Source organism: Crocodylus siamensis, chromosome 1 (assembly GCF_052110815.1).
Source record: "Crocodylus siamensis isolate JL-2025a chromosome 1, ASM5211081v1, whole genome shotgun sequence".
NCBI classification, from domain to species: Eukaryota; Metazoa; Chordata; order Crocodylia; family Crocodylidae; genus Crocodylus; species Crocodylus siamensis.
In genome coordinates this window covers 29,891,839-29,963,927 of record NC_143395.1, presented here as the reverse complement: position 1 = coordinate 29,963,927, position 72,089 = coordinate 29,891,839, and the positions used below count along the sequence as shown (strand labels likewise).

At 42.9% G+C, this 72,089-nt stretch overlaps 1 long non-coding RNA gene across 1 annotated transcript; it reads right to left on the bottom strand.

Moving 5' to 3' along the window:
- Positions 1-37,842: 37,842 nt before the first annotated feature.
- LOC149872687 (uncharacterized) lies at positions 37,843-62,155 on the bottom strand. The gene is made up of 3 exons (XR_016440051.1): positions 62,137-62,155; positions 55,238-55,398; positions 37,843-37,921 (listed from the first exon to the last, which is right to left on the bottom strand). It is a non-coding gene; the product is annotated as an uncharacterized LOC149872687 (long non-coding RNA).
- Between the last annotated feature and the right edge of the window lie 9,934 nt (positions 62,156-72,089).

Here is a 72,089-nt window from a genome sequence, read left to right as displayed (position 1 = left end):
TCAACCTTGAGATGGAGCTCATTGAAAAAAGCCAGACTATTCAAGATGCATATGGAGACAGGACCTGTTGGAAGGGGGAAGCTGCATGATTTTAGACATATACAAGGAGCTATTGTAGGTAAAGCTGGGGTACCTGCCTTACCTCCCTGCCTGTGTATAGGTTTAGTACAGATGGCTTGAGGAACAGGCACAGACTCACGAAAATGTGTGCTGGGTCCATGCATTTAATGCCCATGTTTGCCATGCCTAACTCCCTGTCCCCTCATCCTTGCTCCTGACCAGAAGACCTCCCTGTCACCAATCAGGTGGAAGAATGAGGCTTATTGTTATAACTTTTATCCACAAGCACGTTCAGTTCATTCTCACAGACAACAGTAGTATTTAGTAACTTCTCAGGACGACATGACATTGCTGCACCTCAGACTGTACCCCCTTCCCATTTCCCCGCACACCTTACTCCACTCCATTCACTCAAGTGCCAAATTCCTGTTTGGCCATAATCATATGTCATGACTACACAGGCAACATAAAGTCAGCTAGCAGTTAACCCAAGAACAGCAGACTTGGGTTCTCCCAGAGAGAACCTCTGCCCCTAAAACCTTCCCACGAATCCTGTGAGCAAGTCTTTCTGTTCTTCACAGACCAAATCAGTTGTCTCTGAGCCTGCCAGTCTGCAACCAAGAACATCAGTACAAGTGGCCATGAAGGTGTCCATGTTTGATTTTGACAGTGTCTTGCCACATGAGTGGATGAGGATCCTGGCAGGATAACCAGTGGGCTCATGAAAGGCACTTTCCCAGTGGATGGACATTTTCATTAACACCTCTTTTTTGAAGGGTAGAATGATGTCCCAGATACAATATGCCAAGGTCCTGATTCTCCTCAAGAAACCATCTAATTACTACCCTGTGTCAAATCTCCCCGTTTTGGAGAAGGTGATTAAGGAAGCAGTTGCTAAGCAACTTAAGGAGCACCTGGACAATGTGGGATTTTTAGACACTTCAAGTCCATAAGTAATGGTTTCCAGGAAAGTTTCATACACACACACACACACACACACACACACACACACACACACACACACACACACACAGTGGCTACCTTTATATATATATACATATATATATATCTATATATATAATGTGGCTAGCTTCATATTTGATAAGACTGATCACTTGGCATGCTAGAGGCCCAGCTAGATGAGGGCAGAAAATTACTTTAGAGCAGTTCTGTTGATCTGCTTTTATCTATGTTTCAGTTGCTGATGATGAGGAACAAAGTCATGTATTATGTAAAGTAAGAAGAATCAAATGTTACTGCTATTATTATTATATGTATATAGATATAGATACACACACATATGCACACACAAGAGATCAGATTGAAAACTGCTGAGTCTTCATGATTTTACTCATATTCTTCCTACATTTCCAAAAGCATTATACATAAAGCCCCTAGCTTCCAAACATGAGCTAATGAAAACTGAAATGTCATGAACAGGTCTTCAGCAATGATCAAAGTGTATAATAATAACTACATTGAACATTTCCAAAGACAACAGTTGGAATCAAGGGACTGGGACACAAAGCTTGCTCAGCATAGAAAATGGCAGGAGTATCATGAATAGATGGGTTGTAGAATTAGACCTTTAATATTTCTCCACCACTTAAAACTAGGGGCTTTGGCTCTTCAAGCCCTTCTGTGCTCAGTGGGCCCACGAAACCCTTTTCACTTAGGGAAGCATGAAGTTCTAAATGCAAATGTATCCTATGCCTAAGATACCCAACAAATATTTCTTCTCTCCACCTTGGAAACCCTCTGATGGCATTCAAGTACCATGGTGATTTGCATAAAACAGTGTCATGCTGATGTGTTAAACCATGTGAATGAGAGATATGCTTACTAACCAAAATGCATGGAAGCAATGAGATCAAAATCATTTATTTTAGAAAAGAATTCATGTTTTCAGTATTAAGAAAGAATGCTTTTTCTGAAAATTGATTCTGCCTGGTTCCACTGAAGAAACACTGCTCAATGTATTTTTGCTAGAAGTGGCATGAAAATCCTTTTCTTAAGGCCAGACAACTCACTTGTCCCCAAGAAGGAGCTAAAATTAGTTTGGTGACAATGTGTAGTATCAGTTCTCTTATCCCACATTAATGATTTTCACCAGTATCAAGTTTGTATGACAGGGCCAGGTTATACAGTAGTTCCAAGTATCAGGAGCATAAATCAATGAGTGGGAGCAAGCTATGGATGCAGCCAAGTACACATGATATAAAGATATTAAATATCTTTTGAAACTTCAGAGAACTAACTACAATATGAAGTGGTATTAGTTGGGTGCCAAACTGCTTTATCACAGCAAACCAAGGACTACATCCTATTTCACCTTTACTCAGATAAGTGATACTCATACAGCCAAGTATATTTTTGGCACTCACAGTCTGGATACTGTTCCACCTGCGGCAGAATTGCATTGTTCAGATCTATACCCGTCTGTTGAAATTGAAGTGGAGGAAGAAGAGGTAGAGGAGAAAATATGCGTACTAGAAGGAGAAGAGCATGCCAGAGGGAGTATGACCCAGTGAGATGGATGGTGCACTGAAAGGGAGTCTGGATTTTGGCTCTACCTACCCCCAGTGCAGAAAACTGTCACACTGCTGTTTATCCAAGGAATAAGGGACTGTCACACTGCTGTTTATCCAAGATAGTGGAAGTTCCATCCTTTCAAAACCTAGCTAGACAAAGTTTTGGCTAGGATGATCTAGTTGGGGGTGGCCCTGCTTTGAGAAGGGAGTTGGACTAGATGACCTCCTGAGGTCCCTTCCAACCCTAACTTTCTATGATTCTAATATTAAAAGCAAGGTGAAGAAAAGCCTTTGGAAGCAGAGGCCAGAACTCAGAGCCCTCTTCTTTCTAGGTCAGCACTGACCATATTCTCTCTGACTTGCCTTTCTCCCCCTGGTTACTTTCCAGGCCTTCTCCAAGGCCCACACATATATCACTGTTACAGCACGGGGTCCCCAGAGATGGCTGTGTTGCCTCTAAGGCTCCATAACTGTGACAGCTTTGCCCTGCAGGTGCCTTCCAGTCTCACCTGCCACATCTTGATGGTTAAGATATTAAGTAGGAAGGCTGCCCATGAGATTCTGTGTGGCCATGGTCCTTTTGAACCCAACTAGATCCTGCATGTTCTTGGATCCCTTGCCAGGTCCCACTCAAAGTCAATGCCTCATGGGGCACCCTAAAGCCTTATGGACTAGATGTGTGGCTCTAAAACCTCTCCTTTATCATGCCCCATGCCTTGCAGGTGATATATAGATATTGTCCCTGTGATAAGGTCTTGGCCTAACTCAGCCTCCTATTGTCACTGACCCCTGGCCCCTGTCGCTGTGCCCTCTGAGGCTGAGCTCTACATCCCCCATCGCTGAGCTCTTCTAGTGCTGGGCTCACTGTGCCCCTGTCACTGAGCACCTGTTGCTGTGCCCCTGTCGCTGCCCCTTTCCTGGTGCAGAGCTGTGTGGCCCCATACCACTGCGCCCCTCTGGCACTGGGGCTTTATACAATAGTGTGCCCCAATGTGGTCTCCTTCTCCACCCCTATAGCCTCATCCCGATCCACCAGTACAAATGACAACATAAACACAATCCCTGGGCTACAACATAGCAATAGCAATGGAGGTCACACTCTGCCCCTTTAAGAAGGCCAGCTTCTCCCATAGTATTGTGTGCCTCCATGTCCCAGGTACCTTATGAGCTCCTGGGACCCCTATTCATTTTGCAGGCAGCAGATCAAAAAATGAAACATTGTTTCTCTCTCATGAGTAGCTTCCTCCCCTGGCATGGGCCAGAGGACTAACTCCTGCCAGCCCTAGCCTTGGGGCCCATGTGATCAGGGCCCTGCCTTCTGCTCAGCTGACTATCTGCAGGTGCCAATTAATTTCCTCATTAGCCTGCTGTCTGGGCAACCTGCAGCTGTGAAGCTATGCCTGGCTCTCAAGGCTCTCTACCTAGGCTGCTATTGCTCTTAAAGGAGCAGGCTTGCCTTAACTCTCAGCGACAATCACTCAGTTAGCTCTATTGTATTCTGCCTCTTGCAAGTCGTTTCCTTATTGACTGAAAATATCTCATTTTAAAGAATGCACTGCCTCTAGGCTAACCTTATCTAATGCTTGGCCCAACTATTGGCCTAAGCCCAAACCTAGGATTAAAAAAATGGACCATATAGAGGGTCAGAGGTTAATTCCTTAGGGACCATGACCCCAGGGAGATGGGAGTTCAAGAAGAGTGGTTGCTTCTCAAGGAAGAGATCATCAGTGCACAAGCTAAATCTATTCCAACACGGAGGAAAGGCAGCAAGAAGGCACAGCAGCCCTCCTGGCTCTCCAGGGACCTAGCGGACCTCCTGCGGCTAAAAAGGAAAGCCTACAAAGGATGGAGGACGGGATTCACCTCCAAGGAAGATTATTCTGCACTGGTCTGGTCCTCCAGGGAGCAAACCAGGAAAGCCAAGGCTGCAACTGAACTCCAACTAGCTTCAAGCATCAAGGACAACAAAAAGTCCTTTTTCAGATATGTGGGGAGGTGGAGGAAAAGCAAGGGCAACGTTGGACCCCTGCTAAACCAGATGGGGCAACTGACAACTGACACCCAGGAAAAAGCCAACCTATTAAATAGGTACTTTGCATCAGTCTTTCATCAGTCCCATGGGACGCCCATGCCTGCTATGGGACAGGGAGATCCGGGTGATGGGGATCCCCTACCCTCCATCAATGCTGACCTCGTGAAGGAACACCTTGAGAAGCTGGATACCTTCAAGTCAGCCGGCCCTGACAATCTGCACCCCAGGGTACTCAAGGAGCTGGCGAGCGTCATAGCCCAGCCTCTGGCACGGATCTTTGAAAACTCCTGGCACTCTGGTGCAGTGCCCGAAGACTGAAAGAAGGCCAATGTGGTGCCGATCTTCAAGAAAGGGAGGAGAGTGGATCCAGCTAACTACAGGCCCATTAGCCTGACTTCTATCCTGGGGAAGATCTTAGAAAAGTTTATTAAGGAGGCCATCCTTGATGGACTGGCCCAGGCTAACATCCTAAGGGATAGCCAGCATGGGTTTGTTGCGGGTAGGTCTTATTTGACCAATCTCATTTCCTTCTACAACCAGGTGACCTATCACCCGGACGAGGGAGAAGAGATTGATGTCATATATCTTAACTTCAAAAAAGCTTTTGATCTGGTATCCCATGATCACCTCTTGGCCAAACTGGCCAGTTGTGGCCTTGGCTCCACCACGATCCGCTGGCTGGGAAACTGGCTCCGTGGTCGGACCCAGAGGGTTGTAATTGATGGCAAGCACTCATCGTGGTACCCTGTGACCAGTGGAGTCCCTCAAGGCTCTGTCCTTGGACCCATACTGTTCAACATCTTCATTAATGATGTGGACATTGGAGTCAGGAGTGGACTGGCCAAGTTCGCCGATGACACCAAACTTTGGGGCAAAGCATCCACGCCAGAAGATAGGCGGGTGATCCAGGCTGACCTGGACAAGCTCAGCAAATGGGCAGATGAGAACCTGATGGTGTTTAACACCGAAAAATGCAAGGTTCTCCACCTTGGGAGGAAAAACCTGCAGCATCTTTATAGGCTCGGCAGTGCTACGTTGGATAGCACTACAGAAGAAAGAGACTTGGGGGTCATCATTGACCACAAGATGAACATGAGCCTCCAATGCGATGCTGCGGCTAGTAAAGCGACCAAAACGCTGGCTTGCATCCATAGGTGCTTCTCGACCAAATCCCAGGATGTCATTCTCCCCTTCTCTAGCCCTGGGTGAGGCTGCAACTGGAGTACTGCGTTCAGTTTTGGGCTCCACAATTCAAAAAGGATGTGGAGAAGCTTGAGAGAGTCCAGAGGAGAGCCACGTGCATGATCAGAGGTCAGGAAAACAGATCTTACGATGACAGGCTGAGAGCCATGGGACTCTTTAGCCTGGGAAAGCGTAGGCTCAGGGGTGATCTGATGGCCACCTATAAGTTTATCAGGGGTGACCACCAGGATCTGGGGGAACGTTTGTTCACCAGAGCGCCCCAAGGGATGACGAGGTCGAACAGTCACAAACTCCTGCAAGACCATTTCAGTCTGGACATAAGGCAGAATTTCTTTACTGTCCGAGCCCCCAAGGTCTGGAACAGTCTGCCATCGGAGATGGTTCAAGCACCTACATTGAACACCTTCAAGAGTAAATTGGATGCTTATCTTGCTGGGCTCCTATGACCCCAGCTGACTTCCTGTCCTTTGGGCAGGGGGCTGGACTCGATGATCTTCCGAGGTCCCTTCCAGCCCTGATGTCTGGGCTCAGTTAGGCTCCGGAGCAGTGAGAGATGCATGGGTGAAGCCCGCTGTTCCCCCGCTCCCCCGAAGCCCTCAGGACAGCCCCTCAGCAGCCACAGAGCCCCCCGCCAACCCCCAGCACAGCCAGAGGTAAGCGGGCTCATAGTGGGAAGGGGTTAACTCCTCGCTCCCTGGGAGGAGGCCGCTGCCTGGTGCCGGGCCGGGTCAAGCCCCCGCCCAGGACCCTACTTGGCCCAGCCCCCCAGGGAGCCCCGCGACCGGAGCCGCGCGAACAGGCTGCGTAAACAGGCGCTCAAGTTAGCGCGGAGTTCACGCAGGGAAGGGCGTGGGAGGCACGAGACCCTGCCTCCGACCCCCCAGAGTAGTCAGCCCCAGCCGTAGCCAGCCTACCAGAGGCATGACACGGATGGGTCCCCTCGGGCTCTGCAGCCCCCGCATCGGGCACCTCAGAGACAGCCACCCAGACGGAGCACATGGTTCTGGGCTCCACGCAGACGGAGCCCCTGGCTCTTGGCTGCGGGGGCTGCCTGTCCCTTTTTCAGGCTCTGGCACCCGGGAGCATGGCCACCTCCCCTTGCGGGGTCTGCTCCCTACTGGGGTCTCTGGCACGCCAGCTGGAGGAGCTCCAGGCCACAGTGCAGAGACTGCATGCCATCAGGGACTGCGAGCAGGAGATAGACTCCTACTGCTAGGCCCTTCTCCCCCAGGAGCCACAGGGGAGAGCACCGTCTCCCTCCACGACTAAGGAGGACTCTGGGACCTCCCGCTCTGCCCAGTCAGGGGCATGGACCAAGGTGGTCAAGGGCCCCAAGGCCCCTCCCTTGCTGGAGCTTAGCAACAGGTTCGCACCTCTTGCAGCCCAAGCAGAGCCTGCTCAGTTGCCAGCTCCCGCAGGCAACCCAGGCTCAACCGCAGCTACTGGCCCCGCTCTCCCCAAGTCAAAGCGACAGGTTTTTGTTGTGGGAGACTCCATCCTGCGGGGCACTGAGGGGGCAATGTGCCGCCCCGACCCCTTAGCCCGGGAAGTCTGCTGCTTCCCGGGGGCCCGCATCAAAGACATTGCGGAGAGGATCCCTCAGCTCCTCCAGCCCACAGACCACTATCCCATGCTCCTTATTCATGTGGGCACCAATGACATGGCTCAGAGCACCCCCAGCCAGGTAATGAGGTGCTACAAGGAGTTGGGAGCGGAGCTTAGGGGTCTGGGAGCTCAGGTGGTGTTTTCATCGATCCTCCCAGTCTCGGGCTATGGGCTGAGGAGGGAGAGGAGGATCCACGCAGTGAACCAAAGACTGCAGAGCTGGTGTCATCGGGAAAGCTATGGCTTCCATGACCGCAGCCCACTCTTTGGCGAGAGAGGCAGCGAGCTGCTGGGAGGAGATGGCCTCCACCTCTCTCCCCAAGGGAGGAGACTCTTCTCAGCCAGGCTGGCTGACCTGCTCCACCGGGCTTTAAACTAAGCCCGCTGGGGGGTGGGGGGACTACTGCCACTGCTGGCCCACTGAGCAACCCTTGCAAAGCCAGCAGACCAAGGAACTTAAGGGAGCCCACCCCTGCTCCAGCCCTGGCACAATCTGTGGGCAAGGCAAGAGCCCCTAAGGGCACACTTGCCTGCCTGTACACTAATGCCAGGAGCCTGGGTAACAAGCAGGAGGAGCTTGTCCTCCTGCTCAGTGCAAAGAATTATGATGTCATTGGGATAAGGGAGACCTGGTGGGACTCCACCCATGGACCACGGGTATAGCACTGGACCACGGGTATAGAGGGTTATACCCTGTACAGGCGGGATCGTGTTGACAAAAGGGGCGGGGGTGTAGCTCTCTATGTGAAGGAAAGCTACATGTCCCTGCAAGCTGATGTTGGTGACCGGCATGGACAGCTAGAGACCCTCTGGGTAAAAATTTGAGGGAAAAATGGCACAGGGGACACAATGGTGGGAGTCTACTACAGACCTCCCACTCAAAGTCCTGAGCTTGACCAGGAGTTCGCCTGGGAACTGACTGAGGCCGCTTGCTCCAGGACCTTGGTTGTCATGGGTGACTTCAATTACCCGGACATCTTGTGGGAAGATCACTCAGTAAAATCCGAGCGGTCGCAAAGCTTTCTCTCGTGCGTGGATGACCTCTACCTGACTCAAGAAGTCTATGGGCCAATGAGAGGCAAAGCGCTGCTCGACCTGGTACTGACTATGGGGGACGACCTAATCGGCGACCTAGTGATCGATGGGAAGCTGGGTGACAGCGACCACAAGCTTATCACCTTCACCATCTGCCGTAAAGCTGGCAAGTCAGTCAGCAACACAGAAGTCCTTGACTTCAGAAAAGTCAACTTTGACAAGCTCAAGAGGCTTATCAGTCAGTCCCTCAGGGACCGTGACCCCAGGGAGATGAGAGTTCAAGAAGAGTGGTTGCTTCTCAAGGAAGCGATCCTCAATGCAGAAGCTAAATCTATTCCAACATGGAGGAAAGGCAGCAAGAAGGCACAGCAGCCCTCCTGGCTCTCTAGGGACCTAGTGGACCTCCTGCGGCTAAAAAGGAAAGCCTACAAAGGATGGAGGATGGGATTCACCTCCAAGGAGGATTACTCTGCGCTGGTCCAGTCCTCCAGGGAGCAAACCAGGAAAGCCAAGGCTGCAACTGAACTCCAACTAGCTTCAAGCATCAAGGACAACAAAAAGTCCTTTTTCAGATATGTGGGGAGGTGGAGGAAAAGCAAGGGCAACGTTGGACCCCTGCTAAACCAGATGGGGCAACTGACAACTGACACCCAGGAAAAAGCCAACCTATTAAATAGGTACTTTGCATCAGTCTTTCATCAGTCCCATGGGACGCCCATGCCTGCTATGGGACAGGGAGATCCGGGTGATGGGGATCCCCTACCCTCCATAAATGCTGACCTCGTGAAGGAACACCTTGAGAATCTGGACACCTTCAAGTCAGCCGGCCCTGACAATCTGCACCCCAGGATACTCAAGGAGCTGGCGAGCGTCATAGCCCAGCCTCTGGCACGGATCTTTGAAAACTCCTGGTGCTTTGGTGTAGTGCCCGAAGACTGGAAGAAGGCCAATGTGGTGCTGATCTTCAAGAAAGGGAGGAGAGTGGATCCAGCTAACTACAGGCCCATTAGCCTGACTTCTATCCTGGGGAAGATCTTAGAAAAGTTTATTAAGGAGGCCATCCTTGATGGACTGGCCCAGGCTAACATCCTAAGGGATAGCCAGCATGGATTTGTTGCGTGTAGGTCTTGTTTGACCAATCTCATTTACTTCTATGACCAGGTGACCTATCACCTGGACAAGGGAGAAGAGATTGATGTCATATATCTTGACTTCAAAAAAGCCTTTGATCTGGTATCCCACAATCACCTCTTGGCCAAACTGGCCAGTTGTGGCCTTGGCTCCACCACGATCCTCTGGCTGGGAAACTGGCTCCGTGGTCGGACCCAAAGGGTTGTAATTGATGACAGTCACTCATTGTGGTGCCCTGTGACCAGCGGGGTCCCTCAAGGCTCTGTCCTTGGACCCATACTGTTCAACATCTTCATTAATGATGTCGACATTGGAGTCAGGAGTGGACTGGCCAAGTTCGCCGAAGACACCAAACTTTGGGGCAAAGCATCCACGCCAGAAGATAGGCGGGCAATCCAGGCTGACCTGGACAAGCTCAGCAAATGGGCAGACGAGAACCTCATGGTGTTTAACACCGAAAAATGCAAGGTTCTCCACCTTGGGAGGAAAAACCTGCAGCTTCCTTATAGGCTCGGCAGTGCTATGTTGGTTAGCACTACAGAAGAAATAGACTTGGGGGTCATCATTGACCACAAGATGAACATGAGCCTCCAATGCGATGCTGCGGCTAGTAAAGCGACCAAAATGCTGGCTTGCATCCATAGATGCTTCTCAAGCAAATCCCGGGACGTCATTCTCCCCTTGTACTCGGCCTTGGTGAGGCCGCAGCTGGAGTACTGCGTCCAGTTTTGGGCTCCACAATTCAAAAAGGATGTGGAGAAGCTTGAGAGAGTCCAGAGGAGAGCCACGTGCATGATCAGAGGTCAGGAAAACAGATCTTACGATGACAGGCTGAGAGCCATGGGACTTTTTAGCTTGGAAAAATGCAGGCTCAGGGGTGATCTGATGGCAACCTATAAGTTTATCAGGGGTGACCACCAGGATCTGGGGGAACGTTTGTTCACCAGAGCGCCCCAAGGGATGACGAGGTCGAACGGTCACAAACTCCTGCAAGACCATTTCTGGCTGGACATAAGGAAGAATTTCTTTACTGTCCGAGCCCCCAAGGTCTGGAACAGTCTGCCAGCGGAGGTGGTTCAAGCACCTACATTGAACACCTTCAAGAGTAAATTGGATGCTTATCTTGCTGGGATTCTATGACCCCAGCTGACTTCCTGCCCTTTGGGCAGGGGGCTGGACTGGGTGATCTCCCAAGGTCCCTTCCAGCCCTAATGTCTATGAAATCTATGAAAATCTATGAAAGGTGTTGGATCACCAACTTTTGATGGTCTTGGGCACTTTTTTTTTTTTTCCACAAAGGGAAACTATCCACCTGCACAGCATGTCTGAACTCATCATCAATGCAGTGGTGTAACTGGTCAAGATGAGAGGATTCTTCCCCTTCCCCAACTGAGATTTGGTCAAGTTATGGTGCATGTAATTTTATAGCCCTTAATACGATAAAGCACTGAATGTGGATTTGATAATTTAGCCACTGGTTTCCCCACTGAGATATGCAGTTGAAACCAAATTTAAAAAAATAAGTTTCCACCCTAAAATAAAACAAACTTTTGAAAAGTATTTTCCCCCTGAAAAAACAGTATGGGAGAATGAGAGAGAAAGTCCTGTACCTCAGAATAGCCGATAGCTCAGTGAATAGGGCACTCACTTGCCATGAAAGAGAGATTCAAGTCGAAGTCAATGGTCTGATAATCTGTCACATACCATGAAATACACTGGCTATTGACTATTTTGTGATGCTTGTTTCTTTTTTTCTCACCAGAAAATCCACATGGGTCCTAAGAAATCTTGAGAAATCTTTCCCAATGAAAGTTTTGTCCAGGAAAATGAAAGTTCCCCAGGAAAACTGTTGGTTTAAAAGAATCAGTATTATCTGACCAAAAAAAAAAAAGAAGGAATGATTAGCAAATCCTCAAACAGTGCTACTCCTCTGTTCCCCCTGACTTGTTGTAGCCATTGTAAAGACTGTGGGCCTATATGCCTCAGTTTCCTCATCTGTAAAATAGGAGCACTACCTACTTTGTCCACAGTAGTGATGTGAAGACTATTCAGAATAGGGATGTTCAACTTGCAGCATGAGTGCCACAAGTGGCATGGGTACCCTCTGTGTGGAGCACACAAATGGAACAGAAAGGGGATAGGCAGCACAGCTGCCGATGGGGCAGGAAACAGAAGGCAGAGGAGGAGATCAGGACAGACAGCAGAGTAGGGAGCAGAAAGCAGAGCAGTAGATTGGAGAGAGGAATGGGATCTGAGTGGTAATTAGGGAGAGTGTAGGGCTTATTTGTTCCATGCCTGCCAAAAATGTTAGCCCCCAGTGACTTAGAAAATGAAAAACTCTGTAATGCTTGGCTGTATGCTGGGCCTGTGCTACTGCTTCTGGAACAAATAATTTGTTGTTACTGCCACTAAATACAAAGATGAAAACATTTTTTCTAAATTAATGGCCTAAGGAATTTGTGCATATATTTTTAGCAAGATTATATGATAATAAGTAATAAAATGTTCTAGTATTATTTTTATACAGCATGACCAGATTTAAATATCTGCTTTTACAATGAATCATACTGGGCCCAGACAGAAGTTACCTTTGTCACGCGATCAGCCCCCTGAAAGCACCCTACAGCCATGTTGTGACATGTGCATGGCTGCAGAACACTTTAAAAGTGGCCAATCATGCAGCAACTTAATTGTCATCAAATGAGGGATCAGGTGAAAGTACTCCAGAGTGCCTTAGGGAATTTCTGCTCCCTAGGGTCAATCTGTTGTGTGATTGGGGCTGGGCTGCTACAGCGCAGCCCTGCCCCTGGGGCTTTTGAAGAATTCAAATCTGCCACAGTATAAATGGTATAGATACATTTTGTCATTGTATGATATTTGTAAAGAAAAATATCAATTTCCTCAGAATGTTTTTCTTTAAAGGTAGCATCTCCGGAGAATTCAGAATGCAATAGGACTGTCAGAAGACAAGCAGATTACAGCACTTTCTGTTTTTCTGGTATAGAATGAGTGAATTTGCCTACAGTGAGGTACTATGGGACTCAGACCTAGGTTTTGCTGTCATTCTTTATGTTCCCTGAAACTGTAATCTGTAAGTAATGCCAAGTGAAGAAAATGGTAAGGAGCAAGAGTTTTAAAAACTGGCCTTCTGTCCTTTTTAGAGATCCTCTTTGGGCCAGAGGTCTGTGTCTTTACTCACACTGAAGAGCTGAACATTTGAATGCTGTTTGGATGGAGCTACTTCTGGGAGCAATATATTTAAAATTGCAGAGCAGTATCAGAATCTGGCCAATAGTATTCAAAACATCTAGATTACCTAGAAAACCAAGACAAAAGGGGTGTGTCCAGATGATGATATCCAGGGGTCAAAAAACTTGTGGGAAAAAACCCAAATCAGTGCATTCATAGGCAGTGCGCACTGCTGAAAAGCAGAGCCAGGCCACCCAGAGCTGTGCTGTGTCTGGCAGTCAGGCTCTGCCTGGTAGGATCACCAGTGCTGCAGCGCCAAAAGGGCCCTGAGACTTCAAGTAAGACTTCTGGGGCCAGCTCAGTGCTGACCCAAGCCTCCCCTACTTCCCTACTGCCCCCAGGGTAACTTGCTGGGCACCAAAGCACACATAGCACAGATGTTCCCCAAGGACAAGTAACTGAGGCATAAGGTGTGCCAGTGCCACTTGTCCCCAGGGAAACAAACATCCGTGCTTGTGTGGACACAGCCAAGGTGGCCATACAAAAATATTGGTAACTTTAAATTGCTAAAATACCTGTGCTACATAAATATTTAACTTTCCATAATGTCCAGTAATCCCAGTTACAGAATAAAATCCCACTTCACATGATACTGTATAAGCATAAAAGCAAAGATGATCTCTGACCTAAAGTCATTATAATCTGACTATGATAAAACAGAATCACTAAGGGATTGTTCTGAAACAATTGCTAACATAGTAGCCAGGACTCTCTTCACATGAGCAGCCTAATCGTTAGTAATGGATGAGAGTTGTAGAGTTATAGCCTTCCTGTGGTATTTAGAAGTATTTAGAAGTATTAAAAACAATTATAATACACATATCAGACAGTTTGGAATTTTGCTATGCAATTTTCTTACTTGAATATTATATTTTATATCCCCTAATGAGTCCCAAATAGAAAAGAACAAAATGCATATGGCAGTAAAAATGCTGGAAAATTCATCAGGGGAGAGGGAGGGAGAGAGAGAAAGAATCTTTTATGTAGGGCCTGGCACAACTCTTACCCATTGGCCAAGTCTACACGTACACTTAACTGTGGAGTAGACTAATTAGCTCCTGAGTAAAGTGTCAGAGTCTACACGTGCAATGCTATTAGGCTGCAGTAAATTAATTAATGCCACTGTAAAATAGTACTGCTGGGGACAGGGCTATCTTAAGGTGGGGTAATTAACTATGATTAAACACATGTGCAGATGCTAGCCACAGGCATAAATTCCACTTGGGCTGGTCAGTAGGGTGCCAGATTCCTGATTGCCACCTAGCCACAGGGCTCTGCACTTCCAGTACCTTCATGCCCTTTCCAGCTCCTCCACTGCCTGACACTGCCACCTGGAGTCTGGGGCTGACCCCTCAGGCACACATTCCTGGCATAAACTGCTCCTCTATGGCTTAATTGCTGCTGTCCTAGGCACATGTGTAGATGCTGTGCCCAGGAGTAGCTTATGCAAACTGTGCCAGAGTTTATTGCTTCAAATTAGTTCCAAATGTAGAGGGATTGTTGGTTGTAGCCTTGTTGGTCTAAGGACACAGGCAGACAAAACTCTTGGGTTGAGGTGAACAATTGTTTTGCAAGTATATAGTTGATCTAATAAAAGATATTACCTCTACCCAAAGAGTATTGTCTGCCTGTGTCCTTAGACCAACACAGCTACAACCAGCAATCCTGAAACATGGAAGATATCATATTTTGCTATTTGAACGGAAAACTTCACAATGTGAAGAACAAATAAGCCAATCTCAACAGCAACATATATTTTCCAAGCCTGGACTAAATATTAACATTAGATTTATTGCACTCTATAACCTCCCTGGCATCTGATAACTCAGGTAAACAGCCTGCTTGTCACCAGCTATTATCTCCCAAACTATTCTGCATTTGCATTTTCACAGAGCAGCTTTTTTACAAACTGGCTTTTTTTCCATCTTGGAAAAATCATAACAGATTCATTTTCTCCTTTGCCTGATGAATGGTGTGTAGTAGGGCTGTGTGAAGCTTCAGTAGCTGCTTTGATTCAGAGGAGATTCAGCCTGATTTGAGGACCAAATCTCCAAATCTGAACCAAATCAGGAGACCAAATAAAAGCTCCAAATCAATTTGAAGCATCTGAATTGATTCGGAAAAGCTTTGGCAAAGATTTGGCTGTTTGAGAGATTTGGCCATAGACTAAACAGGCAGCTGACGCAGGTGCCTCCAGCTGGTAAATCTGTTGGGATTGGGGGAGCAGGGAGAGAAGGGGCATGGGAGAGGGAGGGATTGGGGCTGGGACAAGCTGCCCAGCTGGGGTGGGGGGGCACATTACTTGGGGAGAAGGGCAGGGGGGCCTGGGATGTGGGCACGGCAGTGCTGGGAATGGAGGCTCTGCCCTGCTGCTGCTTACCCAGCTGGGGTGGAAGGGATGGGATGCGGGTGCAGCTCACTCCAGGTGGAAGTGGGCAAGCAGCAGCAGGGCATAGCCCCCGCTCCCAGCATTGCTGCCTCCACATCTTGTATCCTTCCGTGCTGGCTGGCAAGTGGTGGCAGTGCAGAGTCCCCACTCCTAGTGCTGATGTGGGCGCAGGAGCACTGGGAATGGGGACTATGACCTGCTGTCATTTGCCCAGCTGGTGCAGGGGCAGAGCTTGGTGCGATATAGGCATAGCTTGCTCCAGACGGCAGCAGTGCAGAGCCCCTACTCACAGCACTGCTGCGTCCACATCCTGCACCCCCCTGCCCCCCTCCCCAAGGAGCTCACGCTCCCACCCACTGGATAGCTTGTCCCAGCCCCAATCCCTCCCTCCCCCACACCCCTTCCCTTCCCCCAACCACAACAGACTTACCATCTGGAGGCAGCTGTGTCAGCTCCCTGTTTATTCTATGGCTAAATCTCTGAAGCAGCTCTTAACCAGCACTGAATCTTTCAGCTCTGATTGAGCTGAACTGAATCAGGCCATGATTCAAATCTCTGAATTGAATCACTGTCCTCTGAATCAGCTGAATCTGAAGGGAATACTTGCCACTTCACACAGGCCTAGTTTGTGGGCCTGAAAGCATGCAAAGAAAATTTTTTTTCAACTATTTAATTGGTTTAATAAATCATGATATCAAACTCTACCCAAAGAGTTTTGTTTGCATGTGTCCAATACAGGCAATCCTTGACTTAGAACATTTTGAGTTACAAAGTTTTGTACTTACAACTTTTATAACTTGATACCCTGTTTCAACTTTATGACATCAGTTTTGACTTTACAATGCTTGATCCAATGTGATACCAGTAAACAAGTTGGCTGCATCACTCATCTCCCTGGAGAACATCTGTCCAAACTGCCTTTGACACTTTCTTTAAGAAAGCAGCCCAGACTCCAGAGAAGCTTACAGCCAAAGAACCCTTCAAAAAGTCCAACCAAAAGCCTTTCAAAAAGTCCAACAAAGTCACCTCAAAGAAGTCCTTCCAAATCAATATGATTGCTATTTATAATATAAATATATTATTGTAGCTATATTACCCATCTATAATGGGTTGAGTACAAATTTCTAGGGTATTTTTAGTGAAAATAGGGTATTGGACCTTGGTTCAGGACCCAATCCCCCATTTATAACATGGTTTCCTATGGGAAAATTGGTTCCAAGTTGCACGGTTTCAACTTAAGATGCAGTTTTCAGGAACCAATTATGTCGTAAGTCCAAGGGCTGCCTGTATATAGCTGGTGTATTCTAAATATTTTGTTTTGTCTTTTCTTATTTTTAAGGTAAAGTCTAGATCTTTACACACTAAGTTGAAGTTAATCAATCTAAGCAGCTTTTGATAATAAAAGACCATATTAAAAAAACAATATGCACTCCAAATTCCTCTATGGATGTAGAGTCTTGAAGGGAATACTACAAGACAATGAATGTTCAACAAAAGTCTTTATTTCACCTCTAGCTGAGATATTGTACATTAAGCTGATGGATACGCAAAGTGGAAATAAAGCTAGAGCAAGGGCATAAATGTCATAAGGTTTGAATAAAATGAGAAGTGCTAGTAGCAGTGTTTTCCCCTATTTCCCAGAACAATGAATATATATTTTTAAAGGGTGAGCTCATACAGATCTAATGATGATTCCGATTCACAGACACAGTGAGGTAATGCACTTTAGATAAGAAGGGCATTGCATCATCTCCACAGATCTCACAAATGTAAATATTAAAGAGATTTTTTCCATGGCATCAGCTTTTACTGTAACCAAAGACATCAAGGTATGATTACAGTTAAGCAAGTCACACAATGAAACAGACAGGAATTGGATGCTCTTGATCTAGGGAATATAAAGCAGGACACAAAGGCCTATTCTTTCACTGTATAGTAACACACAATGCTATATGCATAAAAATCAATTTATGTCATATTGGGTGTATCTATATGAGATGCATAAATGCACGTTATCTTAATTTAATGTGTATTAAGGTTGCACACCTACACCTTCATACCCTTAATGCACATTTAAAATGGCTCATTTCAACTAATTGCACCTTAATTTGATACCTGGAAATGCAGTTAAAGTTAAAGTGCATCAATGCACATGTAGACACAATCCAGCAGTAACTTTATTGCCAGGTCTGCCCAACCACTAGGAGGCCAGCCTGAGCCCAGCCCCAGGTCTTCTGGCTCACTGTCTTTTCTTCTCCAGGGCTGGGCTGCTCTCTGGCAGCCCTTAGATTCAGGCTATAAGAGCCAGCACCCATTTTGTGCCCTGGGGCATACACCACAGGAGCCTGGACAAGACTAAATAGTGGTCAATATGTATATAGTTTGCCTCATGCATATAATTTGTCTCCTGCGTATATTTTGCCTCATGTATATAGTTTACCTCTTGCAAGTGGGTTTTTTATTGTTGGTGGGTGGAGAAGGTGGTGGAGAGGCACTGTTTATTGAGGGGGGAGGGGTGGGAGTTTTGAGGGCCATAACAAGACGTACCCCTTGTGTGTCTCCTAAGAGTCTTGCTGGGGGTAGGCAGGGGGAATGGGGTGTCTGGGCAGTGAGGCAGCTGGGCTGAACCGGGGAGTGCAGGAGGAGGGGGTGCCCTACTCCACAGTCAGTTCCCTGGCCCACACTGGTGGGTGAGCAGCTGACCTGGGGCCTGGGCAGGATTGGGGGGAGTCCTGCTGAGGCCAGCAGGGCCAGCACTATGGCCAGAAGCAGTGCAGGGCATTGCTGGCAGGAGTCAGGCTGGAGCAGTGGGGTGCTGGGCACCACGGGCAGGGGCAGGGGCAGCCCTAGTGTGGAGAGTCAAGGAGGGAGCTGGCACATGAGTCCCCTGCGGTGGGCATGCAGCTCCTGGGCAGGGAGGGGTCTGGCTAGGTATCAGAGTTTCTCAGATGGCTACCAAGTACTGGCTGCTGTTTCTGGCTTCAACATGGCTGCCAAGTGCTGGCAACCATGTGGCCGGAGGCTGGAGCTCCCCCTGGTGCACATGGCAGGGTTAAGGGATGTGGGACTAACTTTAGTGCCAAGTGCAAAAACTTTAGTCCCAAGTCTCTGCACGTGTAGGCACCTGCCAAAAAGCTGCTTAATGTGCATTAGCTTAATGCACATTAAATTAGGCATGCAGATGCACCTATTCTTGCCAAGTGGTTCTGGTTATGGAAAAAAATTGATATGAGGAGTGCACATATTTATATCAAATATAATAGTATTTCTCAATACTAGAGAAAGAGACTGAAAAATGAGAATTTCTTCACAGAATATGGTAAGTAGCAATTAACTGGAATGTTCCAACAAAGAATATTGCTTAAAGACTTATTTTTTAAGTGCTGTATTTGATATTTTGAAGAAAACATAAAATCTCATGCATCTTATATTTTTCATTTTTTTTAAATTAAGTCAAAATAAGACTATATCATGTAAACAGCTGCCCATTTTGTAGCAGGAAATTATGTGGTTTTCCCAATGGGAACTCTGTGGGGAATTTTCCATTCTCTGTGCAGCCCCGTCACTGTAGTACTGCATTAAGCATCATGCCTAACATCTGTCACAAGAGGAGGTTCTTTCTAGCTCATACATTCTCCAGTGAGACAACTTTATGTTCAGTGAAGAGTTTTCTTCTTCTTGGGTTTTGTTTCTGGTATTTTTAAATATACAAACTAGTTTGCATTTATGCTAGAGAGAATTGTTCAGAGATGTGCGCCTTGCAGCTGGGGAAAATGTGGTGAAATTTGTGCTGGCATATAGTTCCTAAGGGATTTCCTGTGTGCCTGGCTCCCCTGAGTGGATTTAGGATTTTGAAAAGTTGCAGTGTAGGTGGTGTGGTGCATCATCACATAATACACAACACATTTTTCCCCAGTTAAAGAGAAACTGGAAGATTTACTAATATGCTAGGAGTCTAGCACTATATTATTGCATTTAAAAAACAAGTATAACTTTGTTGGAATGTGTAGTAATTTCCTAGCTTGAAAGCACAAAAACTGGGGGAAAATACTCGAAAGATATTGTTGATTAATCCTGTAGTGATTATAGTTAAGTATGGGTTCCTTACTGAATAAGTGAGAGGCAACCTAGTGACAGATGATGTGGAAAGACTGAAGTATGCAGTGCATTTTTCACCTCAGTTTTCACAGGCAAGGTCAGCTCCCAGACTACAGCACCTGGCAGTGCAGTTTGGGGAAGAGGCAAGCAGTGAAAATGGCAAAAGAACAGGTTAGGGACTATTTAGAAATGTTAAATGTGTACAAGTCCATAGGGTGGGATGTGATGCACCTAAAGGTGCTAAGGGAGCTGGCCAATATGACTTCAGAGTAACTGGGCATTATCTTAGATAACTCTTGGTGATCCGGAAAAGCCCCAGATGATTGGAAAAGGGCAAATATAGTGCCCATCTTCAAGAAAGGGAAGGAAGAGGATCCAGAGAACTATGAACTAGTCAGCCTTATCTCAGTCCCTGGGAAAATCATGGAGCAGGTCCTTAAAGAATCCATATCTAAGCACTTGGAGATGGAGAAAGTGATTGGGGCAGTCAGCATGGATTAATGAAGGGCAAATCAAGCCTGACTCACCAAATTGCCTTTTATGATGAAATGACTAGCTCTATGGATGTGGGGAGAGCAGTGGACATGATATAACTGGACTTTAACAATGCTTTTTTTCATAGATTTGTAGATTGTTAGGGGCTGGAAGGAACCTTGCAGATCATCAGGTCCAGACCCCCCACTCTAGGCAGGAAGACAACTGGGGTCAAGTGACCCCAGCGAGGTGACTGTCCAGTCTCCTTTTGAAAACCTCCAGGGTAGGTGACTGCACCACCTCTGGAGGGAGTTGATTCCACAGTCTGGCCACCCTGACTGTGAAGGAGTTTTTCTTGGTATTAAGCTTAAAGTGGCCTTCCAGAAGTTTATATCCACTAGTCCTGGTCTTCCCCAGGGGTGCCATAGTGAACAGTTGCTCATCAAGCTTTTGATGCACTCCTCTGATATAGCGGTAAGCCACTATCAAATCCCCCTTCAACCTTCTCTTCTTTAGGCTAAAGAGGCCCAGGTCCCTCAGCCTTTCCTCCTATGGCTTGCCTTGCAAGCCCCATATCATATGGGTGGCTCTTTTCTGGACCCTCTCAAGTTTTTCCTCATCCTTATTGAAGTGTAGCACCCAGAACTGGATGCAGTACTCCAACTGCAGTCCCACCAGTGCTGAGTACAGGGGGAGTATCACTTCTTTAATTTTACATGAGATGCGTCGGTTGATGCATGCTAGCGTGTTGTTTGCCCTGCTGACCACCGCATTGCACTGTCGGCTCATGTTCATGTGATGGTCAATCAATACCCCTAGGTCCCTTTCAGCCATGGTGCAGGTCAGGCTGTCTCCTCCAAGCTTGTATGTTGAGGGTTGTTTGCCCCCAGATGGAGCACCTTACACTTGGAAATATTAAACTACAGCTGGTGCTGATCTGTTCAACTCTTGAGCTTGTCTAGGTCTGCCTGTATCAGCAGCCTATCTTCTGGTGTGGCCACACTCCCCCAAACTTAGTGTCATCCGTGAACTTGGCCAGTGAGTTTTTTGCTCCCCTATCCAAATCATTGATAAAGATGTTGAAAAGCACCGGTCCAAGCAGAGACCCCTGAGGACACTACTACCCACTTCACACCAAGATGATATGGATCCATTCATGAGAACTCTCTCGGTCCTACTCTGTAGCCAATTTCCTGCCCACTGAACCGCTGAGCAGCTAAGCCCACAATCTTTCAGTCTTCCCAGAAGGATATCATGGGATACTAGATCAAAAGCCTTTTGGAAATCTAGGTCTATAACGTCTACCTTGTTTCCCATGCCCAGGTGGCGAGAGACCTGGTCGTAGAAGGAGGTGAGATTGGTAAGATGGGACCTACTCACGATAAACCCATGCTGGCTGTCATTCAGAATCTTACCTTCCGTGAGCGTATCGTACATGGATTCTTTAATGAGCTTTTCCAGGATTTTCCCTGGGGTAGAGGTTAGGCTGATTAGTCTGTAGTTGCCCAAGTCCTCTCTCTTCCCCTTCTTAAAGATGGGCACAATGCTTTTGATAAAGTCTCTCAAAACATTCTTGCAAGCAAACTAAGGAAGTACAGGCTGGATGAATGGACTATCATGTGGACAGAAAACTGTTGCCCTCACAGGATAGTAATCAGTGCCACAGTGTCTAGCTGGCAGCTAGATTCAAGTGAAGTGCCCCAGGGGTTGGTCCTGCGGTCAATTTCATTCAGTATTTTCATCATGACCTGAAAGATGGAATGCAGTGCACCCACCTGGGAGGAGTATTTGATATGCTGAAGGGTAGGGCTAGGATTCAGAGAGACCTCAACCAATTGGAGGATTGGACCAAAATAAATCTAATGGGGTTCAATTAAGACAAGTGCAAAGTCTTGCACTTATGACAGAATAATCCCTTGCACCACTACAGGCTGGAGACTGACTGGCTAAGCAGTAGCTCTGCAAAAAAGGACCTGGAGGTTACAGAGGACAATAAACTGAATAGGAGCCAACAATGTGCTCTTGTTGTGAAGAAGGCTAATAGCATACTGGGCTGCATTAGTAGAGGGGTATTGTCAGCAGATCAAGGCAGGTGATTATTCCCTTCTATTCTGCATGGGTGAGGCCACATTTGGAGTACTGTGTCCAGTTTTGGCCTGCTACAAAAAGGATGTAGACAAATTGGAAAGAGTCCAGGGACAGGCAACACAAATATTGGGGGTGGTGGGGTACATAACTTATTAAGTGAGGTTGAGGAAGCTGTGCTTATTTAGTCTGGAAAAGAAAAGTTTTGGGGTAGAGGGACTTAGTAGCAGCCTTCAGCTACCTGAAGGGCAGTTTCAGAGAGAATGGAGCTAGACTGTTCTCAGTGGTGGCAGATGACAGAATGAGGAGCAATGTTCTCAAGTTGCCCTAAGGGAAGTTTAAGTTAGACATTAGAAAAAAAATTCTCACAAGGAGGGTAGTAAAGCACTGAAACAGATTACCTAGAGAAGCTGTGGAATTTCTCTCCTTGGTGGATATTAAGATCTGGCTAGACAAAGCATTGTCTAGGATAATCTAGTTGGGGATGGTCCTGTTTTGAGTAGGGGGTTGGACTAGATGACTTCCTGAGGTCCCTTCCAACCCTAATTTTTTATGATTCTGTGAATCTATGATTGCTGTCTGATGGATTATTTTTAGAAATGTACAGGTTCAGGTTCATTGTTCAGGTTCAACAGACTGAAGCAAAAAGATCCTACTGGGCAAAATCAGAGGAAATTTGCTTACAAGAAATTTTGTCTTGGGATTTCCTCACTAAGGTCTTTAACTTATTTTAACATGTGTAATATCTTAGAAATGGGAAGGCTTAAATGCTTAGCTGAATGTGTTTTAACACAGGCAATCAACGTACCAAGAGCATAATTCTCTAGGGTCCTCCAGGCTATTGATTTGAAGATGCTAGTTAATGGCCTGAATTCTCCCACAAACCAAAACAAGAATTCATTCAGGTTCAAAATAATTCATATAAAGCTATAAACTCCCTCTTATAAATATAGGTGGACTTGGACAAAAAGTAACATCAGTAACTTCAGTGGAGGGTTAACTCTGAATTTAAACTTCTGACCCCTTGCACTTTTGCCATAAACCCTGTGACAGAAGCCACATATTGTTTTGCTGTCACAGAAGCGGCTCAGGAAGGAGCCTGCAAGGCAGAATCTCGGCTCCTGGAGGGGTGGGGGAGCAGGGCCCCCCCGCCAGTCATATACAAGATCCTGTAAGCTGTGGATTGCCACTTTTTAGGAGAAAACTACTGTCTGCTCTTTGCCTTCTTGTGCGGAAAGGGAAAGTAGAAGCTGCTTGGAAGCTTCTCCTCCTGTTGGAACACAAGATAAGGGAGCACCAGACTTTTCCTTTCTTCTCCCCCTCCATGAGTCTACAGGATAAGCTAATGTCTGGGCTTTCCTGGCTCTCTCCCTGCTCTACAAGCTGAAGTGAAACCTATTCTGAGTACTTCTAACAGGGGGGCTTTCTGCTCCTCCTTTAAATTTTGCTAGATGGGCCTTTCTCTACTAGTCTTCTAAAAGGCTAACAAACTTCTTTGAATTCTACTTTTAGGTCAGAGTTTGGGTGAGTTTGGATTTTATCAAACCCCTTTTGTTTACCCCTAGAGACAATCTGTAGCACACTGAAGAGAAAGACTTTGGAGTATATTCTGGCTGGAAGATATTACTTCACCTTATTCAGAAGCTGAAAAATCATCTCTTCAATTAAGAGAAATTAAGGGCTTTACAAACTAAATATTCTGACAGAACTTTCTTTTAATTCTTTTTTTCTTGTTGTTTTTTTTTTGTTTTGCAAGAAAAGCTTAGAGTATCTATTTCCAAACTTTACTTTGCTAGTAATCATCAGTGGAAAAAGCTGGCCTACTTTTTAAGCTTGATTGTTGTATAAGAAATGAAAGCTTTTATTGTATCATGTTACATATATGGTGAGGTAGAAGCTAGATTGCATAAATGAAGTTCAGTATCTATGTTTGTTCATTCATTCCAACATGGTATTTAGTTGCCTATTCATGTGAAACAATAATGCTTCTGTATTGCTCAGATGTAATTTAAAAAGCTAGTCTATCACATAATTCTTATTGTATAGATTATGTTATTTATTATTTGTATTATCTTAGCACCTGCTTTATATTTTTCAGAGAGATGAAAATATCATTTAGCCTAACATCTGTTTGAGAGGGTCTTTGCAAAGGACTGAGAGTCTGCTTCTCATAACAATGAGGGGTGGAAAGGAGCTTCTGTAACTGTGGCTGAGCTCCCATTGAAATGACTATTTCAGTGCTGCAAGGCTTTTATTGTGCTATTTACCTTCTTCAGCCTTGGATAGGTGTCTTTCTATCATTTTAAATCTAAATAATTCTAATGCATTTGTCTACTGAGTACAGTGAAATGCTATGAAAAAGTGTATTTCACAGCTATGTATTAGTGGTAAAATTGACTAGATTGCATCCATACTAGAGCTGGAAATATGTAACTTAACAGAACCCTGAAAACTATTGAGAAAGTTTTTAAATTTGAAAAGTTGGAACTGAAGCTGCTAGCTACATGACAGTGAGGACCCACTCAAACTTTGGGAAGTTAAAGTCGAGCACCTAAATAACATTATTTTTCAAAGGTAGCGAGTAAAGATTTTTCTTCAACAGGAAATTTGGAGCATTGTACCTTTGCTTTCAAAAGGAAAAGCTTATTTCAGGCCAACAACTTCCAGCAATACCTTAACTAGGCTTTTCCCGTTTGAAATGTATATTCATAAAGAATTAAGGTCTTAGAACCAAGTGGAACCATACTCGCTTTGAGTGAACACCAGGGGCTTTAAGTTAAGGGAAGTAGTATTATTACTAAAAGCTATTCTTTTTCTCCCCTTTCTTCCCACTTTACTGTAAAGTATCCTCCTAGAACATTCCCGAGGCTCACTCCTCCTGGCTTCTCATTACACTTTTAAGGAAACTACACACTTCTCCTCACAAAAGGCTGCATACCCCCTGGCTCTAATATCATGGTGATTTGTTCTCTGTCCTGGAGGAAAACATCTATCCAAAAAGAAGGCTTGTAATGTCATTTTGGCATTGTGTGACCACCAAATCCTGTTTCTTTTCCAGGTGAGCAGTTACATGCTTCATCTGGCCTGATTAAAGGATGTTAAATTTGTGACAGTATCAGTGTATACTCTGATGTGAGGAACACAGTGTGTGCTCCAATGTGGTCAATATGTATTCATCACATTAGGATACTGTGTCATAGCTAGATAAATATGTATATATATAAAACAAATTATATCTATTTTTTACCTATGAGCATGGGCAAATTCCTCCTAAGCTGATGAGGAAACATTTTTTTTTCCCCTTTTACTTCAACTAACTGCAATGATTGTGCTCAGAGGTGTTTTCCTCTGCAAAGAACCACCTCTCACCTGGCTAGGACAAGCGACTAAGAAGGCAGCCTGTAAAGATTCTGCATAATGTCTGATTTCAGTTGTACAAAATCCTGACTGTGCCAGACACTGAACTGGTATACATCACCATGATTCCTTTGCAAGCAGTGGAAGTTCATACTGACTTATACCAGCTGAAGATCTGCCCCCTGATCCCTGGGAGTTCCCCTTTGAGGAAGTCCTGCAAAATGGCCATCACTTGCAGCTTTTAAAGATGCATTCAGCAGTACATATTCTTTTTGACTGTATTAGCAAGGCACCCCCTAGTGGAAGTAGAAGTGTTAACTGGTGACATAGTTATATACAAAGATGGCCTGAAGTAAAATGTGCTTTTTTAACCACAAAGTGTTTACTCTTACATATGACATATCAAGGCTAGGTTCCCAAATTGCACATAAAAGATTGTATAGATCCATTTGCCCTTGCCTAAACTAAAGTGTACAAACAGCTACGGTATGTACGCATTGGAGTTCATGTGGCAAAACAGTGACTGTGATTCACACACGTATCAGGTGTTTAAATTCATAAGTGTGGTGTATGCATAGTTCCCTGTGCCTAGGATTGAAAATCTGCCTGGAAGACTAGAAGTCGGCAGCATATGACTCTATGGATGCCTTAGTATTCCACTATGGTGACAAAGCAGGCAGGTTTCTCACCGTTGTGTTTCCCTAATGTGCTCAGAACTTGGACATCTTTCTCTGTCTCACACACATGCAATTACCTCTCAAATTACAGTTACTACTACAATTGAAGGGACCAGCACAGGGAAGCTTTCAAGTCTGACTCATGTTAGTGAATACTTTAAAGTAACCACTGAGAAAAAGGTGGGTTTTTTTCCAACTTTGACACGGCCAGCAACTGCATGCAATACTGGCACATGGCTCCAGGCCAGACACAGGTGGGGTCCAGAGATCTCAGCCCTCCTACCAGGTGGCAGGGCCTCTCTGCCACATGAACAGAGCCAGCAATGTGTGGCCCCTCTGCCCACTGCTGCATGGCCAGCATGTGCCTCCCTCCCCCATTATATAGCAGTGGGAGAGGTGGCTGCAGGGGCCTGAGGGCCATCCCTGCTCGTAGGCCACAAGTTGGACATCCCTGTTTTAGGTCATAGTCCTAGGTGTAGATTTCTTTCTCTCTCACACACATACACACATGGACCTTTAAAGATTTTCTCTGGGTGTTTCAAGTGTCAGAAAAAGTAACTGAAAATCCTGAAATGTCAGAGTAACTGAGCTCTGTCTAAAGAAGAAACATCTCAGTGTGGTAGCAGGAGGATTAACTGAATGGAAGCCAGAATTTGGTAGTGAAGTGGGATGGCTCACCTGGGTTTAGTGTTTCAAACAGTACAGGTGGATTTGCAGGGCAGGAGGGAGAAGAGCTGCACGTTATGAAGATTGTGACAAGGGTGTTTTCTTGCAAGGATGCCCTTATAATTGGTGCAAGCTGCAGTTACTAGAGTGCCATGTTTATTGCTCATATTCTTATCAGACCCTGAATTTCCAAATCAACATTCCCCTCTCTCTCCATATAAATCAGTCCATGCAGTTTTAATCCCCTTGTTCTGAAATAGCAAAAATGCATAACTTTTTTCCTGGTAGTATTAGAGTGATGTTGTAGTTGTGATGGTACAGGAATTATGCAAGAGGCAAGGATTTCTTAGAGCTGGGTTGTCAAAGTCATCTGGCTTTGCAAGGCATGTGGATGGTGCCAGGCCCACAGGTTGCATTCCCCATCCCACCCCGCTTCGCCCCTGCCAACAGATCTTACCCCCATGCCAGATCCAGCAGTACATAGCATCTGTTTCAGTAGGCCCAGGACCCTGTGGGAAGAGGCCTGACATCCTGGGCATTTGGCTGCCACAAAGGGAACCAGCTGCAAAACCAGGCTCCTTCTGACAATGCTCCTGGAGCAGCAGTGCTGCTGCTCTCACCCTTGGCAGCCAAGGTGGAGAGAGCAGCAGAGCTGGAAACCCAGCAGCACTGTGGCTTGGTCTGACGGCAGCAACCAAGTGTCTGTGCAGGAGCCAAGGTGCTACAGCACTAACAGCACCACAAGAAGAAGCCTGGCCCCATGGCTTGTTCCCAAGGTGGCAGCTGAGCTCGCACGATGCTGAACTTCTTCCTGAAGTGCTGCTGGGGTCTAGTTCTGACAGTCTCACCTAGATGCTTGGCTGCCACCATGGAAAGGTCCTCCGTGACAACCAACATCAGGGCAAAAGTCTGTGGGATGTCTTAGGCTGATATCTTTTATTGGGCCAGCTGCCTAGTTGGAATAGAGTTAGACAAGATTTCGAATGCAGGACATTCTTCTTTAGGCCCCAGAACGTCCTGCATTTGAAAGCATGTCTAACGCTATCCCAATTAGGCAGTTGGTCCAACAAAAGATATCACCCTAAGAAATCCTTGCCTCTCACATAATTTTTTTCCTGTAATTATTTGAAAATCCTTTTAAGTTATTAATAAATGCAATGCATCATATTTAAAGCTCTTGAATAGTAACTATTTTGCTGTCATTTATTCTATTCAACTGGTATATTTCTCTAACATACTAGATAAGAACCATTTCTTCTTTCCAACTCATGTTAAAGGACAAAGAAAGACAGTCACAGAATTTAGCTGTTGCAGACAAGATGCGTCCGCTCAGGATTACTGATTCACCAGCAGGAGGGACTCCTTCAGAGTTTACAAGGCTAAGTTCTTAAGGAAAGACTTACTATATGAATGACTAAACTTATTTCTTCCACATAACGTACATCTGTATTATGCATGACATATATACTGTCAAGAATCCAAGCCAACAGACTATGAGGAAAATTAAAGAATAGTAAGTCAGAGCTTTAATTAAGTTACTCCCACACTGTCTATTAAAGGCAATAGAGCCACATTCTAGACAACTTTAAGCACTGCTCGGGGTGAGAGTCTTTTCTAGGAACAAGGAATGGGTCTACAACTTCTGCTTAAGGTGAGCAATCCTTACTCCTGGGAGTAATACTTTTGAAGTGCAGAGAACTATTTGCCTGAGTAAGTTCTACTTAGCTGAGAAGTTGTAGACTTGAACCCTAAAATATAGTCATGGGGTGATATTGTAGTCCTGATGGTCAAAAAATATGCAATAGGTGAGGATTTTTGTGAGTGATATCTTTTACTGGATCAACGGCATAGTTGTTGGGATAGACTTAGGCAAACTTTTGTATGCAATACATTCTTCCTCAGGTCAAACTGTAGAATGTCACAGACCCAAAGAAGAAACCTTTGCATTCAAAAGTTTGTCTAAATGTATCCAATAAAGGATATCACTCACAAAAATTCATGACTTTGACATTCAAACTAACCACACCACAAATGCTATCCCAAAAACTGCTCCCTGAAAAGCATATATAAGTTTTGTTGGTAAAAGTAGGTGGGAGGTTGTTCTCTGCATTCACTCCTCAGCTCTGGAACCCCATCCCCGTTGAAGCTTAAAAGAGCCTGAGCCTAGATAACCTTCGGAAGTACTCTGAGATCTCCTTACTTGGATGGGCATTTACCCAGCAGTGTTAAGTTTGGGGGAGTTTAACTTTTATTTTATTATTTATTTTACCTGTTTTATCACTCGTTTCTATTGTGAGTTGCCTTGGCCTTTTGCTGGAAGATTGGCATAGAGATCTAAATTTATCAATTATTTGATAATTCAGATACTGTGCCAAATTCAGCCTTAGTATAACACTGAATTCAGCATAGTATTAGAGTGAGCCAAATTTACCACCAGGATAACAACTTTTTTTTTTAAGGGCCTTCACAGTTTGTGTTTAATAGAGCTCCCCTCCTTTCCTGTAGAATGTTTTTATGAGAAAGAAATCACCTAATTTCTTCTTCACTCCTGTTTGTGCTAGTATGTTATATATACTTCTAAATTTAAAGCATGTACTATTATTTTTGCTGGCTCATTCTGTGAGACACATCTGTAACATTATTTTCCAAAATGCCCACACAATAAATGCTACTCAACCATAACAAATCGAATTTAAGTCATGTAAAGTTGACATTGACCTAAGATTTAAGAGGTTGGCCTAAATCAAAATGAGAAAATGCCAAAAAACTGTAAATTAAAGCTGGAAAACCTTCATTCAAAGAAAAAGAAAAGAAAGAAATGAAATGAGAAAGGTGTCCATCTCTCAGTTCTGAGTTTCCTTTTTTAAGCTAAATCAAATCTGGTTTGTAATGATGAACATTTCTGTGAGAATGAATGTCATGTAAGAGGTAGCATTGTTTTTAGAATAAATATGTATAATACTAATTCTAAAAATCCCCTAATGTATGTTAATGAGCAAGTAATCAATAGTAATTCTTCTGAAAAGAGTAACACTGTCTAGACTGAGATATATTTAAAATATCTCTTTATTGGCACAACAGGTTTTTTTTACTGCCAATAATCCTCCAAGTGAAAGTGTTAGCATCCTTAGTGGGGCTATCATGGATGCACGTTTGTTGGGCCAGGCCGACAACAAACATCAGCCTTCTAACTAACTGTTATAGCATGTTATGTCTAGGCTTACTTAGTGCCTTTCTGGCTAGGTAAAAACATTCCACGTAAACTGGTATAAGTCATCAGAAACTGGTCTAAACCTGTAACAGAACAGAAGTTCAGCGCACTTAGACTGGTTTTAAGACGGTGGAACCCAGTCTGAGATAGACCTGGATGGATGTAGTATTATACATAATTGGTTTAGGTTAAACCACTCTACCAAACTTTTGTCTCAAATCCCCTATTGATTCATGTTATATCTCTGTCCACCAGCAACCCAGGCATCTTTTCGGGCCTCCCTGCTAAGGCCCCCACACAGGGAGCCACAGCTTAGCTGCTGCCGCTGAGTGCCTAGCTGACCCCATCCCCAAATTCTCTAGCTGTCAGCCACAGCTCCAGGAAGAGCTCCAAGGATTTCCCTCTGGGAACCACCAAATTCCCAGCTGAAGCTGCTTCCCCCACATTCTCCCAGGGACCAGAGGCCCCCAGCTGCAGGGGAAGTGGTTTCATCTTGGGAACTCAGTGCAGGCTCCGAGGAATCAGTGCAGGAGGAATCCTGTGAGCCCTTCCAGAGCCGCTCCAGTGCATAGTCCTGGGGCTTAGACAGAACTGGAATAGGGGAGGGACACTGCGCCCTGCCAACCTGAGCTGGAAATGTGGGGTGTGCTGCTGGCAACACTTCTCTCAGAAACTCAGAAGTCCTGCTCCCTCCTACCCCCAACCTCTGTCCTACCTGTAGCAGACCCCCAGGCCTCCACCCTGGACAAAACCCAGGCATCCCCATGCCACTGCAACTGGGGGCGAGCACACATCCCTCCACTAGTTGCCTGGCAGATGACAGGGGAGCAGGGGAAGGCATGTGCCCAGCAGGCAGAGAAGGCCACCACTCGGATACATTCATTTGCCCTCAGCAGGCTGGAAGGTGTGCAGGAGTGCCCTCAAGCTGCTGCCCTCGGCCAGCACAGGCAGTCTTTGTGCCCCCACACCATGAAATGGCAAAGTTGTGCTCCGTTTGCTCTCAAACTAATGTAGTCCACTTAGAAAAACCTGCATAAGTTCATTTAAATCCACCTCAAGCTTTTTGAATGTCTGTACCTAATCTCTCTGAGTCAATGTGTTAGCTGCATAGAGGTCCTTGAAGTCTGTTGCAATCTAATGGGTCAGTGTATGATGACAGCAGCTCTTTTGGCAGTAACGGGGCGCAGAAAAGGTGAGGGACAGAGTGTGTGCTTGCGTGTGTGTGTGTGCGTGCGCACATGTGTGTGTGTAGTCACATTTTGTAAAATTACAAAGTAAATAAAAGGTGTTCAGATGGGGTTTCCAGATAACAAGTAATTTCAACTGGGTTTAAAAGCATTCCAGACTATTAAATTCCTGTACGTGTATTTCGAATTAAATACCATATATGTATATATCATAACACATTTTGGTTAATGTGGAAATGAAACCAATGAATGGAAAAACTGATTTATTTTCAAATATTATAATGTCAGGTTTTCTCCTGAGAGAATTTTATAAGCTCTTGAAACAACAGGTCTGATGAATCTATAATGGTAACACTGACAGACACATCAATGCTTTCATACAGAAACCACGGTGATGGGCACCTAATAAATATGAATAAATAAATAAAATACAAATTAATAATTAAAACTTTGATTGTCAGGATGCAATAGGGAAATGAAATAATTAAATAGTCATGATTTTGGATAATTGGACTGTTTTAAGTGTCATTAAGAGATACAGGACTGAGGGAAGGGGGGTGATCCTGATCTGTAAAACAGAATTTTGCATAATAGAGCATGAACTTTAAATAATGGTGTTTCTATTAAAATAAAACATTAGTAATAAGAACATATAAGTAGTAGCACTCATATAAGCTTCCTTTTGTTATATAAGCACATACTAAGTATTATCCTAAAATAATAGGATTTAGGCCTTTATGTTTATAAATGTTAACATGGCCCCATTCTTTAGTTATTGCCAAAGTGTTAGTATTATTTTAGTAAAAATAATGGTCTCCTGAAATGTCAGTAATTGCCCTACTGTTTATGTGGCTTCTTACAACTGCTAAAATTGGAGAGTAGAATTTTAGTGGTAGAACAAAAGTGTACATCATGGATGGTGATTTTGTGCATCTTTTAAGTTTGATTTTTGTTCTAGCACCAAATCTGCTCCGAGTCTGACCTTCATGAAGCTGGTATTTTCTCTCTTAGGTGCAAGGACATTAAAAAAAAAAGATACAATATGGTAAACTGAAACCTAGGTGCCTTTATTGATGTCTAACCTGTATAAGAACAGACTGCTATACTGTGGCTCTGATTTCTAGACTGTGAAGGAGATGCAAACTAGATTAAATCCAAGGGAATGATTTACCACAATAATTTTATCTGTCTCTTTCTGTTCTAGCAAAGTGGAAACGAGAATGGAAGATACTCAAAATACCGTGCTTCAGCTTTCAATAGCACTCCCCCCACCTCAGCCCTGTCTTCATTCTAGCCCTGCAGTCCTATGATAAAAGAAGGATGCCATGCAGCGTAAATTCAGTCAGATTGTCAATGTATCCATCCACATTCTCAGTCTCTGTTCAATGTTCCATGACAACAAGGTGAGACGGCAGAGGTTATCCGAACAGCTGCTTCCTAAGCTAGAAATTCCAGGCATTGAAAACCATCTGTCTATACATTCACAAATGTATATAAGGGCAATCTATCAGGCTGCAGCACTGCAGCTGCCACTCCATCAGGCCTGCTTCCTTTCTAGACGCTGAACAATAAGAGCTAGTTCTTCACTTTGTGTCACACAGAATGGCTGATTTGATTAAGTCCCCAACTCTCATTATGCTAGGTAGGGGTGTAGAATTTCAATGATAATCCATAATGCATGACCAGTTTGTCACCATGGCAACATAAATTCAAGGTTACTAGCTCAGACGCATAATTGGGTGTGCATTGAGTGCTGAAGGAGGGCTGTTAAAATTCTTGTCATAGAAGAGTAGCATCCATCATACTGTCTGAAATTGCAAAGTACTCATCATCAGAAAGAAAAATCCTTGGAGAGAAATGTTAATAAAATAACGATTACATCTAATATAACTGTTTAAGTTTAACCACTTTGTTTTTTTAAAGTATTTTAGTTAATAAGAACAGAAAAGGCAACTCGTTAAACAAAGAAGACTTTAGTTTAACATTCCCCACCCCCCAATATTTGCATTGTAAGATAGACCTAAAGCATTTTGCCTCCAAGTCTGACTGATTAGCTCTGAGCTTACTCTGTAGGATACAGTAAAAGATGCCTGACACACATGGTACAGTCCTGTAGGCATCGTCAGTCCAGGTTTGATATTTTGTGGATAAATGTATCCTCAAAATTAGCTTCACTAGGAGGGAAAAAAATTCACCATTTTTCCTTTAAAAAAAAAAAAGAAGAATAAATTATTTGGGAAGAAGGTATAAAATGCTGGCCTGAAATATTGCATTGTTGAACAGCCATTTTAACTGCCCAAGATGAAAATAGGTAAGATCAGTTTGAACAGATGGAAACCATACGTTTAAAATTAGACGGAAAAAAACTCTAGAAAATATGTTGTAGGAGACAATCTTACAGCAGCAGATGGATGAAATAGGTGACCTAGAAGGGCTTTTCTGTATCTAATCTCTATGCATTTCTGATTGCGGAATATCGGTACCCTGACATTCATAGCATTATTTTCCAAGTTGGCGGTTTTGGAAAAGTGTTCCACAAAATCCTCCTTCTAACTGATCTAAAAATTAACAAATGCATACAATATCTGCATTTCTGATCTTATCCACTGTTTTGATGATTTCCTTTACCAACAAGGTAAAATTAGGAAAACAGGATTATTTATGAGCATTTCCAACATATCTGGGGCTTAAACTCGGCTTCTGATTAGTTGAAGAAAGAACATTGCTAAATGAAGGTTCCCGCCATTCCCCTCATTTTCACTGATATTGTCTAACTTTTGTGTATTTATCTTACAGCCCTTACTAGCTGAGGTAGTTTAGTATATGATTTTATTTATTATGATTTCTAATGGAATTTGATATTTTTTCAAGTTAATGTGTCTGTAACTATATTAAGAGTTTCTTCAAAAAATGAAACATCCACCTATGCTTTTTGAATCCAGCCTGCCTCTTCCTTCTGCACTTTTATTTAAGCCCATAAGAAAAAAACCTCACAATTTGGTTGACTGAAAAAATATTTTAAAATAAGATTTTCCTATCAGCTGAATAGAATCCTATCAGAATAAAATGTTGCAGTGAAGGAAGTGTCATTTAAGCATTGTACGTAACAATGAGATTAAATTTGTTTTGGCTTTTGTACATTCTCTTTTAATGTAAATTCCTTCTAAGTTTTGCATAGTAATAATTACAGGAAAATGTGTGTAGAGGATATAAAAGACAATTCCTAAGAGAATGAAAACAAATTTAGAATAATGCTACAAAGGTGCAATGAAGAAATGTGATAATTTTTGTAATAATAAAATCCAATTTTTAAAATAGTTTATAGAACCTTTAAAAAAAAAATTGGTGAAATTCCTAGTTTAATTAGTCAGATTTACTTGTTTTCATTTCTTTCAGAAAGGTGGGGGGTTTTCCTCTTTTTAAAAACAGATTTTTACATTCATTCTTATAACTCCTCTTCCTGGGGACTGGCTTTAAAATCATCACGTCTTGTTACAATCTTTAACATGAATCATATCTGTATATAATTTCCATCACATAAAGATGGGCCTGATTAACAGAACCATGCCAATCATGCCAGAAGAATTTCTAGCATGAACAACAGTTTACTAGATGAGGCTCTATAACAGTGGAAACCATTGACATGATAGCATATCACATTCATTTTACATATATTTGTGAAACTTGTATCATTTTTAATATAGACAAACATACATTACATTTCAGTATCATGAATTGAACTATATGAAATGTGAACAAACTGAAATGTGTCTTATTTCTATCCAATACTGCTAAATATGATACTTAAAAATATAACATCCAAAAATATATTCTGTTCTGGACATGCACATGTAATTCCAATTAACATTAACCATGTTAATGAGAATATGCCCCTCTGGGGCCTGGCGAGGGAGGTGAGGGAGCAGGTTTGTCATTCTGATTTAAATAACAAGTGACTTTTGTGGAGAATACCAGCATGTGGTCCCCTGCACTGATATTGTGGAAATGCAGTGGGTCTGAATAAGGGCGTACGATTTCTACATTGATGCTCAGTGATGCTTAGCCAAGTGAACCCGCTGTTTAGGGCAAATATTAAAGCCTGATGCCCTGTTCCAGTGAGGAGTATTTTAGAAAATATTTGGTTCTATATCTGCTAGCAGGGATAAAAGAACCTGCTGAGACAGAATGAACCGAGTCTTTGTGAATACCAAAAAAATGACTGGTTCAGTTCGAATGAGAAAACCATTTGCTCATTTATTTGCTTCCCCAAGTATGTGGACTGCATAAAGGATTGGATAGAATAGCTTTCAAGGTCTTAAGTAGTGATATGCTTGCATTGTTTGATTAATTTACTTGGTGTTATTTTGGTATTTTAGGAAATAAAAGGTATTTGATATCATATTTCAAACCCAGCATTTTTTCAGATAAAAATTGCTATTGAAACTCATCTCTGTTCCTTGATGTCATTCAAGATGTTTTGTAGAATCTTGTAGAATCAAGAGTAATATAACAGCCATAATTCCATTTCTGAAAATGGAAAATAGCAGATTTCAATATGGTTTAAAATGAGTCAATACAATATAAACATATCCTGACCAAATTTCGTAGCTAGATGCTGTGGAAATTCCTTTAAATTTTACTAGTTGAAAATATATAGACAATTTTGATATCCATATGTTTCATGCGTTAGAGAATATATCACACAAGGATTACATGGTAAAGGTCTTGAAGCAAAAAAAGTAGAGAACTAAAAGGTGAAAATCCTTTTAACATATATATACTAATATATAAAATAATTGTTCAGGTAATATTTATTGCAGGATGTAAAAGCCAATTTAGAAATATAAAGGCCAGATTTTGTCCACTTGTTTTATGTAATCTGGGTGCTTTATCTGAGAAAATGTCTGAAATTTAATAATTTTTATTTATCAACTCTCAGTTTAAACTTGAGTAATTTGTAGATTATCCACATGAAAAAGTGTTGCTTGTCTGGCTGATTTAATGAATTCCATTTCATTGTGTGGTGTTCAATGTATGTGCCATCTCAACGGGTATGATCCATACAGTGCAACAGGATATATTAGAAATGTAAACTTAAATGGTTTTTTTTAGACATACTTCTTAGTATGACACAGGTAAGCAACATAAAAACTGAGAGATTGGGAGATATATTTTATAGTAGTTTAGGAATTTAACTACTAAATTTGTTTATTAAAATATTTTGTATGAAATTCAGATTTTATGATGAGCAAAATACATTTCATGCAGACTAGTCACACCATTCATTTCTGACTTTCAGCAGGAAAAGGTTATTTGTATAAAACAAGTTGGGGAATGGAGAAATGGCAATGAAGGATGATGGGAAACTCAGGACACATTTGCCTAGGAAAACAGAAACTGGAATCTCATATGAGACATCTGCACATAAAACACAACACAACTCTTATAACAATTTAAGCAGCTCTTCCTGCTAATTCCTTAGGCATGATCTAATATTGCTATCTCTATTTTGCTTGCACACACATACACACATGCACACACATACTTATTTTACATTTTAGAAAAATAAAAATGACCTGCAGAAGAAAAGCTGCCATTTTCTTTTTTATTCAATTTGAACACAAAGTATTTCTTTAAAAATAAATCAAATAATTGGTATTTAATATTTGAGAAACAAGAAGCAGGCAATGAAGGACTATGGGAGGAGGAGGCAGTCATACAAACTCACTATAGACACTTATCCTCATAGATTAAGTAGAGGATAAAGCTAGAAGATACTCTCATTTCTGCCATTGTCAGGCCTTGAAAATTCACACTTATAACACACTTTATAAGCTATCTGACACATGATACCACTAAGTTAATAAAGGGTATCGAGCAAGAAGCAGAAATTCTGGTGTGAAATTCTATGGCCCTGTATTATACAGAAGATCCTAATCTATGAAATCAGGAAACACAATACATGTATTTTAGTTGTTTTCAGGATCAAGACAAGGAACAGAACCCAGATGTAATTTTTTTTTACATCCTTGCTTCACTTAGTAAAGTGGGTCATGCATGATTGAGTGGGTACATGATAAGGCTGAGGAATCATGTCACATACATAGATGTTAAACACACCATTAGGAGCTTAACATGTGTTTTTATTTATATAAACCTTAAGATTTTAGGTTAAAATTTGTGGTATATTATTTACCAATGGCAGTTATAACTGCTGGCAGATGCTAATGATGAGGCATTGTTAATTATTTTTACACCTCCAACACAAAGCCCTAGACTAACACAAAGGCCTGGTCTAATACAAATTTCATTCCCTTTGAATTATTTCAGTTAGGGTATGACACTGTCATATGTATTAGTCCAGTACAAACTTGATTGTGGACAAAATTACAGTAACATAAAGCTGCTTACACCAGCATAAATATTCATCCCCTTTCTTCTACAGAAATAACTTCATTGCATAACCATTTTTGCCTGGGTCCCTAGACAGGGAGCTGTGGTTTGTACCACTTTAACTACACTGGTACAGCTAAGACAGTACAACTCTTGTGTAGAGACAGGGCCATCCCGGGGGGGCGGGGATGAATTGGGGTGACTGCCCCCGGACCCATGGTTTGGGGGGCCCTGCAGAGCCAGATGGAGCAGCTGCACAACTGCGCCGGCTTCATATCCAGCTGCTTGGCATCCCCCCCACCCTGAATCCACCGCTGGCTTCCTTGCATCGGGGGCAGGGCCCCGCACAGGCTGATTTCCCCTGGGCCCCACATCCTGCTCAGGTCACCTCTGTGTAGAGACAATGACTCAAGCCTGTGATAATTATAAATGTGTGTTTCAGTGAGTCATTTACAATGTCTTTTGTGCTCCCAGCAGCAGGTCCTTGTCCAAGCTGCCAGGTAACTGCAGTCCCTCTTAGAGCCATGCGATGGGTATCCTTAAGGAAGAAAGGGGAAAGGTTTCAGTAGGAGCTGCTCAGATCTTAACAGATGTTACAGAACATGCTCAAAAGTGATTTTTCAAGATGCCTATATCTTTCACCCCCTCTCCCAAGCCCAAAGTTACTTCATCTGAATGCGTGTGCTGATTTTCAGGCTTTAAAACACCACAATCAACAAATACAATTAGAACAGGTAATAATGGAAAAAAGTACTGTTATACCATCTTGTGACTTAGAAGTAACTGATAAAATGTTGGTCCAGCTTTCAAAAAGAATTAAAATAAAAAAGAAGAAGTGTACACCCACCAATCACAGAAAAAGAACTTAAGCTGAAACATTTTCCAACAAGTTACATGAGGAAAGCAATTGAAAATGAAATACTAATAATACCTAGTTCAAAGCACTTTACAAAAAAGTCAGAAGCACTACAAGCATTTCACTGTTACATACCTTAATGGGAGTGGGTTAGGGAGTGAAAAATAATTTAGCACTATTTCTATATCTCTGTGGCACTTATTTTTTGTATGGAGCCTCCTGGCTTGTTAAATGCCTAGACAGTTAGAATATAGCACATGCTTAATGTTCTCTCAAGCAGCAACAGAATATACTATTCAAAGCTTTTCAGTCTTGTAATGTAAATGATGAAATCCAGAACAGAATGAAAATTTGCAAACAGTGTTTGACCCATTTTTAACATTAAAACACTTCAAGAAGCAATAATGATCCAAATGAGGTGCGCTGAGTTCGCTTGAGTTTTTCCATGCTTGCTATTCAAGTCTAAAGTAACAATGAGCAACAGCATAATATGAGGAAAAAAGGAATCCAAATTTTCATTTTAAGTATTCCTACCCTACCAAGAGCCTCCATTGTACAATGTTTAGTTTGGATAATTAGCTTGCTAGCTGACATTATCCATAGGAAGTCACAAACAGCTTCATTATACTAAAGGAAAGCTAAATGGCTAACTCCATTTTACTTAGGACCATTATGCTGAATGCTCCTTGGATGAATTAAGACACAATTTTCTTTTTCAGCCTACATACAAGTCAGACTTGAAGCATACATGCAATTATTGCTTTGTTTTTGCCAGATTCTACAAGAAACAAGTGCAATTATATCATGGGAAGGAGTTGCTTAACAAAATGTACGTCCTTTTACAAACTCAAAGTGTCCGGTGATCATATTCAACCTCTAAACTTTAGCTATCCTTTGCCTAGTTTTATATTATGTGATCTTTGAGGTCCTTTCTTCCTACTTCCTCTGACTAGAGAAGTCTCTCTTAGAGCATGGACCCAGGAACCTCCTGACACCCATCTCCAGACAAAGAACTACATTTGCTAAACTCTGAAAACTGAATGCTATGCTTTTTGCAACTGTATCCAGACCCTTCATCCGCTCTCCTGTCAGCTTCCCTCCCCCATGTCCACTGTGTTTCTGATCTCATCTCCCTGTTTTGATCTCTGTTTAGCTACTCCAGTTTCCCTCTGTACATTTCAATCTTGCATGTCCCAAACTCAGGAAAAGTTGGTTAGTTTTTATAATACACCTCTACACCATTTACATATACATAAAAAAGAGATGGGATTAAAGTGATGTGTGCCTGTAGCCATCACATGTAAGCTCTGTCAGCTGGGAACCTCCAGATATATTTTGTTCTTGTGAATAAGCTTGGAAATGTCTCCCATAGTTCATGTGCACACTGTTTAATCTAACTTTAGTATTTGCTGTGTCAGCCAAATTGCCACAAAACATTCATGATTGCAGTGAGATCACTCCCAGTAATACAGAGCAAGAAGTTTATCTTCTTAGGTAACTGCTTATGTTGAACTATAAGCAGCTTATTTGGCTGCAGGTAGGTCACATCAGCCTTGTATCTCCTAAGGTTTTGCCCATAAAAACATTAGGGTTCGGCTGACTTTAGATAGAGGACTTCAAAGTAGGTCATGCCAGTGATGTCCTTTAGGAGAGGCTGTTTCAGGCCTTCTTATGGCAAGTACTCCAAATCAAATCAGCATGACTACTCAGGAGGAAGGGCTGGAAAATTAGGCCCTCCAGAGCTTACCTTTTCTTTCTAAAACATTACTGCATTATTTCAAGAAGGTGTTAAATACCAGATGAAATATAAAAACAAAACCCAACACCTAACTACTTGTCACTGAAAAGCTAAAGATACCTTGTGAAAGACCAAGGAGACAAATGTGTATCATGACAATGTTTTCATTACATAAAATTCCTCATATTCTTTGGATTAAGAGCAATATATTTAATTTTCCCCTAAACTATTGTACATCAGTACTTTTTTTATTTCACTTGTCAGGCTGAATCAGCCAAATCAGTTCCAAATTCTACCAGCTGAGCAGAGCTCAGTCTTTCAAGTCTGTGTGGCACTACCACTGGCAAGTATCCTACCTCCCAGACTTCAGTCTGGAGCATCAGATGCTCCCAATTCCACGGCAGGCATCTTACGTGCAAGAGCCAAGCCTTGAAGGCCTTGGAGTTCTGATGCCCCCTAGTCAAAACACAGAAGGACCAAGCTAGAGGGAAAGCCCAAAGGCAATTCCCCATTACCATAACTTGCGTAGCCGAGATCCTCTCACAGGAAGGCCTGCTTGCAGTGTAATGGACAGGTTGCACCCTCAACTACACCAAGTCATTCAAGGCTGAGAAAAATGGGATCTCCCCTGACATGTCAGTATAACTATCTGGGCCTATGCTATCATCGTCATGTCTCCACTGCCAGGTAAGTATGCCTTTTTTTGGCAGGCATCCTAGTCGTGCTTGATCCTAGTCTTTTTTTGTTTTCGTTTAAGAGATTCCTAGAGATATAGATCCTTCCTATCTATTCACACAGGTAAGGCTCTCATCCCACCTTTCAACAGCTCATCTGTGTTAAGTGTTAAGGCAACACTTTGGTATTGGCAACTGCAATCTTCTTGTTTTCCTTGTATCTAATCAGAATGCTGCTGCAGAAGTTACATTCCTATCCTGTCTCTATGACCATGTCAACCCAATTTTTTTTTACAATTTTTCATTGCCCCTTCTCTCTTCTCTATCTTATTGATCAACTTCTGTAAATGTCATAGAAGTTTTAGAGCCAGGACATTTCATTCAATAACAAGAGGTTGACTTCTTTCTCTGATTGACCTGTCATAGAGCATTTTCAGACAAGACCTTTGAGCTCTCTTCCATGCTGTTCTTTATGCTTTCATATAATTAACCTCATTTCTTTTTAGAATATTCACCCTTCTGCCAGTGTTTACCGTGCTACTCCACTGAGCCCCCTTTTTCCTGTAGCCATCCTTGTTGTTTTTGCCAGAAAATCCTTTTTGATGGTACGTGAGGCTGCCAGGTTGTCTCTTTAATCAAGTACCACTTATAACCAATCTTCTACCATGATGCTCCTAATGAAATTCACATAGTTGCTAAGAAAAACAAGGAAGGACAAGGCAAGGCCTGAAGAATTAACTTTATGACATATAGTAACTACTGTTTAGTAAGCACGTAACATTAACTGACTCTTCAGTGGAGCTCCATACAAGTATAGGAATCTACCCTTATGGAGTTGAGAGTGTTTTTGTTCTGGAAGGAACAGAAAACAATTCTAGATGATCAGCCTGATGACAGATTTCTACACCTTGCACATCAGCTTAGTATAGCTTCAAGGAATGCAATAGGGCTCTTTTAATATACTTGTATTTGGAAGCTGGGATTTTCAAAGGCAAAGTCTCAATGCTCAGCATCTCTTGCATACACTTCTAATTGAAAACCTACTCAAACTTTGTAATATAAATATAATTTCCAAGGACAGATTAAGATAAAAGCCAGGAAAAAGGTGAACAGTATTTTGTCATGCAGTAATGGGAAGCCAGGCATTACAGATAGATGACTATCTGTACATTACATTGTTACATTACAGGTTTTCTTCTAGTGGAGAGTTCTCGTATTCAGACCTGGCATCATTTAAGAACCATTTCCAGTAGACTTACCTGTATTGTGTTGAAGCACAACCAAGCAAGAAGATATGTTTCCCTGGTAATAACAGCTTTTTGCCTGTGTTGACTCCATTCGAAAGGAACAGATGCAAAATCATAGGCATTCACATTAAAATGTGACAAGATGGCATCTCATTACACTGAGATATAAAGCCCTGTTTCAAAGATGACAACCCACATTCTCTGTGCTAACCACTTTCAGTGATAAAATAGGAGGACAAGAAAAGATGCATGCAAGTAACAACGGAATAAAAAACACCCACAATGCTTAGGAAGTGAATACAAAGCTGCATTAACATTCTAGAAGGAAAATACACTGTTGACAAAGCCCACCCTGACAGGTATGTGCTTGTATTTTTATGAAGGCTGAACAGTGCTTCCAAAATTGCACCTGGATTAGTGCATAGAATATTACTAAAGGAAGGATTTTCAATGTCAAAAAAATGATATAAAATAATCACTGAAAATGGCCTGGGGCCTGATTATGCTCAGAGCTGTTAAGTTCCTTTTTCACTGCAATGAGAATATCCAGTACCTCACACGATCAAGTCCTTAATTGTCATGTGCCATTAAAAACAAAAAGAAGCCAGATTTGAGAAGAAATTGGTTCATAGGTTGGTTTTCTTGGCTGTGGAATGAGTGAAACAATCCAAGAGGCCTTCCGCCCTTCCTGGCAGGGCAGAGGATAACATTTACAAGGCTGGTAATGATCAGTTCTAAAGTTGGAATGCAAAGTTATATGCAGTCTAGTCTCCTGTCTATTTCCTTATCCAAGTAATATCCCCATCCAAATATTCAGTCAGGCCCTTTTAGCAGTTACATTAAATTAGTTTAATTTAGGTTTTTTTTCTTGTCAAGTATTGCCTGGGTAAGTGATAAAAAAAACTGCTTGCATATTTGCTTGCAGGTGAACTGCAGAGATTATAATTGGAATTCAGCTTTAGGGTTAAAAAAATAATCTGGAACTAATACATTTTCCCAGGAGTTGGTTCATATGTTACAATTCATTCAACTAGGGCCATTCCTCTGAGTCAACAGATTCAGAGAAACTGAGCACTGATGATTTCTCTTTTTTAACTTCAACAAGTCATTTTTAAGTGCCAGAAATAATTAAATAAAGCAGCCAATCAATACCAACACTGTCAAAGGTGACATTCTAATCAAAAGTAACATTTGTTTCCTCTCAGTGTTTACCTTAATTCCTAATTTGTTTTATTTCTTTGCATGGCTTATTCCCAATTGCCTAATGTTAAGAGTAACTCTGTGTGAATAATTGATCTTTCAGTTCAGCTGCCAAACCAAAAAACTTGGAGGGGGTGGGGGGGATGACAGAGAGAACTGGGTTCAACCAAATACAGATTGTTTTGTTTTCTAGAGAAAAAAAAGTTGTGTTTGACATGAAAGAATATATTTGATCCAAAATATTTTTTTTAGTTTTAGAGCACTTATGAGAAAGCAAAGACAATGACTAGATTTATCATTATGTTTTTGGTGTCCCCTTTTTATGGCATGCACCCTAAGATGTGGGATACTTAAATTATCTCAAGGGATCTGAGCTTCCACCTCCTTGAAATATTCCCTAACCACCAAGCTATAGAGTCACTTGCTTACTCAATGAATATTTAAGCATTCCATGCAAAGTGGAACAGCTTCAGAGGGATTGTGGGAACCTCACCACAGAATATCCAATCACCTGGGGATTAAGCCCCTCTCCTGAGAGAGAGGTTCAACACTGAATGGTTAATTATGCAAAGTGGAACAGCATCAATTTCAGAGACTGATATGTTCCCCTATAGCTTGTTGATTAGGACAGGGGTTTTCAACCTTTTTAAATAAGTGTATCCCCAGCAGTCCCCTTTTTAATAAGTGTATCCCCGGGGGGGTGGCCAGACACAGTGGGGGCGGGGTTAGCGGCTGGACACAGCATGGGGGGGAGAGGGAGTAGTGAGCAGACAGATGCAGAGGAGAGATATAGTGAGCGGTGGCAACAGTGTGATTGTGCAGCCCTGCTCTCACCTTCCCCAAGCCTTGTTCCTATGAGCAGTGGTGCAGGGTGGCAGTGCTTCATCCCTGCCCACCCCCGCGTATCCCCTGGGACCTTTCAGAGTACCCCCATGGGTATGCATACCCCTAGTTGATAACTCCTGGATTCGGGCATTCTTATGGGAGATCTTGGTCCACATCTTCTAAGGCAGAAGAGGAAAATTGAACCCAGATCTTTGAAAAACTATGCGAGTGCCCTAACTAGTTGGCTAGAATGAATGAAGGTTGGGAACTGCCAGCATCACTACCACCAAGTTTTCATAGATTTCATAGACATTAGGGCTGGAAAGGACCTTGGAAGATCATTGGGTCCAGCCCCCTGCCCCAGGGGCAGGAAGTCAGCTGGGGTCATAGGATCCCAGCAAGATAAACATCCACATTTCTCTTGAAGGTGTTCAAAGTATATGCTTGAACCATTTCCAGCGGCAGTCTATTCCAGACTTTGGGGGCTCAGACTGTAAGAAATTTTTTCCTTATGTCCAGTCTGAAACAGTCCTGAACAGTTTATGATTGTTTGACCTTATCATCCACTGGGGCGCTCTAGTGAACAGACGTTCCCCCAGATCCTGGTGAGCACCTCTGGTAAACTTATAGGCGGCTACCAGATCACCCCTGAGCCTTCACTTTTCCAGGCTGAAGAGTCCCATGGCTCTCAGCCTCTCATCCTAAGGTCTGTTTTCCTGACCTTTGATCATGCATGTGGCTCTCATCTGTACCCTCTCAAGCTTCTCCACATCCTTTTTGAATTTTGGAGCCCAAACTGGACACAATACTCCAGCTGCGGCCTCACCAAGGCCAAGTACAATGGGATAATGACGTCCTAGGATTTGCTTGAGAAATATCTATGGATGCAAGCCAGCATTTTGCTCACTTTACTGGCCACACCATCACATTGAAGGCTCATGCTTATCTTGTGGTCAGTTATCACCCACAAGTCCTTTTCGTCTATAGTGCTAGCCAGCATAGCACTGCCTATAAGTATTCTGCAGGTTTTTCTTTCCAAGGTGGAGAACCTTGCATTTTTTGGTGTTAAACATCATCAGGTTCTCATCTGCCCATTTCATGAGCCTGCCAAGGTCAGCCTGGATCACCCTCCTATCCTCAGATGTGGACGCTTTACCCCAGAGTTTGGTGTCATCGGCAAACTTGGCCAGTCCACTTCTGACACCAATGTCCACATCATTAATGAAGATGTTGAATAGTGTTGGCCCAAAGACAGAGCCTTGAGGGACCCTACTAGTCAAGGGCACCATGACGATTGTCTTCCATCAACTACCATCCTCTGAGTCCAATCAGTTAGCCAATTCCCTAGCCAGCAGATCATGGTGAAGCCAAGGCCACAGTTGGCCAGTTTTGCCAAGAGGTGATCATGGGATACGAGATGAAAGGCTTTTTTAAAGTCAAGACATATGACATCAATCACATCTCCCTTGTTCAGGTGATAGGTCACCTGGTCATAAAAGGAGATAAGATTGGTCAAGCAGGTTGGTAAAAAAGCCCTCAAATATACTTTCCAACTAAAACTATTCAGTGTATGCAGACAGAACAACAACCAAAGCTGTATTTTTCAGTTTTTGCTTAGCTCTAGTGAAGAGATATTTATTACCATACAGTGGAATAGGCTATCCAAAGAGGTTGTGGAGTCTCTATCCTTGGAAGTTTTTAAGAGCTGGTTAGACAAGTACTTAACTGGCATGGTTTAGACGAAGATGGTCTTGCCATGAGTGGGAGCTTGGACTAAATGACTTTCTGTGGTCTTTTCCAGCCCTACTTTCCTATGATTTCATATTATGTAGAGCTAGTTATTTGTCATCAATATGTCTTTTAGAAAACTTTAAAAAATTCACTTAAAATAGCAAACTTAATAAATAATAATTTCTTAATGGCTAATATTTACCAATTGATATTTTTCGATAAAAAATTCCATTACATTTTTTTAAGAACAGGAAAAATTTCAACATTCCAAAATGTAAACATTCAAAAATAGATATTTTAATATTTTTACCAGCTTTGCTGATGATTCCATAATATACAGATCATCTCAGAACTTACTTTTCTTTTTACAGAGTCTACAGTTCATTCCATGAGGCTTATAATACTTATGTTTTATAAAAAAGTGAAGAGGTTCTGGAGTTACAGCTTAATACTTGGCATGTGAATGATGCATTGACAAGCTATTTAGTTTATCTTCCCTGAACAGTTTTGAAGAGGATGACAAAAAGGAGGAAAGTGAACTTAACTTTGCAAGTCTTAGTCCAAAATTTTTACATGTAGAGCAGATCTTTTTCTTCTTAAATCTTGTTGTTTGTAAATAAAAGTGAAGGGTTCCTTAACAGCAGACATTAGGAAGGAGGTCAAAGAGTGCTATTTCAGCACTAAAAAATAAAGAGTTAAATCTAGACTTCGCTATGTCATTTAAGTAGCACAAAGCTTAGTGGCAAAACACACATTCATTCCTCCCCAAGTCTTATTTCACTTTATCAAAGATGCATATTTGACACATTAACGTAGCCCACTTGATCACCTGATTTCAAAGTAAATTTGCTCTTATAGGCCAATGCTACCTTAAAACAAGATATGTCTGGAAGAGAACATATAGTTCTTGGAATTCTAGCGTGGTTGCAAATAGGTTGCATAGCCTGCTGGCTTTTGTAGGGAAATTTGCTCTCTAAGAACTACCCAGGTTGCCCTCTGAGGCAAAGTTTATTCTATTATTAAACAAGCAAACAAAATACTATTCTCCTGCTCTATCTTGGGTACTAGGAGGTGAAGCACTTTTGTTTTGGCACCAACACAGCAGCCTGGCTCCTCCTTACAGAAACCTGTTCCTAGACTTTCATAGATTTCATAGACATTAGGGCTGGAAGGGACCTCGGGAGATCATCGAGTCCAGCCCCCTGCCCAAAGGGCAGGAAGTCAGCTGGGGTCATAGGATCCCAGCAAGATAAGCATCCAATTTGCTCTTGAAGGTCTTCAATATAGGTGCTTGAACCACCTCCAATGGCAGGCTGTTCCAGACCTTGGGGGCTCGGACAGTAAAGAAATTCTTCCTTATGTCCAGCCTGAAACGGTCTTGCAGGAGTTTGTGACCGTTCAACCTCGTCATCCCTTGGGGCGCTCTGGTGAACAGACGTTCCCCCAGATCCTGGTGTTCACCCCTGATAAACTTATAGGTGGCCATCAGTTCACCCCTGAGCCTGCGCTTTTCCAGGCTAAAGAGTCCCGTGGCTCTCAGCCTGTCATCATAAGATCTGTTTTCCTGACCTCTGATCATGTGCGTGGCTCTCCTCTGGACTCTCTCAAGCTTCTCCAAATCCTTTTTGAATTGTGGAGCCCAAAACTGGACGCAGTACTCCAGCTGCGGCCTCACCAAGGCCGAGTACAAGGGGAGAATGACGTCCCGGGATTTGCTCGAGAAGCATATATGGATGCACGCCAGCATTTTGGTCACTTTACTAGCCGCAGCATCGCATTGCAGGCTCATGTTCATCTTGTGGTCAATGATGACCCCCAAGTCTCTTTCTTCTGTAGTGCTAACCAACGTAGCACTGCCGAGCCTATAAGGGTGCTGCAGGTTTTTCCTCCCAAGGTGGAGAACCTTGCATTTTTCGGTATTAAACACCATGAGGTTCTCGTCTGCCCATTTGCTGAGCTTGTCCAGGTCAGCCTGGATCACCCGCCTATCTTCTGACGTGGATGCTTTGCCCCAAAGTTTGGAGTCATCGGCGAACTTGGCCAGTCCACTCCTGACTCCAATGTCCACATCGTTAATGAATATGTTGAACAGTATGGGTCCAAGGACAGAGCCTTGAGGGACCCCACTGGTCACAGGGCACCACGATGAGTGACTGCCATCAATCACAACCCTCTGGGTCCGACCACAAAGCCAATTTTCCAGCCAGCGGATCGTGGTGGAGCCAAGGCCACAACTGGGCAGTTTGGCCAAGAGGTGATCATGGGATACCAGATCAAAAGCTTTTTTGAATTCAAGATATATGACATCAATCTCTTCTCCCTCGTCCAGGTGGTAGGTCACCTGGTTGTAGAAGGAAATGAGATTGGTCAAACAAGACCTACCTGCAACAAACCCGTGCTGGCTGTCCCTTAGAATGTTAGCCTGGGCCAGTCCATCAAGGATGGCCTCCTTAATAAACTTTTCTAAGATCTTCCCCAGGATAGAAGTCAGGCTAATGGGCCTGTAGTTAGCCGGATCCACTCTCCTCCCTTTCTTGAAGATCGGCACCACATTGGCCTTCTTCTAGTCTTCCTTCCATAGCTTGCTTCCTCCTCCTTTTGCTCACTCTTCCAGGACTTTTTGAAGCTCCCAGTAGGACACTCCCTGCTTACCTGAATGCCACACAGCTGGGCTTTCTTAATAAGGATGACTGTTTCTCTGTAAAGGGACAGACTTCCCCATTACATATGTCTATTCAGGGCATTACTCTGAAACTAAATCTTAAACAAAAGACAGCCAATTACATCCATTTAAACCCTTTATATAACTCTGGTGTCACTGGCAAACACCAGTCATCAGCAAAGATCTTCCCTGGTCATTGGGTAGGTGTAGCTTAAAAAATAAAATTCAGACTGTGTTAGGTTGGGGACATAAAACCATAAAACTCGCCATGTCTATATGTGCATTTTACTGTGGAGTAGATTAATTAGATGTGGAGTCAAGCATCACCATCCACACATGCAAAGGTATTAGGCTGCAATAATCTAATTTATGCCATTGTAAAAATAGCACTGTTGGAGATGGTACTATTTTACACCAGAATAATTTACGGCCATTAAACACACATGGAGATGCTGTCTACAGGTGTACGTTGCACCAGATCAGCCCAGCCAACTAAGAGCCAGACTCCTGCCTGCCACCTAGCCACAGGGCTCCAAACTTTCAGCACCCTCTTGCCCTAGCCAGCTCTTCCATTGCTTGATGCCACCACTCAGATCCTAGGGCTGACTCTCTGCCAGCCTGGGCCTACTCTATCCTAGCTCAAATTGCTGCTGTCCTGGGGATATGCGTAGACACTGCACTCTGATGTAGTTAGCTCCAACTCAAACTGGTGTTTATTGTTCCACATTAATTGCATGTATAGACACACTTACTGGGTTTCAAATCTAAACTCAAAGTCCCACATAAAACATACTTGACAGATTTTCAAATGAAAGTGTGAACCACTAATCACCTACATGTACAGGAACAGATCTGTGGAGGGAGGTGGAGGAATGCAGCTGCAGAGGTACAGTTGCAGCCCTCTTTGATTCCTGGTCCACCCAAAGCTTAAAAACAACTCCTTGGCAGTGGCAGTAGCATTTCTATGCAGGCAGCAGTGAGGGAGTTAAATCTTTCTAAACTCTTCATTCTACTGGTGTTAATGACTGTCTCCTTTTTAATGGTCTTGATGTTCCACAAATCAAGCTAGCCTTTCTTCTGCAATTCTGCTGTCTGTAGTGGCTGTTGGTAATATAGCTCCTATTTCACAGCCCTGCAGACTGTTTTTAACTCTTGCTAAAAATGTTAATTCAGATGTGGAAATAAGTTGCAGTGAAGCATTGAATGCATAATCAATATGCTCAAGAAAGCTAGATTTTGTTTTATGAGCCTGAAAAAAAAAAGATGGATAATGAGTACAGGAATACTTTTTGCTCTAATCCTCAACATAACTAAATAGTGCATAGAGAAGTGTGAAGGTCTAGTTTGTTTTGTTTTTTATACATGATAAAGAACATTTTATAGGATATAGAAAATTAATGCATGTTCCAACGAAGTTCTATTTGATTTTGTTCAGTCTTAAACTCAATAATACAGCCCGAGGGTCCTAAAGTACGAGTAAAACTTCTAGTTTCTTTTAACAGGAGAAAACAATATGTTATATACGATCTTACATCACATTATCCTCACCCTGCTTTTCAAGGTCCTGGAACTGCCCGTGTACTTACGCATGTTTGCCAAATAGCAATCATGTTTTATCTAACATTAAGAAAAGAGAAGAAATTTTTAACAAGTCAGTGATATACCAATTAGATCTTTAAAGAAGTAACCAATATGTAATAAACAAATATTCATCATAGGCACAAAAGCTTCTTAGCACGGGCTAAATAAAAGTAAAGACAACCTTTATTACAGAAGAAAAAAAACTTTAAATCTAAGCTTCTGTTTATGTAGCTAGTAAAACTGGGTGCATCTACATATGAAATTACTGCAACACAATAAGCTCCAGCTCCAGTCAGCTGCCCCCGGGAGCAATGTCTACATGTGCACCTGGGACAGCAGTACTTTGAGCAGGGGTGGAGCAACCCTGGGCTGACAGCAGGCTTGGGATGTCAGCCCCAGGCTCCAAGTGGTAGTGCTGGGTGGCAGAGGGGTGGGCTGGAGCACAAGAGTACTGAAGTGCAGAGCTATGCAGCAGGCAGCCCCTACACTTTAGCACCCTCATGCCTTAGCCAGCCCCTGTCACTGTCTACATGTGCGTTTCACTACACTAAACTACTGCACCGTAAGACAGTACTGTCCCTAACAGTGCTATCTTATGGTGGAGTTAATTAATTTATTGCACTGTAATACTAGTACACATGAGGACAGCAGCGCTTTACTGTGGAACTAATTAGTCAACTCCACAGTAAAGCACATGTGTAGAGATAGCCACTGGGTGTGCTACATGAGATGCTACGTTACCATAGTGATGAGCTATGGCAGTATAGCTCATTGCTTCAGTGACATAGCATCAGTGGGCACAAACCATGATGCCAACACTACTGCGCAGTGGCTCATTACTAGTGCACAGTAGCATTGGAAACGCCCCTTCCGCTGCCAAGACTGTCCAATAACAACTATGTAGCTGGAGCATGTATAGACATGCCCCCTGAGTACCAAATTGCTTATCATATTTACCTATTAGAGTTCTATTAGTGTGCTTTGAGTCAAACCTAATAATTACAATACTGACTGTATCTGGTAAAAATAAGAGATTTCTTTGTACTGTTTTATTTCATATTTAATATGTAATATATACCCGTGCACACATCTAAAGAAACAAAGAACTAGTCGTTATATTATTAGCAAAAGTGAGAGCATGTAACTCAGAAAAACAGTAAGAAGCTGCACTGAACAGATGGTTTAAGTAAGGAAAAAATGGACATCAGACTAAATGTCAAAACAAAAACATGCACCTTCTCATGTCCCTTCATATGTCTCTGGATAGAGACATAGCAGGATAGCAAGTGACTGACTGCATCAATAAATGATATTCTTACCTGCATCCATCTAAATATAGGGCTAGCAAGTCATGGATCAAGTCAGATAACAGAGTGAGACTTCCCATTTAAGTTCACTGTGGGAGGAAGAAATTAAACAGACCTTTGTCTCCATGGTACCTCACCTAGCTTGGCTGGACACATGAAGAAAAATTAACTACTTCACAGAATGTAAAGAGTAGAGAATATAGCTGGATCTAAGAAGTCTCTTGTTTATTAAGATGTCAAGCTCCTTAGGACAGGGACTATCTATGTGTATGTTTTTACAGAACCTAATATCATCTTAATTAAAATAATTTAAACCTCTGTCTGTACAGCTTTCCAGTGCTATTCAATGTATGGCTCCAAATAGATAACCACTGGCATGCAGTCATTACAAAAATCTTACACTGCTACATGAATATGTGTTTTGCATTACTGCTACGTTTGCAAAGTTTGTCGTGGCAGAAACTACAGCAGTGAAGCTGGAATGGCCTAATCCTCTCCTAAAACAGGGGAAAGGACTGGTAAGGTTCATAAAGATCCATTAATATTCTTATGCTGAAGCTTGATTACCTGCATGAAGGCCTAATGCCTCACTTGAGGATTGGGCATTTGTTTAGGGAGCAGTAGTCTGTATCGCTCATACTGGGTAAACCAAGAGTCCATCTGAGCCTAGCAGTAAATTAATTGAGCTCTCTGGTCACTTGCCAATCTAAAGCCAGAACTAAATGTGATTTATGTGTGAATTTTACTTGGTGAATTGATACTTTTGGTATGTTAATAAATTTACAGACTCTTTTTTTCTCCCTATTCCCTGCTGAGCAAGTGAGCTGTGCTCCCCTTCCCCTCTCCCACAAATGCACATTTCCCAATGCCAAACCAGGGTTCAAAGTACCATATGTGTCCTTCTGCCATCCTTGTTACATAGGCTGGAGCATTACCTTCTCAAAGATCAAGCCCTGCTGCTTGGCTCCCCAACGAAACCAGAATCTGAATTTCACAGCCCCAGAACCCAAGCAATATTAGAATACATGGCATTTTGTTGTACAATTGACATTCTGCTGGTCCCATCTTAGATGGCAGCAAAGACTTGACCTCATTCTGGCTATCTTGCAGGTAAACAAAAGCAAAAGCTGAAGGTGTCAGAGATTGTGAGGAGTTTGGATGAAGGAGACTTTCGTTACAAAGGGCTGGCTTGGAAAGCGATGTTTAGTTGTTTAAAAAAGTAATCCTAAAGATTTTCAGGGATCCTGTGGTAACAGTTGAGCTGTAAATGAATAATGATGGGGAAAAAGAAAAAGTATATACCTAGGTTACTGCAGACATAGTAGAAAGTGAAATGTTTTAAAACTTTCTCCATTGTGTGGCCTTCTACATCTTTCCTTTCCCCAACCCAGCTTCTTTTTTCAGTTACCATTGCTTCTTGTCATTCATTAATATAGTAAGCTTTTCTGGCAAGGGTATATCTGCAAAGTTCCAAGAAGCAGTCCTTCGAAGTAGTATCCGTTATATTTTCTAAATTTCAAACAAATGTTCTTTCCTACCACATCCATGATTCTTTTTATTTTCTATTCAAAGCTCAGTTTTTGCCCATGCCGAGAGCTGTTATCTAGAACAGGGCAGTCACAGCAATCCACTTCCAGTGGAATCTAACCTTCGACATGACGAACTGGTGCAGACAGAATGGTGAAGGTCCAGAATCTGGGTTCATTTACACTGGCACAGATCTAATGTAACCTCACGGATCTAGAGTTTTAAAAATTGCATTTTTTGTTGTTGCATACTGTAAATAATGCCATTTACGATGGGACCAATTTTAAACTCAACTATTGAATATGGATGTTAGAAAATAAATAATTCTTTAAATTCAATAGCATTTTCCTATTCTCACATTGGGCAAGGGTCAATCTGGGCCTAACCTGGTTCCAAACACATTTCTGATTCTTTTATTTCTAAACCCTACAGATAAATACTGTCCCAAGTGGCTATTTCTCTCTCTGTGTTCCTGACTTATATACATATTCTATTGTTCTCCTAAATATTTGTCACTGAAAACGAAAATGAGAAATTCTCTATTTCAGTAAAACATGTTCACTGTCATCATCGGCTTTAATGTAACAGATTTATTCATGAGCTAATTGCTAGTTAATGTCTCATTATGCTATTGAATAATTTCATAAAACAATGTTCAAATATATTCAAAAGAAAAAACATTTTTAGTAATTATTGTAAGGCTATTTCTAGAGTAGCTACATGACAGACAATATATCCTTTTCTGGTTTCTTCACATTTAGTACATGCAAATGATGAGTTTCAAGAATACATTACTACAAAAGTTTAGTATGAACAAGCAAAGCCCTTCTTCTTTATAGTCCAAACTATATTTTCATGATTTCACTAAGAACTATGTTTAACCACTGCATTCTGGAAAAACCTTTGAATATAATAAAAATCTATATCTGCTAAAGATGGGTCCTGTGCCTCTCCTGCACACATTTGCCTTGGTGAAATCTGTGAATACCAGAATATGGTTTTCAACTGCCCAAGATTGCTGAGTTGTTATGGAAATAGAAGAGATTTTTTCCCTGCACTCAGTGGGACAGCACTAATGGGATTTGTACGCCATCAACTATAAACTACTGCGAATTCTGAGAATAGCTTAAATAGGAGCCTTGAAACAACAGGCAGGACTATTATTAGCCATGAAGGTAACTCACAAGTTCTACAAAAAAAAGCTCTTACATAAGCTACTTGATAATAATTGGACGTAAAACATATATAAGGTGTAAATAGATTTCTTGGCGTGCAAGCAGTCTTTGTTCCCTTAGAAACCCCTCCAAACAATAATCCTTTACACAAATAATACCCTTGACCCAAACAAGCCAGAAAGTAAGCAAAGAACAAATTTCAACCTTTCTCCAGGTGGCAGGAGAGGGCCCTTGTAGCTCTGGCCTTTCCTAGAAGCAAGGTCCTCTGGGCTTCAGTCTGCCGCCTGGCCACAAACTGCTCCTTCCCCAGCCTCAGCTGCTTACTCGCTCTCCTCTTCGTCTTTTAACTGCCAGTTAATTTCCCACAGCTGGGATCCTAGCCCCAGGACTGTCTGCCCCACTTAGGCTGTGTGTAGACAAAACAAGAGGCTTGTGTGCACGACACTTTAAAGTGAGATAAATGCTTTCACACTGCTTTAATCAGTAGGAAATTAGGTGGCGTAATGTGCCTTAAATGACTTGGAGCACAGCAAATTAAAACTCCTTCAAGGCGTTTTAGTTTGCTGCCCCTACAGCTGTGGAGTGAAGCACTGGGCCCGTGCAGCTCTGTGGCTCTGTAGGAAGCCCTGCAGGAAGCCCTGCAGGCAGCCTGGCAGCAGCCTGGGAAGGCAGGCTCCGCCCAAGAAAAGGGACGAGCCTGATCTCCCCTCCACCCCAGAACCTGCCGGTGTGCCTAAGCTGTGTGAGGGCCCGGTGCTTTCCTCCACAGCTGAAGTGCCCTGGGACCACCTGAGCTGCATGGTTGCAGGTGGGTGCTGCCAGGGGTAGGGCTGCAGCTGCCATGGAGGGAAGCACCAGCCCCCCACCCCTGCAGCCCAGGGACTGCTCTGTCCACTGGCAGCTCACTCTCCCCTCCCTGCCGGAGAGGTAGGTAAATCAGTCAGGTGTGTGCATGACACGGGTGTTAAGTTCCTTACTTAACAAAGAATACTGAGACTTACCTTTCTCCAGGCCCCAAACCTCTGGCTGTTTTATTCAGGAACAAACAACACCTAATTGGGACAATGAAAGTAATTCTAGAACAACAGAGGGTGGAGTTCTGGTCTCATGCTCCATCTCATCAGGACCCTATAATTGCACAATTACTACATTCCTCCCCTCTTAATTTACAACCCAGATATAATCTTTCAAATAACTAGGATCTCTCCATTCTCTGTCTGGATAATGCTGCTGCTCAGGAACAGGCTTCTCTGTCCAGCATCTCAGCCCTCCGGACTAGGAGCTTTGGGATAGTTTCACATTTCTTGGCTCAGAATTCTCAGTCATTCTACCTGATTCTGGGTCCTCCAAAACCCCTCCTCCTCAGGCAATGGTTCCGGTCCCTCAGGTAGGTTGGTTCATAAGTAGATGTCGTCCTAATGTTGTCTCACCATTTGGCCATTACCGACTCCAGTTTTAAGAGATAAAGGTGCCATTTGTTCTTGGATCCTGCCTGGAATTCAAGTAGGTTGGTGGGTACTGAATTTTTCTGCGTAAAAAGAATCATACCCCACCAAAGCTCTCTCATTAGTGTAATAATCATGGTTGTGTTTTTGAAGGGTCTGTTTTTTCCATACTTCTTCCATAGTGAGATACAGTATATCCAAATGAGTCCTGATCCTCCTTCCCATTAATAGCTGGGCAGGACTCATGCCTGTGGTGGTTTAAGCTGTGACTCTGTATTTCAAAAGAGATCGAGCCAATTTTGTCTCTAAACTTCCATTGGTCATTTTTCTCATCCTTTCTTTAAAGGTCCTCACAGCTCTCTGCCAGACCATTTGAAGCTGGGTGGTATGGTGATGTTTGAATGTGCTTATTCTATTCTTATTAAGGAATTTCTTAAATTCATGACTAGTGAAATTTGGGGCATTATCTGTGATGAATACCACAGGCAACCAGGTGAATGAGGTCACAGGCACTATATAAGTTAAGACTGCCCAGGAGGAGGGGGCAGCGGCCAGTCTCTAAGACTCGGACTTAGAGAGGAGCTTTACCATTTGAAACTGGCTCTCTCCACCATAACTCATGAGCTAGGAATTGCCTGCCTCCAGAGGGAATTTCCAACAGCCTCTGGATGATGCTTGTGAATAAGCTACTTGAGATCTGATTAGATATATAGCTGGCAGTAACTCAGATGCATGATCAAAAGGCTACCTCAGCCAGACTGTTTTGCTCTATGGGATTTCTATGATATTGCTCTATCTTGTACCCTATTTTCACCCTACCCCCGTAATCAATAAAATTCTCCTTTGTGACCGGTGTAGGAGACTTACTGAGTGGTGGGTCTAAATTATGCCTAAGAGGCCCCTTAGGTCTGCGGACTAAGGGAGACTTTCCTTTTTGGCCCCTGATTTGGGGAAGTGCCCCAAGTGCCTGTACTGGGTCAAGTACCCATAGGACTATTAGGCCTGTGTTTCCCCAAGGACACAGGGCCGAGAGAGTCTCTTCTCGGGGTGGTGGTAGCTTACATTACCCCCAGGCTAGTGAGTGTGCTCCAGGAAGGGGGTCAGCCAGACGTGAGGCACCCCTAGGGAGGCACTCAGAGCCTGGAAGGTGATCGGCCACAGTAAGGTGGGTGGCTCAGTGCAGAAGTGCCCCCTACTGGCCCACCACAATAGGGACCAGCATAGTCTATGTGCAGATGAAACCAAGGCTGCCCTGCCCATTCCTAAGGATGCAAGGGTGCCTGTGCCAGTGACAGCTGATGTACTTGATATTGGGGGAAGTGCTTGACCAACTTTTCCAGGTCTTCATCTAGGCATGACCACCACACATAGCTGCAAGCCAGAGCTGTCATTCAGGAAATTCCAGGATGTGCCTCATGTAGTTCTGCCAGCACTTTCTGTCATCCTTGAGGGGGGACTACCACTTGCATACCCCACAAACTACAGCCATCCTCTATGCTCAGTTCAGTACTTCTGTTCCAAAAGGGCCGAAGCTCTCCTCCCAGATTCTGTTTTTGCCAGCCCTGTAAGGTGTAGTGCATTGCCCTAGATAGTATAGGATCCTGCCTAGTCCACATTTTAATCTGAGAAACCTTCACTGGTGTCTGTTCCAAATGTTCCAACAGCAAAATACTTCCCTGGGGCACTCCTCTGTAGGAGCTGAGTGGTAGGCCACTCAGGGTGTCAGTATTCCCATGCTGATGGCCTGCCTTGTAAAGAATCTTTTACCCCAATGCAGCTAGGGTCAAATCCCACCGCTGTAGTTATGCCACTGCCATACTGGGTACTACTTTATTTTCCTTAAATAATCCTACCAAAAGTTTGTCGTCTGTTATGATGGTGAAAGCCTTCCCATACAGATACTGATGAAACTTCTTTGGGCCAAATAGAATAGCTAAACTTTCCTTATCCAACTGAGAATAACCCCGTTCAGCTTTGTTTAGTGTCCTTGAGGCATATTGAACAGGCCGTTCTTCCCGATTGTTCAGTTTATGGGACAACACAGCCCCTACTCCATAGGATGAAGCATCAGGACAGGATTAATTCTTTGCTGGGATCAAAATGAACCAAAAGCTCTAAGTAGCTTAAGTAGCTTAAATCTAAGTAAGATTTAAATAGCTTTAGATTCTTGGAAGGCTTTTTCTTGTCTACCTCCCCAATGCCATGAGGTTCCTTTCCTTAAGAGGTGATGTAAAGGTTCTAAGAGAGCTGAAAGGTTTGGAAGGAACCAATGATAATAATTCAACATTCCCAGATATGTCTGAAGTTCTGATGTGTTTTATGGGGCCAGTACCTTTTCAATAGCTGTGATTTTATCTGCCATGAGATGAACTCCCTCGTTGTAGATCTTATATCCTTAAGTACTGCCTAATGAAAAAGCCCTTCTTCTTCCAGCCTTTGAAATTCTCTCCTGAGTGTTGCCAGGTGTTCCTTATCACCACAATCCTCACCACTACCCCTGGAATCTCCTTTAAAAGATTTTCCATGACCCTTTGGAATATGCCAGGGGCTGATGAAACTCCATAAGGCAATCTATTACATTGGTACAATCCCTTGTGGATATTTATTGTGAATTTCTTACAGTCTTCCTTGAGTTCCATCTGTTGATAAGCCTGGGGCATGTCAAACTTGCTAAAATGTTGGCCTCTTCCAAGCACTACTAGCAAGTCCTTGGTGCATGGAATGGAGTAGTTGTCTAACTTAGAAACTTGATGGCCTGTGACTTGATAGTCCCCTCAGATATGTATGGTTCCATCAGGCTTGGCCACTGGTACAATGGGTGTTGCCCATTCAGCAGTTTGCACAGGGGAGATGCTGCGTTCTAGTTCCAATCTATCCAATCCTGTTTCAATTCTCTCTCTGAGAGCATAGGAACTGGCCTTTGAAATACTTTGGTTGGCTGCCCTCTTGGATATAAATCCTAGCCTTTATTTCCTTCAAAGTACCTAACTCCTCTTGGAATACTGCAGGGTAGGACCCCAGGATTTATTTTAGGGCTGGCATTTCCTGTAAGTCTAACTTACATATTTCTTCCCAATCTAGTCTCAGTTTTTTCAGCCATGTCCTACCAAACAAGTTTGGCCTTTCTCTTTTTACTACTAAGGCCTTTATGGTTTTCTGTTGTCCTTTATATGTAACAGGGACACTTACTGATCTTATTACTGGGATGTTTTCCCCAGTGTAAATCTTTAGTTTCACTGTTGTCTTTTCCAATGGACTCAGGCCTGCTTTACACTGCTGATAAGTCTCTTCATTAACAATTGTGCCAAAAGTTCCTGTATCTATTTCTATGCATACAGGTTGATTATTTAACTGTACAGTTACTCTGCAAGGTTCCACTTTATCCTCCATTACACAGTAAACAGTGTCGACCCTCTTCATCTGCCTCCTGTCCCTCCTCCTTCTGTACAAGATAAGCTTTTTGCTTTCTTCCCTTTTATTTGGCCTGACCTTGCTGTGCAGCTGGATAGCCCCCCTTACATTTTTTTGCTAAGTGTTCCATCTTTCTGCATTTATGGCACTGGAATACATTGAGTCTGCAAACTGAGGCTGAATGGATGCCTCCACAGTGAAAACATGTCTCCAAGTCTAAACTTTTGTTGAGAACTTTGTACTTGGTTTATAGGCTCATGCTGAGTTTCTTTATGGTTTACATGTAAATCTGTACATTTTTCACTGCTGCTTCCATGGCAGTTGCCACCTTTACAGGTTTGTCCTCATCTGTAAGTGTTTTGGATTTTTATATCACCAACTCCACAAACAAGTCTGTCTCTCAACATATCCTCTAGAACATTTCCAAAAGAGCAGTGTTCAGTTAGCTTTTTGAGCTCAGCAATATACTCTAAGATAGATTCACCTTCCTTCCTCCTCTTATGGAATTTGAAATGTTCTACAATAGTGTTTGGCTTTGGAGTATAATGTTCAGATAAGATCTTTTGCAACTCTGCCCAATTTTTATCACCTGGCTTTTGAGGTTGCAACAAACTTCTTAAAAGGGAATATGTTTTGCTGCCACAAACACTGAAAAATATTGCCTTCTGTTTGTTCCCATCAGTGATTTTATTAGCATGAAAATAATGGCCCAATCCTTTGCCAGCAGAATGGGGTCAGAGGAGGGGCAAGCTGAAGTGTTCTGGCTCAAGATACAAGGGGGCTGTGGGGAGAGGGATTTAACGGTGGGGGTCTACTACAGACCCCCAACCAAGGGGAGGAACTGAACCGGGAATTTTCAGGCCAGCTTATAGAGGCACTTAAGGCAAGGGATGTAGTTGTCATGGATGATTTAAATTACCCAGACATCTGCTGGGAGGAACAGTCAGCCTGGTTGGACCATTCCAGGAGGTTTCTGGACGAGATACAGGACCTCCACTTAATTTAGAAGGTGCACAGTCCCACCAGAGGAAATGCCCTGTTGGACCTGGTCCTGGCCACAGGTGACGACCTGGTAAGGGGCCTCCAGGTTCTTGTCCACCTGGGTGATAGCGATCTTCACTTGCTGGAATTCACCATCCAACGCAGGGGGTCAAGGGCCTGCATCAAGGCGGTAAACCTAGACTTCAAGAGGGCCAATTTCAATGAGTTGAGGAGATTAGTGGGAGAGGTGCTGGGGGTCTCAAGAGCAGGGGAACTCAGTGCCCAAGATGAGTGGTCATTCCTTAAGGAGATGATACTCAGGGCCAAGGGGTGACCATCCTGACAAGAAACAAGAGGGGCAAGAGTGCTGGAAAGCCCCCCCGGCTCACCAGGGGCATCTGGGAATGTCTGATTGCCAAAAAGATGGCATACAACTGGTGGAAGGGGGGTGCTATCTCCAAAGAGGAGTATACCTCCTTTGTTCGGTCCTATAGAGGGCCTGTCAGGAAAGCTAAGGCTAGCATCCAAGATCAAAGATAATAAAAAGTCCTTTTTCAAATATATAGGGAGGATGAAGAAAGCATGGGGAAATCTGGGGCCCCTGCAAGATCCTCTGGGCAATCTGGTGGTTGTGCCAGAGGAGAAAGCAGACCTCTTTAACTAATTCTTCACCTCTGTTTTCTTGTGCAGGGACCGGAACTTCCCCACCGCAATGCAAGACCTCAGATTGGGGAGGACCAGGTTAGAGAGCTTCTGGAGGGGCTGGATGTGTTCAAATCAGCGGGTCCAGATGCTCTCCACCCCAGGGTGTTGAGGAAGCTAGCAGGGATTATTTCAGGGCCCTTGGCATGGCTTTACAAGCACTCGTGGTGCTCAGGCGAGGTGCCAGATGATTGGAAGATAGCCAATGTGGTCCCCATTCTTTAAAAAAAGGGAGGAGGGAGGACCCGGGCAACTATAGGCCTGTCAGTCATACCTCAATCCTAGGGAAACTTTTTGAGAAGATCATCAAGGAACACATTTGCAATGGGCTGGCCTCAGGGTTGATTCTTAAGGGCAACCAGCATGGTTTCATTAGGGGCAGATCATGTCAGACCAACCTGATTGCCTTTTATGATCAGGTCACAAAAGCATTGGATGCAGGTGTCGCCATGGACGTAGTCTTTCTGGACTTCAGCAAGGACTTTGACACTGTCTCCCACCCTATCCTCATTAAAAAAACTAGGTGACTATGGCATTGATGCCTACACAGTTAGATGGATTGCAGATTGGCTGAAGGGTCATACTCAGAGGGTGATGGGTAGGTCATATTCGACCTGGGGGGAAGTGGACAGCAGAGTCCCCCAGGGCTCAGTCCTTCGGCCCACGCTGTTCAATTTCTTTATCAGTGATTTGGATGACGGGGTGAAAAGCAACCTGTTTAAATTTGCTGATGATACCAAAATTTGGGGTAAGGTGAGCACACTAGTAGGGAGGGAAAGACTGCAGCAAGACCTGGATAGGTTACAGGGGTGGGCTAACAAAAACAGGACGCGTTTCAATACTGACAAGTGCAAGGTGCTACATTTGGGCAGTAGTAACCAGCAGCACACTTATAAGATGGGAAACTCCCTTCTTGAGAGCACGAAGGCAGAAAGGGATCTTAGAGTCATTATCGACTCCAAGATTAACATGGACCGGCAATGAGAGGTCATGGTTGGCAGGGCTAACTGAACCATGTCCTGCATCCACACGTGCATCTCAAATAGGGCCAAGGAGGTGATCCTTCCCCTCTACGCGACACTGGTCAGGCCACAGCTGGAGTACTGTGTCCAGTTTTGTGCATCCCATTTCAGGAGGGATGTGGACAACATTGAGAGGGTCCAGAGGAGGGCCACCCGCATGATCCGGAAACAACAGGGCAGACCCTACAATGAGAGACTGCGGGACCTGAACCTGTTCAGGCTTCACAAGAGAAGGTTGAGGGGGGACCTAGTGGCCATCTATAAACTCACTAGGGGGGACCAGAAGGGTTTGGGAGAGACCTTGTTTCTCCTAGTGCCCCCTGGCATAACAAGGAATAATGGTCACAAGTTGTTGAAGAGTAGGTTTATATTAGACATCCATAAGAACTACTTCACAGTTAGGGCGGCTAGGATCTGGAACCAACTTCCAAGGGAAGTGGTGCTGGCTCCTATCCTGGGGGTCTTTAAGAAGAGGCTTGATGCCTACCTGGCTGGAGTCATTTGAGCCCAGTTTTTCTCCTGCCCAGGCAGGGGGTCACACTTGAAGATCTACAAGGTCCCTTCCGACCTTACTTCTATGATTCTATGATTATGATTCTATAAGACATAGTTATATTTTCTTGTCACCACTATTAAGTTCCTTACTTAACAAAGAATACTGAGACTTACTTTTCTCCAGGCCCCAAACCTCAGGCTGTTTTATTCAGGAGCAAACAACACCTAATTGGGCAAATGAAAGCAACTCTTGAACAACAGAAGGTGGAGTTCTGGTCTCAAGCTCCATCCCATAATAATGACTAACACTTTAACCCTATAATTGCCCAATTACTACATTCCTTCCCTCTTAATTTACCATCCAGACATAATCTTTCAAATAACTAGGAGCTCTCCATTCTCTGGCTGAATAACACCTCTCCTCTTAACACTTTAACCCTATAATTGCTCAATTACTACAGCAGGGGTTTAATCAGCCCTAAATTGAAGCAGTGTTTTTTAAAACCCACCACTTAAATTTAGGGCCCCTGTTTTGTCTACACATGCCCTTAAATGGCCAATTTGCCCACTACATAGAATTAGCTGGAAAAGTGGGCAAAAATTATCAAACAATATGTCCCCATCTTTCAATAGAAACCTCTTGACAGTTTGATTTCTCTGTGCATATTTATTTTACTTCTGCAGTCTTTTGATAGATAAAAGAAACTACTGTTGTTTGAGTTCAGCTTAGTTTTTTTCCTTCTTCTGAAGAGTGTGGTAATTGACTGTTTTATGTGCTTGTATACACTTGATATTTTTTTCAGGTTAACTGGAGTGGATTCACATTAAAATACCTTTCATTTACATATTTTTGTTGGGACTCATCTGGCATTTGAACAGCTTACCAATGCCACTTTGTAACAAGGTTACTGAAATGAGAGATGAGTTTATCCTGGCATCTCCAACCCAAAGCAATCCATGCTCTTCTTCCAAGTCCTTTCTCTGGTATCCCACACTGGTTTACCAGCCAGCTGGATTGCTCACGTACCTACCAGTTCTCCTCAACTGATCTGGCATAACCTTGACAAATTTTCACTTCCCTGTTTAAATGCAGTCAGATGCTCACCTCTGTTATTCTACCTCACAACCCTTTCACATACTTCTGATTACCAACTGATAGCTTGTGCATTGTACACCAGTGGATCCAGGCCCATATGAATTTAGGCATTTGTTTTCCTAGGCATTGAATATCTGACCAAATGGGGATACAATAGGACTCCAGCCCATGCGGCACTAAACAAAAGCAGCTTTCCTTGAGTTATAGGAGCTTCAAAGACGATAAGGATATCTAGGAAGCCTTACAGGCTCTAAAGCTATTTAAACTCTTTATATGTGAGGAATCTTGCTACAAAAGATTATATTTGGTAAAAGCATGGTGAAACCATTGCTAATGGGAAGAATTTCCTGGTGCAAGTGTTGAAGAGGCCAACTAGGGTTCATGTTCTTTTTGATCTTCTGCTCACAAACAGGGAAGAATGGGAAGGGAATGTAGTGGTGGATGGCAACTTGGGCAGCACCGACCATGAGATGATTGAGTTCAACATTCTGAAGAATGTTTGAGTGGGGGGCTGGACTCAATGATCTTCTGAAGTCACTTCCAGCCCCAGTGTCTATGAAATCTATGAAAGCAGCAGAGTAAGGACCTTGGACTTCAGAAAAGCAGTCTTTGACTCACTCAGGAACCAATGGGCAGGATCCCCTGCGAGGCAAGTCTGAGGAGGAAAGGAGTCCAAGAGAGCTGACTATATTTTAAAGAAACCTTACTAAGGGTGAAGGAACAAACCATCCCAATGCACAGGAGACTAACAAGTATGGCAGAAGACCAGTTTGGCTTAGCATGGAACTCTTCAGTGAGCTAAAACACAAAAAGGAAGCTTATAAGTGGAAACTTGGACAAACAATGATGCAGGTACATAAGAGTATTGCTCAGGTATGCAGCAATCATAAAAGCCAAAGGACAATTGCAGGTGCAGCTAGCAAGGGTAATTAAGGGTAACAAGAAGGGGTTCTACAAGTATGTCAGCAACAAGAAGAAGATGAGAGAAAGTGCAAGTCTCTTACAATCTGGGGGGGAGGCAACCTAGTGACAGATGACGTAGAAGAGGCTGAAGTACTCAATGCCTTTTTTAGCTTAGTCTTCACAGGCAAGGTCAGATCCCAGATTACTGCACCTGGCAACACAGTTTAAAGAGGAGACAAGCAACTAACAGTGGTGAAAGAACAAGTTAGGGTCTATTTTAAAAAGCTGGATATTTTAAAAAGCCTGGGGTTAGGCATGATGCAATTGAGGGTGCTAAGGAAGTTGGCCAATGTGATTTCCGAGCCACCGGCTATTGTCTTTGAAAAATCATGGCTGTTGGGAGAGGTCCCAGATGATTGGAAAAGGGCAAATGTAGTGATTGTCTTTAAGAAAGGGAAGAAGGAGGATCCAGAGAACTACAGACTGGTCAGCCTCACCTCAGTCCCTGAGAAATATCATGGAGCAGATCCTCAAGGAATCCATTTCTAAGCACTTGGAGGGGGAGGAGATGATTAGGAACAATCAGCATGGATTCACCATGGACAAATCATGCCTGACAAACCTGATTGCCTTCTATGAGATGACTGGCTCTGTGGATGTGGAGAGAGTAGTGGATGTGGTACACCATGATTTTAGCAAGGCTTTTGATACAGCGTTCTCCCACAACATTCTCACAGGCAAGCTCAAGAAGTATGGGCTGGATGAATGGACTGTAAGATGGATAGAAAACTGGCTGAATCAGCAGGCTCAAAGGATAGTAATCAATGGCTCAATGTCTAATTGGCAACCGATATCAAGTGGAGTCCTAGGACTGGGCCTGGCACCAGTTATGTTCAGTATCTTCATTGATGTTCTCCTCCCCTTTCTGGCACCCTGTGCCTGCCTCAGCTACAACAGTACACCTGAGGTTACTTCTGTTGGGGTTGCTGCTGCCGTTCTTTCTTTCCCCCAGGCAGCATCTGTGCTGTTCTCCCCATGTTCCAGCAGCATGTTTTTTTGTGAGCAGGTAGGTGGGTGGATACACAAATGGAACAGAGTCCAAAAAAACTTATTCAGGTGAACTTGGATAGTACAGAAATCTCCAAACTAGTCAGGTATTCTGTAGGTTTGTGTTCCGTTATGATCATTCTCCTCATTCTGTCTATGTCCGACAAGATAAAAAATGTGCAGACCCATGCACTAATACAAAGTTCATGCTTGTTCCTTTGCAGAAACAGAGATTACATTCATCTTGTCATGAAGTGGGCCTGGTCCTGAAAAACTAGAGCAAGGTCAAGGGAGATGGTATGTGTGCTTTAACATCCACAGATAACAAGGAAAGATGCAGGAACTCTGTATATTTCAGAAGGTAGTCTTTTTTTTGCAGGATCAAACCCAAATGACAATTGTATGAACTAATGAAAGTCTAAGATATAGCTAAGCAATATATTTGACAACTGAAGAATTAGCTGCAAAGAAGAGTGTAATTGATCATTAGAGGTGCTTGATATAGAGGCTATTAACTGTAATAACTAAAAGTTTAATAATAGTGATTAGAGAGGCTGGTCTAGACAGGTTAATCAGGATGCTCCACCTCTCTTCATTCTGGATATTATCATTTATCCTTCCTCAACAGCTCCATATTGGAAGGCCTTCACATTGGAGAGAGAAAAATAGTAGGATCGTTTTCTTCATCCAAACAAATAGAAGCATTTAAGTTAAAACGTATATAATTGTTTTTAACAACAGTTTATAAAAAAACTCTTCTGGGGTGTAATCGTCATAAATCTTGTTACTACTACCCAGGAAGTTACATTGTCTATCATTTGTCAGCTGCTCCAATCTCTGCTTTCAAGTTCTGATCAGTGACTTTGAAACCACTATCTTTAAGCATAGCTATTGCTAAAGCTGTCCCAACTGTAGTGAAAGCCTAATGTAGCTCTGGCTCTTAGGAGACAGGTATAACTTACATCAGTACCCTCTGAGAGAAATAGGAGGACGTCCAGTTGGTTTTGTCATCTTCCTGTCTGGAAACTGTGTGCATCCTTCAGATCAGTTATGACTACGTTTCCCAGCTGGCTCCATCCTTTATTATATGAGGAGGGCTGTCTTGACACTGGTGGGCCTTCTGGGGGACAAGATAGTAAAGCTTTCTCCTTCAGTGAAGACTCCTCCCACCTGCTTACAGACCTTTGACATAAAAGTAATGTATCCATTTCCCCATTATTCTCATTCTTATGTACATTGTGGATTCTCTGTCACTGTGATTGTGGAGCAGCTGGCCATTATCTTTGAAAACTCATGGTGATTGGGAGAGGTCATAGATGATTAGGAAAGGGCAAATATAGTGCTTATCTTTAAGAAAGGGAAGGAGGAGGATCCAGGGAACTACATACTGGTCAGCCTCACCTCAGTCCTTGGAAAAATATGAAGAAGGTCCTCACGGAATACATTTCTAAGAACTTGGTCGAGAACAAGGTGATTAGGGACAGTCAACATGGATTCACCAAGGGCAAGTCATTCCTGACCAACCTGATTGCCTTCTATGATGAGATGACTGGCTCTGTGGATGCATGAAGACCAGTGGACATGATATACCTGGACATTAGCATGGCTCTTGATACAGTCTCCTGCAACACTCTTGCAAGCAAGCTAAGGAAGTACAGGTTGGATGAATGGACTATAAGGTGGAGAGAAAATTGACTGAATCATTGGGCTCAAAAGGTAGCATTAATGGCTTGGTGTCTAGCTGGCAGCTGGTATCACATGGAGTGCCCCAGGGTTTGGTCCTGGGATAAGTTTTGCTCAATGTCTTCATCAATGACCTGGAACATGGGATGAAATACAGCCTCAGCAAATTTAAAGATGCAGAGAGAACTTGGTAAGCTGGAGGGTAGAGCTAGAATTCAGAGAGACCACAATAAATTGGAGGACTGGACCAAAAGAAATCTCATAAGGTTCAGTAAGGGCAAGTGCAACATCCTGCACTGAGGATAAAATAATCCCATGTACTGGTCCAGGCTGGGGACCAACCGGCTAAGCAGCAGCTCTGCAGAAAAGGACCTGCACGTTACAGTGGACAGTAATTTTCAGCAAGGGAAGTTTAAGTTAGATATTAGGAAAACTCTCCCACAAAGTGAAGCACTGGAACAGATTACCCAGAGAGGTGGACTCTCCATCCTTGGAGGTTTTTAAGACCCAGCTAGACAAAGCCTTGGCTGGGATGATCTAGTTGGGGATCCTCTTGTTTTGAGCTGGAGGTTGGGCTAGATGACCTCCTGAGGTCCCTCCCAGTCCTTATTTTCTATTATTCTGATCCTGTATGGTAAATCATGATCCTTTTGGTTTTGGACAAATATCATACATAGTTTGTACTATATGTGTGAGCCTACATGTCGCCCTACAGTGATGTAGTGAGTGATATGTCTCTATATGGCACGCTATGGTGATGTAGCAATCATGTGTGTGTACATGTGATCACCAGCTATGTCGCCATAACACCACACTCCCTGGGTATAGCATGCCGCTATGGTGCAGTAACTGCCCATACTTCACCATGCTTTAGTGCTTCCAAAAAGTACAGCACTATAGCAACATCACTGTATGGTGCTGTATAGATGCACCCTATACAAGGTACAAAAATACTGCTTAAAGTACCTCTGTTAAAACTTGCATCACTTTCAAAAGAGGTAAAATACATCAATTCTGGATGAACTAAGTCTATGGTACCCATATTCATTTGCCTATATGTTTATTTGAAAGTCAGTATTTTCAAATTTGCACCTTACTTCCATGTATTAAGGGAGAGTAGGGTGTAGCAGTAAGGGGGTTGGGGAGAGAAAGGGGATGCAGGGGGAAGAAGCTGAGGATACAGAGGGCAAGGGTGGGGGGGTACTTGCCCGCCTCCCCCAGATCTGCTCTTTGGGTCTGGGAATATTTGCTTTTGATATGAGTTACCCAACACAGTCATGGCTGGGCAATATGTTGACTCCAGGATCTTTCATTTTTCTTACAGGTTTTGACATGGAAACTAAGAACCTGTAGCAGCTCATAAAGAAATGGACACAACTGAATAAAGTAAATAGAATGTGATAACCTTTCCCAATGTGGGGAAAAGGACCAAAATTCCCAAGGCAAAAAACCACACAACAGAGGTTAATAAATAACAGCATAAAGCTCTTACCCCAGAAACATGCACAGCTCACTAACTTGTTCCAAACCTTAAATTCCCTTGGCTACCTCTCACTTCTCTTCCATTTCTGTGTCTTATACTGTTTCCTGTGCCTGTTTGCTAACCAGCTGCACCTGTGCCTCCAGTAGGACAGGGCCAATCCAGTTATTTCAGTCATTGGTACTCTGGCAACATCTGTGAGCCTTTTCCACAAAAATGAGCAGTTGGCTACTTCATCTTGTAGTTTAAAATGGAAGAAAGAAGGGAACTATACTGCTTTACAAGGTTTATTCGTATCACCTTAGCTCTCACACTTCACAGACCTCACAAACAGGAAAACCCAGAACAGGAAAAAAAGAACTAAAACCATGGAGGAAATCAAAATATCAGGCAGTGGCTCATCGAAAGAGGTCACCCTTTTATGAGTGACTGAAAGTAATCATCAATTTTTCATCAGTGCCTCATTTTCACTTCCTCACTTTCCCAGTCTTATGCTATTTTCCTTTTAAGAGCTGTATTAGCCCTGTTCAGATGATGACAGCACCTTGCATCTGCAGTGTCTTGACATATCCTGATGCACGCAGAGACAGCTAGGAGTCAAAAACAACAGTAATAGCTAAAGCTGCCTTCACAACCCTTCCTGATCCTAGGTCACTCTCAGAACTGTCTCTCCTGTTTGCACTATTCACTGAGCCATTGGACCAGCTATAATTAATCTTCTTTTATGCAGTATTCTGATGTAGCAATTGATCTTGCAGGCTACAGAGGACTTTTGACAAGTGTTCTACAGTGAAAACTACATTGAAAATCAGCCTGATTACAGAATACAAGTTGCTATGCCTTGCCATATGATCCTGACTTTTTAATTCTTCATTTTACAGGGAATGTTTATTCTATTTCTCTAATATTTGTTTTATTTCATATTAAGAGCTACAGAAAAAATTGCCCCTCACTTCATCTGAAAACAGGACTAACAAAAGGATGGCAAAATGATATCAAGGCAGCTATTCAGATTTTTAAGGGAACTGAATTATTTGCCAAAATATACAGTTTGGGAACAGCTGGAACTATTTGGAAATCTGGATTGAATTTCATGCATAAGTCTAATTCAAAAACAAAAAGAAGAGAAAGCTGGAACAGTTCATTTCACATTTTCAAAACAAAATATTTATCTTTTCATTTCTAACTGATGAGTTTGATGAAAATTGTCAAAACTTAATAATAAAAGGTCAAAAATTAAAAACTGAAAATGGAACAATTTTTTTTTATTTAGGGAGAAGTTTAGGTATTTAAGTCAACCCAAATTGATTTTTTGTTTGTTTTCTTCCCCTCCCACCCCACTTCTTTATTACGAGAAAACATTTTTAAAAATGTTTTGAGTCAATTGGAAATAATTTTTTTTGATTCAGTCAGTGAACTGAAAAATCAATTAATCGCATAGCTCAAAGAGCTAATGGAAAGGGACAAGTCTGCAAAAAAAGGCTTAAGTTGTACAATAATGTGATCCATAGGAGAAGCAACTTAATTGTACAGGGCTGTTCATATTGGGACAGGGGCAACTGGCCTGGGCCATAATTTGTTCAAGGGTTACTGAACACATCATCCTCTGCAGTAAGGTGCCTCGCAGAAGCACACATATGGCAGAAGAGAGAAGGAGCTCAAGCTTTTGACCCATAAGCCTGTCTACAGCTCTGTAATTATAGGTGTAATGTATTACGATTCACTGAAAAATAAATAAGCATATTGGTAAACTGCACCTGATTCATTGTGCATCATAATTCATTTGTGACCATATGTGCATATTTTGCTGAAACTGTATGAATCTGGAGGGAGTGAGAGTTCTGGGAGGACAGTATAGCAGAGAAGATTTACTCAGCGTGAGTATTAAGGCAGACACCCATGTCATTATGTTGGAGGAACCTAATACAGAATTCAAATCTGATTCTGCAGTGTTATTAGAAAATTTGTTTCAGGGCCTTTTGCAGGGTATCAGGGGCAATGCAGCTGTGGGTCTGCTATATAAATTGGATCTTTGTCACACCTTTTACATAGCAGGGCAGTCTGGCGACAGTCTGGATATCCAATTTCCTCACTAGGGCACCAGTTCTAATGGTGTTTGTTTCTCTTTTTCCTTTGATCACAGACTTGTATACCTGCCCACACTGGTTAGCAAACCTTTGCTTTCACAGGCACCTGGCAATTCCTGGTACACGCTACACCATCACCTTAGTTATTGGACAAAGCCTTGGTGTTTCCTACTCAGACTTGCATTCCTTCCCCTACACGTTTTATATTAACTGTGTCACTATATTCATTTACCTTGTTGTAATTATTTTGTCAGCACATACTATTTTAGTGGGCCATGCAGGAAGAGCACACACCAACTGCAGATGCTTCCTCAGCCTGATGAAGGGCGTTTAAACCTGAAAGCTTGCTAAGAAGAATTTTTTCAACTATTTGAGTTGGTTTAATAAAAAATAATGGATTTACCCAAAGAACCTTGTCTGCCTATGTCCTGAGACCAACACAGCTACAACCTTACACCCCTGTACTATTTTAGTGAAAATTTGCTCCAAATAGAAGTGGTTTCTTAGCAGGGCTCAAGAAGAAACAAGGCTTTTGACTTGTCAAATCTCATCTCTTCTGCATTTTGCATCACTGGATACTCACAGTCTGGCACCTTTTTTTTGTTCCTTCCAGTCTCAAAGTTCACTTGCCATTTTTCCTCTCCCTGCTCATTTCTCAGCATGTTGGCAGGAGTCCTTGCTTTGTTTCTTTAACCAAAAACAAACAATGAAGGTAAGGAAAGGCTTCTCAAAGGCTTGGAGGGCAAACAGGGATCCACAGACTCCTCAGTGACCTGGAACATACAGACTCTGCAATACCGGTTGTGTTACAGCTTTTTCACTCCCTGCCTCTATGGGAGTAAGTTAAATTGGTACGCACATTCCCTTCAAGTTCTACTTTATGATCCTGAATGTGTCCACCCCTAGGGGAGGAGGAGGTTGTTTCACTCTTAACTGTATATAATTAAAGCAGTATAACTTTTGTTCATGTACAAGACCTGAGAATCTGCTAAGTGAGATTTAATATACAAAATGTCAGAAGCTCTCATCAGTTATCAGCCATTCTAAGTTGAACATGGATTTTCCTTTTGGAACAATTCTCTGGGTTTGCTACTCTTTTTATGGCTACTTGTCTTCAGAAGGCACAACACTCAATTTGTTGTTTTTGGCAAATGCTAATCTAATTGCTTATCCATCTTAGACTAGGTCATGAAGCATCTCTCTAGCAATTATTTTCTTTATACTTTGACCTGGACCTTGTCCTCATTTAAGAGGTATAAGATTTGAAAACACTTAGTGAAAACTGATGAAGGTTTTGTGTAGCACATGCTGTTCCATTTTTTATTGTTAAAAAAGACAGACTGCTCTATAAATAAAATAATAACACAACTTAATCAGCACTGGGATTGATAACCTTCTTTTTTCAATCCCATGAGATATTTAGTATCATATATAAAATGTTAAAACTTATGAGGTGTTGTGTTCGAAATCTGAAGTCACTGTGAAACAACAGCCAGAAGAAAACAGAGTAGGTGGCTCAGAATTTGGCTGATCTGGCCAGCACTTTCTTCTCCACTGGCTTTCAAAACCCCTCCATAGGTATACCATATCATGTTCCCACCATAACCTTGCCTGTTTCCTTTGTCTTACCACTCATCTTTGGAGGTGAGGGGGATGTCTCTTTAGATTATAAACAATTAGGCGTAGCTTATCTTATAAGCACGGATCCTGGTTTTCTGTGATTAAAAAAAATCCCAATTTTTCTGATTTTAAAAAATAACCCGAAATCCACATTTTTCCACGACTGAAATGAAACACAACTGAGGGCCACCAGAAAGCAGGTGGACTGCTG